At 35.5% G+C, this 72089-nt stretch overlaps 1 protein-coding gene across 3 annotated transcripts; it reads left to right on the top strand.

The window, feature by feature from the left end:
- Window positions 1-51647: 51647 nt before the first annotated feature.
- LOC149535093 (transcription elongation factor B polypeptide) lies at window positions 51648-59285 on the top strand. Of its 3 annotated transcripts, XR_016357105.1 has the most exons (12): window positions 51740-51908; window positions 52694-52976; window positions 53342-53479; window positions 53592-53682; window positions 53851-53919; window positions 54016-54091; window positions 54189-54254; window positions 54345-54715; window positions 57831-57909; window positions 58130-58271; window positions 58474-58588; window positions 58765-59285. XR_016357105.1 is itself a non-coding variant. In XM_089804885.1 (8 exons), exons 2-8 carry the CDS (start codon window positions 52803-52805, stop codon window positions 54691-54693), a joined length of 963 nt encoding a protein of 320 aa, XP_089661011.1. In that variant the 5' UTR covers window positions 51648-51908; window positions 52694-52802; the 3' UTR covers window positions 54694-54998. The 3 variants fall into 3 exon arrangements, 2 of the variants coding, with proteins under 2 accessions (XP_089661011.1, XP_089661012.1); XM_089804885.1 differs by lacking the exons at window positions 57831-57909; window positions 58130-58271; window positions 58474-58588; window positions 58765-59285 and having other exon boundaries at window positions 51648-51908; window positions 54345-54998; XM_089804886.1 differs by lacking the exons at window positions 57831-57909; window positions 58130-58271; window positions 58474-58588; window positions 58765-59285 and having other exon boundaries at window positions 51723-51914; window positions 54345-54998.
- The last annotated feature ends 12804 nt before the right edge of the window (window positions 59286-72089 follow it).

Raw genomic sequence — 72089 nt, 5'->3', positions numbered from 1 at the left:
ATGCATTAGCATTGAATACCATCCAAAAGGCTTGTCAACTCTACCTTTTGCAATTCCACTTAAACTATTATGGATTTCTTCATCTAAAAATGAGGCAAAAAAAACAACTCCAAAACATGAAATCTAAACCATCATATATATGAAGCTAACAAGCATATCGCTCTATTTATCCTCTCAAAAAAACCTACATAAGGACATGTATACATGTAGGGCATGAGAATTGAAGAATCCATTCTTAAAAGACTTTGAAGTTGAGGATGTAATGAAGGTTTTAGTTCTAATAGATGCCATATGTTCCCTTGAAGATCCCTATCTCACATAAACCCACTAAGCTTCATATCTTTTCTCCAATTCCTAGAAATCAATAGCCTCATGGTATTTAGAGAAAGGATCCTTCCCAAATATCTCATGGATATCCTTGAGCATTATCTTAATGATATGGTCTCCACTTATACTTCTCACACATCTAGTAGACTAGAAGACTGAGGGCATGGGGTGTGTTTTACTTGTGGGTATACTTTGTTAGTCTAAGGTGTTGAAAGCCTTTGTGCTTTTCATATTGGACACCTTGGTCCTACAATGTATCATCCTTGTCTATTTTTGTAGGACCACACTCAATGGTTATCTTGGCACTTATGCTTTGATACAATTGTAATCTTGTTGTACTAAACTTAGGGAATCCAACTACATTAGTCATCTTGACCTACATGTCTTTGATGCCTAGGTTGGATTCCCAAATACCTATACAAATCCTATTCATATCCTTGTAGATATACAAATCATAGATGCAAGGGACACAAAACATTGAGAATCTAATTTCATCATTGAGCAAGTAAACCATTTTGCATACTAGTTTTCATTATATGATCATTATAGCTTAGTCTTGTATTTTTCATATGGAGATATCTCTCTCTTCATCTTTAATGGACATGTTAGCTAACTACATTCATCTCTTCTTACTGTTCCTCTTGATCATGTCTTTTGCCTCTTGTGTTCACATCCACCATTTTGCTTCTTCAATACATGTCATCACAAGGGTTTAATCTCATCATCAAATCTAATCTATCCAAGTATCATACTTTCAAAACATGAGACTAAATCATAAACATGAGAGCTAAAACATCCATGAGTATACAAACATAAAAATTGAGCATAAATGCATACACGAGAAAAGTATCACATTAAAACAAAAATGTAAGTGGTGAAACATCCATATAAATCCATCATATGAGCATAACATGAGACAAATACACAAATGATATCAATCATATCTAGTATCTTGTGTTTGTTTGTGTGTGTGTGTGTGTGTGTGTGTGTGTGTGTGTGTGTGTGTGTGTGTGTGTGTGTGTGTGTGTGTGTGTGTGTGTGTGTGTGTGTGTGTGTGTGTGTGTGTGTGTGTGTGTGTGTGTGTGTATGTATGTATGTATGTATGTATGTCAAGGTGAATCAAGAGTACATGTGCATGTGAGATCAAAAATATGGATTAGTGTCTCAAAATACATATATACATCAAAAAGTCTCATAAGGACATTAGCCTAGACCTACTCCTAGACCTAAGAGTAACTCCTGCTCTCATGGGCTAGTGATGGTTGTGGTGGAGGAACCTATCTCCTATCTGGTGGTTGTACTATACCCTTTGATCATCCTACCCACTCTAAGTAATTAGGGACTCCCTACCCTGGCAATACCACACCCATGTATGAAACATTGTAATAAGTTTACCATGCTCCATGGTGCTGTACCTCTCACCTTACTACATCCCTCTCCCTATGAACCTCCTTAATGCATGCCCACTCATCAATGAGCTACTAATCTCGCACATCAATTTTGATCTATGCCACGTAAACCTTAACCTCTAGTGTTTAAATTCAAGCATCTCTACCATCCTTTTTTTCTCCCCCTATCAATTTCTCCTATCATGGCTTTACCCTCTCCACCCTCCTCTACCTCAGTAGTTGTTCTACCTCCTCAGGGTCCTCCTCCTCCTCCCTCATGGCCCAAGACCATGTCTATCTCCCTGCATCCCCTTGAGAACTACTCACCACCTCCATTTTCCTCAAACCTCTATCTATACCTTCTCCACCATCATCACCCTATCCTGCTGCCTTAGGCAATGCATCCAATCTCATAAATCAAGGGAATGGATGTCTTTGCATCTCCTACTAATAAGTCAAATCTACACTAGCATCCACCATATCAAGACAATATTTCCAAGGCTCTCAATGCAAGGTTGTTGTATCTCCAAGTGTTTTCTAATAGTCTAGCATTGGTAGTCATCCTTGATCCTCCTCTCCTCGAAAGCAAGCATATGTGGTAGTCTCGATAAATATCACCTACCTCTACCCAAATTGCCTCTAGACCTAGCTATTCATGAAGCATTCTACAATATTAGAGTACCTCCCCAATGAGTGGTATGTTGTAAGACATATACTCTAACTCCCACACATTAACCCATCTTGTACACTATCAATATGGTCTCTAGACAAAAGATGTCAATTCATCAAATAATCTCCTATGATAAGTGACATCCTTGCTATGCATCTGGGGATGAACCATGTATACATCTAAATGAATGAATGACTCTACTCTTGTGGCTATACTCAAGATCACACCATTGCTATGTGCTCCCATACCCAAATTTGAGCCAAAAGTGCATCATAGACCCATGCCCTCTCCTCTTCATATGTAATCTCATGTAGCTCGTGGTACATTTCTACAAGAATCATGGGTCCCCATGTCATCCTCTAGGGCCACCCAATCAAGTCTTCTACTCATTGACCCTAGCCCAAAGGGAAGCCCTTCTAGCTCCTATCTATGACAAGGGCTTGGAAAACCAATGAAAAAACTGTTAGGAATAAGGTGTCTCAACCTTGGACAATTCTTATTCTTATTATTTGTTTTGTAAATGTAATTTTTTCAAATAATGTAATTAAGTGTGAATATACATGTCTAGTTAGCATGTTGATGTGTTACTCTACTTGCATGTGTTAGAATCTTGAATTATGATGGATTCCTATGATGTGTAAGAGTTATCTTTGGAATATTTAATTGTGTGTAGGGAGATCATGACTAAAAATGGTTATGATAGATTCCTATGATGCATAAGAACTATCTTTGGAAGATTTAATTGTGTATAAGGAAATCATGACTGAAACGATTATGATGGATTCCTATGATGTGTATGAGCTATCTTTTGAAGATGCCCTAATAATGGAAAGCACATTATATAATCACTTTGAGGGCTATAGATAGTTGAGTGTGTGACTATTGTATTGTTGATTGCTACTAGATGAGTCTTCCATGTCCTGAAAGAGCTTGCATTGTAAGTGTGTTGTAATCTTTAAGTTGAAGATAATACATTGTGCAAGTTTTGGAGGGGTGGAGTTTTTTACCAAAAGATTTTCCCCACTGGCATATTTTTGTGTTTATGTGTTATTATTTCTCTATTTGTTTTCTATACTCATGGTTGATTTCAAAATTATTTTTTACATAATATTGAATCTATAATTGTAATGATTTTAAAAGAATTTGCACAATATTTTCCTTAAGAGATTAGTGTAGGAAGTTGTTTCTACATTTGAGTTTCCTTACAAGTGGTATCAAAGCTTGATCAACTTTCAATTCTATTTGTTGGGTAGGATTTTTTGAGCTAATCTCAAGTTGAGTGGGAGTTTTGTGTAGAGCATTCTGAATCTTATTTGCAGATTGAGATGGCTAGTTCATGATATGGAAAAATGGAGGTGCAAAAATTTAATGGAAGTAATTTTGAGTTGTGGAAACTTGATATGGAAGACTTGCTTGAAGATCGTGATCTATGGGAGGAAACTTCACTTGATGTGAAACCCACAACAACATCTCAAGTAGATTGGGATCTCAAGGATTGGAAAGCTAAGGTCTTATTAGACTCTATCTAGTTGATTTAGTTCTCTTGAATGTTCTTGATGAGAAGACCACAAATAGTTTTTGGACATGGATTCTGCCTATCAGGCCAAATCTTTAGTGAACAAGTTGTTCCCAAGGAAGAAGTTGTATTCTCTGAGAATGGAGGAAGGAGGATCTATTATAGATCATCTAAATGCTTTTAATTTATTGATTGCATTGTTGACATCATCTGATGTCAAGATAGAGGAGGAGGATCAATGTATGCCCCTATTATATTCTTTATCAGATTCATGGGACCAATTTGTGATGGCTCTTGGAAGTACTTTATTCACTTTTAGAATGGATGATGTGGTGTCTTCATTGTCATCTAAGGAGATGAAGAAAAATTCATTAGATTTAGCTACGAAAGCTCTTGCTATTCATAGTAGATCTAATGATAGAGGCAAGCAAAATGACAACAAGTCTAGAAAGGGTAGATCCAAATCCTATGGAAAATCAAAGACTCCTAGGAAGTCCAAGGAAAAATGATGGAATTGTGAAAAGACTAGACACTTTTGTAAAGACTGTAAAGAGCCAAAGAAGAAGAAGAAGGCCTCAAATTTAGGTTTAGAAAAATCTCAAGAAGATGGTGATGCTTTCATTGTAGCCTTGGTAGCCCATGCATCTGATTATGTGTTTTTGATATACTCTGGTGCTTCTTTGTACATGACCTCTCATCGAAGCTAGTTCTCAAAGTATGAATTTTTTGATGGTGGAAAGGTGTACTTGGGTGATGATTCTCACCTAAAGATAGTTGGACAAGGATGGGTCACTATCAGATTCCCTGATGGATGAGTAAAAGGAATCAATAGGGTAATGCACATCCCTAGTTTTGCATGAAACATATTATCTATAAGCATGTTGAATGATGTAGGTGTGCAAGTTGTTCTTTCTAAAGATGGATGTAAGATTATGAGAGTAGCTATGGTGCTTGCTAGGGGTACTAGGAGAGGTACTTTGTTTCAGCTTGATGCATGCATTTCTCAGTGCAATAGTTCTTCTATTTCAAAGAAGAGAGTGGCTATCCCTTCATCCCCACCATTTGAATGAGTAGTAAAGAAGACTATGGTTATTGGTTACAATGGAAGTGCAACATGTGTACCTAAGTGTGCAAACACATTGGAAGGAAAGCTTCCTATAGAAAAGACAATGTTGTTGCATATGAGATTTGGCTACATTGGTGAGAAGGGTCTCAAAACCCTGAAGAACAAGAACATCATTGAGGGGTTAGATTATTGTAATCTCAAGTTTGACTTCTTTGAATATTGTGTCTATGGTTAAAAAAATCATGTTCAATTTTTCTCTAGTTCTCACAAATCTTCTAATGTTTTGGATCTTATTCATTCTGATGTATTTGGTCCTGTAAAAGTTCCTTCAATCTCCAAGTCTACTATTTTTGTATCTTTCATAGATTATTACAATAGAAGCACATGGATTTATTTCCTAAAAAGTAAGACACAATTCTTTAGTCAATTCAAGGAATTAAAGCTCTTGAAGAGAATCAAATTAGTAAGAAGGTTAAGTGTGTGAGAATTGACAATGGTGGTGAGTTTTGCTTAGTAGAGTTTGAACAGTTTTGTAAAGAATGACGTATCAAGAGGCATAAGATAATTCCTTATACCCCATATCAAAATGGAGTTACAAAAAGAATGAATAGGACACTGATAGAGAAGGCTAAGAGTATGCTTAGTGGAGCTAGTCTTGAACAAAAGTTTTGGGCTAGAGTTGTGGCCACTACTTGCTATCTAGTTAACAAATCTCCTACATTAGCTCTTGTTGGTAAGAAACCCATGGAGGTGTGATCTGGTAAGAAGCCTTCAATTAGGCATCTTTGTATTTTTGGTTCTAAAGCTTATGCACATGTTCTAAAGGAGAAAAGATCTAAGTTGGAAAACAAAGCTGTCAAATGTATTTTCATCAGATATGGTGTTAGTATGAAAGGATACAAGCTTTGGGACCCTATGACTAGTAAGGTGTTTTATAGAAGAAATGTTATTTTTAGAGAGTTAACATCTTCTCCTATTGTGCTACAACCAAATGAAAAAGAAAAGAAGGAAGATATTGTTCAATTGCCTCCTTCCCCTGAGAAGATTGAATAGAAAGACCATTTTGGGTCTAATGATGAGGAGAGCTCTAGTAGCCCTGATAGTTCAGAAGAAGAGGAAGAGCAACCTCAACCTAAACCCTTGAGGAGATCCACAATAGTAAGGAAGTATTTAGAAAGGTTTGGTTATTCTATGTTAGATTCCAGTTGTGCCTTTGCTTTGATTACTAACACTGATGAGCCTAGATCTGTGAAAGATGCTTTAGATATGGAAGATGTAGGTTCTTGGATTGAGGCCATGGATGATGAGATGGCTTCATTGGATAAAAACAAAAATTGGGACCTTGTAACTTTTCTTAAAGTAAGGAAGCCTATTGGTAGAAAATGGGTGTTCAAGAAGAAATTATGTGTATATGGTAGTGTTGAATGGTACAAAGCTAGATTGGTTGCGAAGGGGTATTCATAGGTAGAGGGAATAGATTATGGTGAAATATTCTCTCATGTTGCAAAGTTGACATCCATTAGATTTATGTTATCTCTTATTGCATTATATTATTTAGAGATAGAATAGATGGATGTAAAGATAGTTTTCCTTCATGATGATTTGGAGGCAAAGATTTGTATGTCATAGCCTGAGCACTACATTGTTAAAGGTAAAGAATCTTTGGTTTGCAAATTAAAGAAGTCTCTATATGGTTTGAAAAAATCTCCTAGGATGTGGTATCTTAAGTTTGAAGCCTTTGTGTTGTCAATTGGATTTGTAAGATCAAAATCAGATCATTGTTTTTACTTCAAAGTTGAAAATGATCGCCTTCTTATTGTTGCATTATATGTTGATGACATATTACTATCTAGGAAGGGTACAAATATGATTTCTTATTTTAAATCTCTGTTGTCAGCACAGTTTGAGATGAAAGATCTTGGGTATGGAAATTAGTAGAGATAGGTCTAACAAAAAATGTTGGTCGATTCAGAGTAAGTATGTGAAGTCTGTATTGGAAAGGTTCAACATGGCAGATTGTAGACCATTGTGTGTTCCTGTTGCTATGGGAACAAAGTTATCTGTAGATGATTGTCCAAAATCTCCTAGTGAGGTGGAGGACATGAGTAGAGTACCTTATGCTAGTGCAGTTGGCAGTCTTATGTATGCTATGGTCTATACTAGACCAGATATTTCCCAAGCAGTGGGAGTTCTAAACTAGTTTATGGCTAATCCTAGACGAGTACATTGGGATGCAATTAAGCAAGTATTCAGATATTTGAGGGATACACTTGATTACTTCATTTTTTATCATGCTAACTTTTCTAGAGATCCACATTCAATTTTTATTCATGGGTTTGTGGATTTGTATTGGGTAGGTGATATTGATAGTGGGAGATCCACCAGTGCATATGTGTACACTATGTTTGGTGGTGCCATCAGTTGGATGAGTAAGCGACAATTTTTGGTTTCTTTGTCAACTACAAAAGCTAAGTACATGGATGCTACTCATGCTTGTAAGGAAGCCATTTGGCTTAGGAGATTGTGTTCTGATATTGGTGTTAATGCAGGATAGATTATTATTTGTTGTGACAGTTAGAGTGCTATTTGCCTTGCAAAGAATCCAACTTTCCATGCTAGAATGAAGCACATTGATGTGCAATTTCACTTTGTGAGAGATATGGTGGAAGATGGAAAGGAAAATTTTGAGAAGGTAGATACTATAAAGAATGTTGCAAATGCATTGACAAAACCAGTGGGCACAGAGAAGTTCAAATGGTGTTTAGAGTCTATGAGCCTTTTGGCCTATAGTGGTTAGTCCTTGTTATGTTCCTATTGCTCTTACAAGGTGTTTGACAAGTGGGAGAATATTAGGAATAAGGTGTCTCAACCTTGGATAATTCTTATTCTTTTTATTTTTTTTGTAAATGTACTTTTTGTAAATAATGTAATTAAGTGTGAGTGTACATGTCTAGTTGGCATGTTGATGTGTCACTCTACTTGCATGTGTCAGCATCTTGAATTATGATAGATTCCTATGACACATAAGAGCTATCTTTGGAATATTTAATTGAGTCTAAGGATATCATGACTAAAAATGGTTATGATGCATAAGAACTATCTTTGGAAGATTTAATTGTGTGTAAGGAAATTGTGACTGAAACGGTTATGATGGATTCCTATGACATGTAAGAACTATCTTTAGAAGATGCCCCAATAATGGAAAGTGCAGTATATAAGCACTTTGAGGGTTGTAGATAGTTGTGTGTGTGAGTAGTGTATTGTTGATTGCTACTAGATAAGTCTTCCATGTTCTGAAAGAGCTTGCATTATAAGTGTGTTGTAACCTTTAAGTTGAAGATGATACATTGTGCAAGTTTTAGAGGGGTGGAGTTGTTTTACTAAAATATTTTTCCCCACTAGCATATCTTTGTGTTTATGTGTTATTATTTCTCTATCTATTTTTTATATTCATGGTTGATTGTAATATTATTGAACAACATAATATTGAATCTATAATTATAAGGATTTTAAAAGGATTTGCACAATACTTTTCTTAAGAGATTAGTGTAGGAAGATATTTCCGCACCCAAGTTTCCTTACAAAAACAAGGCAAGCTAAGGGATACTAATCCATGTACTCATCTACCAGTCACTCCCAACTAAGATGGTAATCTAGGATGGTGACATCCTTAAAAATTTGATGTACCACTAATCTCCCCTTTGTCAAGGTTTGATCATAATAAACTCATGACATTAAAAAGCTCATATTAGTATGCCTCAAATGGAAATCAAAAACCAAGAGAAAAAATCTCAATACATATCTACACTACTCACCAAATCATTGTGACATGGTACACGTAGGATGTGATAAACATCCTCAAGGGTGATCATGGCCTCACCAATGAGCAAATGGAAGGTGCTATGCTCATTGTGCCACCTCTCAGCCAATATTGTCAGTAACCCATGGTTAGCCTAAATATGGAGCATGTGCAACAACCAATTGAAACAAATGCTCCCTATTGCTATCATCTCATCATCATCTAAGTGATGAATAACATGTAACCCCACCACCTTGGGGAATCTGATGGACAATGCCAAGAAAACTATATGTATAATATTAAAAAAGCAACAAAGAAGCATCAGTATCAACCATAATAGACCAAGTGACATCATAAATAGCTAAATAAAAAGGAAAACAATAGTCACATGTTCAAAATTTGCCACCAAACATGGAAAAATGCTCAAAATTAGTTGTGTGATACTTCTTATAATAATTGTATGACTTTTACTAATATAGTATCATGTGATAGTTCTCAAAATACATGTGCAATACTTTGCATGAGATACATTTCAGTCATCAAAAGTATCATGTGATACTTATCATAATAGGCATTTGATACTTTTAAAGTATGACATGATATTTTGAACAAAAATCATTAAAATACATAAAAACATGCTAAAAAGAGCAATAAATGATGTCAAAACACAAAAAAATTGAAAACTTACCAAGGCCTCATTGTCTGCAGGCTAGTTGTGCAACCGGTTGCACTTGAAATGGTGTCATTGGGTCATAATACCTACCAAATCCATCACTCTCTCTTGGATCACTCAAAAGCTCTTAAATTCACAAAAGACAAAATGAGTTGAAAATGATACTTGGACACCTTATATAGTTTGTTAACCTAATTTTGGCCCACTTTTTAAACTCCTCAAAATTCCATGAAAATTGCACTCTTGGCTAATTTTGATGTCCTGGATCCACTTTTGGGATTGAAATCAAAATATAAGTTCATCTTGTTGGTCAAAATCACATTTTAGAATTTTTTCTTCTTCTATGTTGTTAGCTAACCTTTTGAGGTCTAATATTTGTACCTTCACTAGGGCATCTTCATTTATTCATGTCTTCATCATTTCTACACTTCCTACCCTCTTCAATTCACTCCATTTCACTTCTAGAACATCTTTCTACTTGATTTGACCTAATTTTCATACTTTATTCTTCTTGGTCGGTCAACTCTAGTCAAATTGTGGCATGCTATCACTTCCTTATGGTTTCTCTTTGGTTTTAATCACATATCTATCCTTGTAGACCTTTTTCTATCTTGATTTGATCAGCATTCACTTTACCTCATTTCAATTTCAATCCCGAGGAAGTAGAAATATTCTATCAATATTGCTTGCTTCTTATAGCTGTCTATTTTCTCAAGAGCATATGTTGCACCTTTCCATTTTATCTTGATCTATCTACTTTTCTTGATGTCAGTACTATTCTTGAGTCCTGATATCATCTCTCTCCTAGTGTTCAATACTATTGCTACTAGGCTATACATTCAGGACTTGCTATTACATTTTGTATTTTCATTTTTCAAAATTAGATCTCTCTACCTACTACTACCTACTTGGATTCTCTTTTCTTTGATGTAATGTATTCCCAGATTGATCACAAATTAGTCAAAGAGGGTAAAATGTAATCACCTAAAAATGTTCATCTAGACTATTAACCTCCTTTTTAGCATTTTCACTAAATTATTTAATCATTTACCTAGGCCAAATTTCTAAAAATTATTTTATTTTATTTTAACCTATAGTTTGAATATGATATCCTAAGTCCATATTTGATTAAAAGAACATGTCCCCTTTTAGATAAATAAAAGGCTCCATTCTTCCAACCCATTCTAATGTGCACACATAAAGTCTTTTTCATATTTACAAATTAAAAGAAAAGACTTTGTCTCACATGAAAATTTAACTCTCTCTCATTGGTGGAAATGATCTTGCACATGGATCATGGAAAAATTAAACTCCCACCCTTGATCACTCATCTGTTGATCTTGATCTCAACCATCCATACACCTTTAAAAGAGATAACTCTCTCCTTCTCTAAGGATCCAATTTTGAGCTATTGTTATGTTGCAGGTTTACTTACTAGTTTTCTTGGATCATTTTGTGGAGAACTTCTATCTTCTTGTCTCATTCTTTGCATTTTCATCCTAGCTTAATTCATTTTCATTAGCTTACTTTCTCTTTTGCAATAGCATAGTTCATTTAGCTTAATTAGAATGGCTTGGTAATACTATCATATTTTTAGCATAGTTGCATTGTCCATCTCATTTTAGCATAGATTTATCTTTGGATTGCATACTCAAGAGTTATTTGACACTAGCACTATTGCTCTTATCTAAATAATATCCCATTTCATGGTTTACTAGCAAGGGTTGCATATCTAAGGCTCATCTGAGAGCTCAATCTAAGCTTATGCATACACCTTTGCACTCTGTGACTAGGGATCTCTAAGTCACAATTCAAGCTTTCCAACTCATGGAATACTTTGGATATAGTGGTTTAGAGAAGTACACTTTTCTAGTGTACAATGGGATCTCCCCTCCATAGCACTCTAGTAGGCTTAAATAAATTAGAAGAGTCCCCATTAACAAGAAGAACCAAAGAAGCAGTAGTGACCAATTGAGAAATAAGATGAATGTACCTCTTACCAAAGCTAGAAGTTTCCAAAACTTTGTAGAGGAATATCCAATATACTCTATCATAAGCCCTAGAAAAATCCTTTTCAATCACAAAACCTTGATTGAAGGAAAAGATCATTGAGTGAATATTCTCATGAACAACAATGATAGAGTCCAAAATCTACCTACTAGGAAAAAACCCATTTTGTTAGTGGAATGCAATATCAGGAAGAAACCTTAGAAGCCTTAAAGTGTAAACTTTGGAATCAATCTTAGATATTGAATTACAAAGACTAATAGGTCTAAAAGTGTTAAGAGTGTTAACCCCTGCCTTACTAGGAATCAAGGAGAGAAAGGTAGAATTTATTTATTTTATAATTGTGCAATCTCCAATAATTATTTCACTATATCACATACTACCTTTTCAACCACCTCCCATAATGATTGAAAAAATAACATGGGAAATCCATTAGGACCCAAAGCTTGATCCCGTTCAAAAGAAAAAACAACTCTTGTGATTTCCTCCCTAGTAGGAATGGCCACAAGACAAGCATTCTGCTCTTCAGGAATCAATGAAGGGATTGAATCAAAAATTATATTCTAACTCACTTGAGAGATGTTGGGTTCAAGAGATGGCCAGAAAGAGGAAAAGGGTTCTTGTCTCATTAGCTATCTCCTCCTCAACCTTATTTCTTTAAATCAACTTTTAGGGAAGATATTTGATTAGAAACTCTAAATTTCATTGTTGTATTGAGAAAATGCTTAGAATTCATGGCCCCTTATTTAAGCCAGATAGCCCTAGATATTTGCCTCCAAAATATCTCTTCCATGGATATAGTTGTAATCACCTAAAAATAGTCATCTAGACGATCAGCCCCCTTTCTGAACATTTTGGCTAAATTAATTAATCAATTACCTAGACCAAATTTCTATAAGTCAATTAATTTGATTATAACCTATAGTTTGATTATATTATTCTAAGTTCATTATTTAATTAAAATAACATGTCCCATTTTAATTAAAGAAAAGACCCCATTCTTCTAACCCACTCAATGTGCACACATAAAGCCCTTTTTCTATTTACAAATTAAAATAAAAGTGTTTTTGTCTCACTTGAAAAGTCAACTTATTTTCATTGGTTGACTTACCCTTGGACATGGGTCATACCTAAAGTCAACCCCCACCCTTGATCATCCTTCATCTTGATCTTGATCTCCACCATTTGTAAACCTTTAAAAGAAAGAGCTTTTCCCCTTCTCAAAGGATCCACACTCTTTAGTATTGTTATGCTATAGGTTTATTGGTTGATCTTCTTGAGAGCTTGTGGAGAACTTCTACTTCTTGTCTAAACTCCCTCATCATCATGGCATTTAGCTTAGCTTCATCTTGTATAGTAGCTTAGTTCATCTTGTAGTAACTTAAATCATATAGTTTAACTATATTGGATCTTGTAACACTCATTTTTCTTAATATAGTTTCTTTTTTCATTTCATATTCATTTCATACTAGCTTAGATCATATTTGCATCTTTGGTAGTTCTTGTGGGCACTTGCATCCTTGCTCTTGCATTAAGAATCTATCATTGCATGGTTTACTAGCAAGGATCATGTCTCAAAGGCTTAGTTTAGAGCTATCTACATTACTCAAAACTCACCTTTTAACTACATGAATCGGGAGCTCTAAGCCAACATTCAAGAATTGCAATCCATGGGATCACTTGAATAGAAAGGCTCAAAGTGTGACACTTTCTATGTGTACATTTTTGGTGCCCAGAATGGGGTTGAACACTCTAGTTTTTCTCCTAATCTACATCTTTTCTTACATTTTTTGCATTTTTTCTACTATTTTATTTTCTTATAGTTGTAAGTATCAAGCAATACTTCCTTAGTATCATATGACATTTGTTAGCACTGTCTAATGATACTTTTGTAGTAAAAGTATCACACTACCATACTGAACTCTATCAAATCAACATAGTAAGTTATATCACCAGGACATAGACAAAAATATCATAGAAGGAGAAAGTATAGTACAACCATACTAAAAAGTATTGTATGATACTCTTGCTACTAGTTGTTTATTAGTTTAAGGGTCATTTACAGTCTAATAAAGGTTTGCCTACAGATTTTCATGTTATTTTGGGACTAGCTCATGTTGGACTAATAGTTGTGCTTGTAGGTTTTTCCATAAACGGTTGCATATTTACCTTAAAAAGAACACATGTCAAAGCTTCAAATGCACAAAAGCTACTAATGGTTGTTTGCAGAGCTACCTAAAAGCATAAAAACCAAACATGTGCTTGTATTTCTTTTATTTCATGTGTGGCATTTTACTAGTTGTTTCAATTTCTTAGGAACATAAAACTTGTAATTGAAATTCTTTGGTGATAGGAAAGTATGATCTTTACCCTTGTGGTGAATCAAAAATCTTGACCCACCTTTGAATTTTGAAAGCAAGAGGCATTGTTAAGCTTCTTAGCATGTTTGGGGGAAATTATTGAGATAGGAGAGTATGCTCCTCACCCTCAAGATGAATCATAAATCTTGATTCTCAAGAGTGGATCTGATCTGTTTAATTTAGAATCCTTTAGAGGGCCTACTCTTGAGAAATCAAGAGGAATGACCCAAGTGGGGACAAGAAAACTCAGCTATTCCAACCCACTATAAACTCAAGGCTATCAAGGACACAAAACCTTGGTAGATGTAGTACTTGTCTTTTCTTTGTGTGAGTACTTATGGGATTGGGATCATGAGGAAAATGCTACACAAGGACTCTTAAGGTGTTCTTGTGGTCATGAGGTCTGTTACTTGACACAAGGCATGATGTCCCTTAATTGGGTACAAGAGGAGTATTACAAATGAAAGCCCTTTCTAAACACTCTAGGTTAGTAACTACCTTATTTTTTTGCTCAACTTCTTGGTGTGAGGATCAATCATAGTGGATTACCCAAATCACCCCAAGATTTTACAATCACCATCCATGTCCCCTTGGTTATGCTTATTTCATCTCCATGACAAAGCCAATATCTCTTGTGAGAAACCACTTAGTGTGAGGTGAAGGGGCACTTAGTGTGGGAAAAGTTGTTGAGTAATGAACCTTGACTCTTAGGTAGATCTTCTTGGCAAGTGTTTTCAAATTTGTTGACCTATGTAAATGTTCTCACAAATCAAACATCTTGCTAGCATCGGTAGAATTTTTGTTTGATATGACAAATGTTTATTAGCAAGGTTTCTTTGTCCCTTGTTCAATTGATTGAGACATGAAAATACCTCTAATATTTGCAAATCATACTATTCTTTGAAAGAAACTGAGATCCTATACTATCCACACAACATTCTTGTTTGAAAAAAACTCGAGTGTCAACCTGAAACCCAAGTCTTCTTGGTCAAAAATTCTCTTTTTTACATTCACTAGCACACTATCCTATGGCTTCTAAAGAAATATCATACAATATTACTTTCCTAAAATTGTATCTCCTGAATATTGTAAGTTTTATCATTTGGCCATAGTGAACTATATCACCCTAGTTAAGGAGAAGTGATGTCTAAAATAAAAGTGTTGCCTAGTTACTATAAGCTCTATCGTATGATACTTTCTATTGTCCTTATATCATTTGGCTCTTTAAAAAATATCACCTAGTTTCTATCACTTTCAAAAAAAAGTCTAAACTACATCTTAATTGATCTAGGGGTATTGTTGCTTCACCCTGCCTAAATCTAGTAACAAATGTCTATGTTAGATACTATTCTAAGTTTAAAAGATGGGTTTATTTTTTTAGATGTAAGTCTCAAAACATCACTAATGGTTACTTGTCAAAATTCAATTACTATTTTATGCTAGCTACTTGCTATTGAGCTTCTTTCTCATTCTCTTAGCTCAAGTCATTAGTGTTGTAAATTCTTGAGCACTCTTGACAAGCCATCTGTTCTACTTTTGACAAGTGATTATTCTTGATTGTACGAGCTTTGAATCTGAAACACTTTTCCTGTCCTATTAAACAAAGACATACTCTTACATGTCAGTTACAACTAGGTTCCAAGTTGGTAAAGGTAGTCATTTTCTTTTACCTGTGAACAATTGAAAACTCCACCTAGAAACCCTCATGGACAACCTTGTGTGGAGGACCCTAACCCTGATAAAACACAAGAAGCCAATATCTAGCATCATCCACTCTATAGCTTTGAAAACCCATTTGATACACACTTTGATACACTTATAGGTAAATACAACATCTTTATCACCATGCATCCTAAGGAGATCAAACGTCACTTAGAAGAATAAGCACAAGAAAATGAAAGACTCAGAGAGGTTACACACACTAGAGGAAAAGCCTATCACTAGGTTGAGCCTAATGCTCATCCTCATAATTCTGAAAATAGACATGGCTACCACAGCAACCCTTTCAACACCATTTCTTTGGATGGAAATAATGGAAACAATAAACCTCCTAGGACTCCTGGTGTAGTGCCTCTCATGTTTGTAGTCTGTGCCTTGTCTATTTTGATTGGAGAGATACTTAATACTTTTATTTTATGTACTTTGAGATTACATAAGGGTTGGATGTTATACTTTGATTTAGTATCATTGATGCTTTACTGCTATGTTGTTCAATTTATCATATTTTCATGTTGATGCTATTTTGAGACAATAGTAGATCTATTATTATATCTAATTATCTGGTATTTGGGCATATTTTTTATTATGTTATGTGATGGATTTCATGCTATGGCTATTTACTTCATTCCTATATCTTTTATGCTTTATGCAAATGTGAGTGATGTAAATGGATTAATTAGTTATTTAATGCATTTATTTCTTCAGCTATGATATTATTATGAAATTGCACTTGATCTTGTGTTTTACTGTGCAAGATTTATATCCTGGGTAGTGGCACATGGAGTTAGTGATTTAGCTATTCAAATTTACCAATGTCATCCTTGTATGGTTGACGTATCCTGATTTTAAATTTTTTGAAGTAAAACCTTTCGATGATTATTAAATCCAAACTCATCTGCATTATGTGATTAGACCAGTAAACATGGCTATGCATTTAGAGGTTCACATTCTCATGAAATTTGTTTAGTGATTTTTTGTCCTTTTGGGTTTTTAGGCTTTAAATCTTTTCAAATTTAAATTCTAGTAGCTTTTCCTTAGGTGAATTCTCATTATAGAAAATAACCTATTTTCATTTGGGTCGATTCAGAGTCTAGCTAGTCTAATTGGCTATGTGCTCCAATAGACTATTCACTCGAAAAGTGAATAAGCATTGGAAAAGAGTTTTTATTTTTCACTTTTCACTTTTTCAAAATAGAAATTTGAGAGCTCTTTTGAGAATCCTCTTCTAAAGGATTCAATTTTTTCTCATTCTAGGAGCTATGAGTGTGGTTTTTTCATGAGATTAGTGTCATTGGATCCATCTTAGGGATTTCTTGCTTTACTATTACTTTTAGCAGTTTTGGCGAGATATTTATTTTATTCTATGGGTTTTAGTTTTTGCCATTTTTCTCTTATGTAGGGCCTTCCCATTTTATTATTTTTGCTCTGTTTTAGCTTATGTTTCTTGTAGTAGTATGTTAGGAGGCTGAGAATTAGTGTTCCCCTCCATTTCTATTTGTTGGTTCTGCCCAATTGGTTAGGCATGAACATTTTTCCTATTTTTGGGATGAGGGTTTGGGGTTTTGAGCAATTATGTTGGCCATTTTTACATACAATGTTTGAACTCATTTATTTTTGGATTTTTAGGGTTTTTAAGCCCAAAGGCCAAATGGGTTTTAATTTTGAAGTTTTCCAAATTTTGGGTTTTTACCTCATTTTGTGTGCCACCCTATTTTCTTAGGTTTTCTTGGCACAATGTGGGTCATGGACCTAGATAATCTATTTGGGTATCAGTCGAACCACTATTACATGTATATGTTGCATTGGGATACATGTTGCATCCATCCTCTTGACTTTGTTTTTGGTTGAGTGACTTTCTACTTTGTGTTCTCATCTAGTCCTTATGTTATGATCTTCGTGATGGTGGTGTGCCACACACGAGTACATGCACGTACATTTGTTGGGTGACTTGCAAGGCCTAATCTTTCATGGTACTTCCAAAAGTTATGATCATTAGGGTTGGGTTAGGGATTTTCTTGCCTATGGGCACTCATCATTGGATGAGGATGGGTAGGGTAGGGTAGTATATGGAGGGGGCTTCTATCTCATTGCTCAGTGTTCATGGCATTAGAGGTTCGCAGAGGAAGCTATATATAAGTGATAACTAAATAAAACACTAGGTGGTAATAAAACTTAAGATAATAAAAAATGTCCTTTGCTAGAGCCTTTCCATTGAGGGAGTTGAATCTACATGATTTGATTTCAGGCTTGCCAATGCCAAGTGACTCTCCATGATGTCATCCCCTAGTTAGTAGCCCATTGAGTGTCTAACTAGGACCTATAGTTTATGCATTGTCTTTGTCTTGGTTTTAGTCATCATACTATCTAGCATGTGTGTTAGCCATGGATGTTTGCCTGCATGTGTTTTTGGTTGGATCATTATCTCCATCAGCATGGTGCGTGTGGACCTAGGGGTGCCATGTGGGTGGAAGGCATAGCTACCTACACCACTGCAAGGGACCAGTGTATAGAGATGGTCTTTTGTCCTAGTGTGACTGTTGCTAGATGTTTTCACTTGGTACTTAAAGTTTTGAAGTATATTTTCTTGTGATTTATGCTTTCATTGAAATGCTTGTATATCATGTTTAGATGATGTTAGTTACTATTGTATTTCCTTATTATGATGATTAGCCTGTGATAGGTGATATTACCTACTTTGTAGGATTATCTTATGCTTTACTTCTAGCATGTTAGATTTCCTTATGCTTTTTGTAGCATGTTTTAGTAGTGACTTTCCTATTATGATAGTACTCACAATCTATTCAGTGGCTTGGGATGTTATGCATGGGAGATGACTAGGGCCCATGATGATCTTATGATGCTATTGACATTTGGGAGGAACAATGTACTTATTTTGTTTGTACAACTCATTGTGATGTTATTTTTGTTTACAGTGATGTTGCTTTTATACTTTGTGATGTTTTCGTTCTATTCTTTTCCTTCATTGTTTGACTAGATGGTTATATGTTATTTCTAGTTTTTTGTCTTTTAGCTTTGTTCGAGTGTTTATGCCTCAAATTATAGATCCAGTACTCCCTGATGTGGAGGAATTTAATCACTTAGATTTCTTATCTTTTTCCTAAAATTTGTCTTTGATGTTGACTTAAGATCTCGCACGAGATTGCAATTTCTTGCACAAGGATACAAGTCTTTGCATGGTGTAGTGGGTTTCTTGGCATGGCTGGGCACTTCCTCATGTGAAAACCTATATCAATTTTAGATGCTTTGGTTGTATATAAAAATACATGCTCACATCATTGTGCACATCTTCATGTGAGAAGGTACTTCTTCACACAGCATGATGCACTTCTTCGTGCAAAATTCTAGCAGAGATAAGTTCTTGCATAGAAAACATGGGGTGTCTCCCTCTATTTTTAGGGTTCAATTTTTGGAGTTTCTAGTACTCTTTGGGTTGCCTTAAATTACCTTGGTCGAGAAGTTTTGAGATTCTTAGTTTTGGTTGTCGTCTTCAAGTTTTTGGCCTTATAGTGTTGTGTCAATTCTGGTAGTGGTGTCAGGAGATCTATTGGTTGCTGGGATGGTGGTCACCTATTCTATTGCAATCTATATGATCCGTGTGTGATGCAATCTTGTGCACTCATACTTATTCAAAAAAAAAATCTTGGTTTGTATTTCATCCTTGTTCCAAGGATCTCCAATTGAGGCATTACACCTAGATTCAACACGGAAGCATGCCCATCACCACCTAGACATTCTCAATCACATCACAAAAGTGATGATGAAATTACTAGTGAAGACATGATGAGATTACAACAAGATGAAGTCACCCAAAGGCTAATGCTCAAAGCCTTGGAACAAAATGGTGATCAATACTTTCAATATATGATAGCAAAGGGGTGGAAACTTCCCCAAGACTCTTATGAGCAAAAGATAATCAAAAAATGACAACCCATTGAGGCTGAAATTTTGAGATAGGAGTCTTTACATGTTTCCATTTTCTAAGGATGTAGAAGTTCCCAAATATGATAGAAATGGTGATCCTCACGATCATGTGAGACACTTCTATGCTATTAGCATGGAATTTATGCATGAAGACACTTACCTCATGAGGTTGTTTCCTAGGAGTTTGAGAGGTCAAGACATGGAATGGTTTATGAAACTGACAGCTTTTCTCAAAATATTTGATGAACTAGCACAACATTTCATCCAACAGTATTCTTATAACATTCAACACCCTATTACTATGTTGGATTTGTGTAGCATCAAACAAAAACAAAAAATTAGCAGTGTCTTGTTTAAGGCCCCAACTTTTCCAATTCCTTAAGGGTAGTATATAGAGGACCAATGTTGTTTAATCTTGAATTTCTCGCAGAGTTTCTTGAGGTCCTTATTTTTGAACTACCTCCATTATCAGTGACAATAGAGAAGGGAATGCCATAGTGACAAATGATATGGTTGAGTATGAATAAGGCAACATGTTTTCCTATAGAAGAGATAGGGGAAAAAATTCAACCCATTTTGTGAAGCACTTGATCATTGTGATGATAAACTTATGTCCATTAGATGAGCTTGGGTGAATTTTACCAACCAAAATGAAGGCCCATTGTTGTAAAGGCCAATATATGATAGAAGGGATAAGTTCATGCCCAGGAGCATGAATTAGGTTGTCATGTAACTAACACTTCTTACATGATTTGGTGTATTGGATGGCATCATCCTGCATAGTTCGCCAATGGTAACCTACCCTTCAAGTGCAAGGCCTTTAAAGTGTCCCCTGCAAATCTCATCATGGGCTTTAGCTAATTCCTTTTTAGACTCTTTTATCTCTAGAAACCTAAGATTTTTTTCATCTAGACCCTTCCTATACAAGTCACCAAAGACCAAGGTATAATGGGAGGTATTGGAAATGAGTTGGAATTTTTTTTTGCGTGTGAGATTTTTAGGAATAATTTCATCACATGGGTAGGAAAAGATGGTGGAATAGCAAGAGGAGTCATGGCCAACAATAGTGTGAATTACATGGTTGTGAAGGGAGTTCTAGGCATGGTGTCATAATTCTTCCACCAGTAACTCAAAATGAGACTCATGTTCTTGCAATTTTAGAATAGATGCTAAAGTGGCCATAGCATCTACAACCTTGTTTTATGTCCTAGGAATTTGTTGGAATGTTACAAATGTGAAATAATACCTTAGGGCATCAATCAGCTTCTTATAAGGTACTAGCATGTCATCTTTAGTTAGATAGTCATTTTTGACTTTATTAATGACAAATTGGGAGTCCCCATATATGTGTAATTATATGACTCTCCATTCAAGAGTCGTTTTAATCCCATTAGCCATAGCCTCACACTAGCTATGTTATTAGTGCATGGAAACAATAACTTGTAAGACTTTGGGATTGTATAGCCATGAGGTGTAACAAACAAAATCCTTGCACCAACTCTATCTTGACTGTGTGAGTCATCAAAGAACATCTTCCATGTCCTCTTAGTGACATACATGATAGATGGATCTGGAAAGTCAATTTTCATTGGAGCACTATCTATAATTGGGAATTTAGCCAGTTGATCAGTAATTTCTTATCCTTTAATAGCTTTATATTCAACATACTGAATGTCAAATTTGAAAATAATCATCATCCATTTGGCAAGTTGACCTGTAAGCACAAATTTACTTAAGAGGTATTTTAAAGGATCTATTTTTATGACCAAATACATAGTATGTGCAAGCATCTAATGTTTTATCTTCTAGGATGCAAACACTACTGCTAAGAAATATTTGTCAATTTTGTTATAATTAAGCTCATAAGCTACCAAGGTATGACTGATACAATAGATGGCTTGTTCCTTCCATTTTCATCTTGTTGTGCCAATAGAGCTCCTAATGAATTTTTTGTAGCTAAGATATAGAGGATCAAAGGTTTCCCTTGAATTAGAGGCATGAAAATAGGAGGTTTTGCAAGATATTCCTTTATTTGAGTCAAAAATTTCTCACATTATTCATTCCATGTATAGGTAACACCATTATGAAGATTCTTATTAAAAGGTTGTGACCTATTAGCAAGTTGAGAGATAAACCTTCGGATTGACTGAAGGCATCCTTGCAGACTCCTCAGTTGACTAATATTTTTAGGAGGTGACATGTTCATGATAGCTTGAACCTTTTCGAGATCTACCTCTATACCCTAGAAACTTTCCTAATGTGATGCCAAAAGCACATTTCTTTGGATTTAGCCTAAGTTGGAATTGTTGCATATGGTCTGATATCAAACTCAAGTATGACAAGTGAGTGCTTTGTTGTTTGGACTTGGCCAAAGTGTCATCAACATAATCTTCCATGTTTTTGTGGATCATGTCATTAAAGATAGTGGTCATGGCCCTTTTATAGGTGGAGCTAGCATTTTAAGCCCAAATGGCATCACATTCCAATAAAAGGTTTCCTATGCACAAGTAAAAGTTGTTTTATTCTCATCTTCTGGAGCTATCTTAATTTGATTGTACTTGGAGAAACCATCCATTAGGGAGTACATTTCATAACCCACACTCATGTCTACTATCATGTCAATGTTAGGTAATAGAAAGTTATCCTTTGGGCATACCTTATTAAGATCCCTAAAATTAGTACATACATAGATGGATTTGTCATGCTTTAACATAAGAACCATATTGGAGATCCATTTTGCATAGTTAATAGCTTGAATGAAGTTAACACTCAATAGTATTTTGAGCTCAAATTTTACCAATAATGCCACATGAGGGTGCATTTTTCTTATCTTTTGTTTGACTTGTTTAACATCAAGAGCTATGGAAAGATGGTGCATGATTAGTTTTGTATCCAATCTGCGTATAGAATAAGTTCATGCAAAGTTGATTTTATTTTCCTAAAGAACTTTGTAAATTTTTATTTCCCTTATGCCAATAGGGTTTGATCCACATGTATGATCTTAGGAGATTCCTTAGTACCCAGATTAATTAGCTATGTTGGTTCAATCAAAACTGATGACTAATCTTGATAATAGCTTGGGAGACTACAATCACCTCATCCTCAAGCACCTCAAAGAGGTTTTCACCCTTTTATACTTCTTTATTTTTACTATTTTGAGGTTCACATACTGCCACAAAGTGGTTTTTACCATTTGAATGCTTATTTTTCATTTTTCTCTTTATTTTTTGACTAATGTACTTGATATCTGTCTCTGTCATGTTGGTTGTTGGTGGAAGACACCACGGGTTCAAGAGTGTAGCCAAGATAAAAAAATAAAATTGAAACAACATATGAGGATCGTGAAGATTGCAACAAAAGACTAAACAAACATCTAAATGCTAACGGATCTCCAAATGCCACTACTAATCAAAATGACTAAACACAGAAGCATCCAAACAAATATTGAATCTGAAAGCATACTAAATGTGAAAATAAATTCCAAGGCATTTGAGAACACCATAAAGGGTACCCAAAACACCTCAAAAAAAACTTCTGGACAAACCAAAAAGTGCTCGCTATCTACCTAGATAGGTTTTTCCAAAACCCATGTGATACTTTAAATTAGCACGATATAATACTTTCTAGTATTGTACGAATTTTCTAATGAAGGTATGCAATACAATCATGGTTTGGGTGACACTTCTCATGAAGGCATGTGATACTTCACAAGTATCATACGACCTTTCTCCAAGATGCATGTGATACAACAAAGTGTTGAATGATAGAGTTTTAATGGATGTGCGATACTTTCCAGTATCACATGATTCTTCTTCTTTGGGCAGTTGATACTTTCCAGTATCACCCAATGTTGATACATGGTTGCCTAGGAAAAGCAAGAAATACCTCTAAGGACAAAACAAGGAATACAACAGGAAATCAAAACCTCCACACCAAGGAGTATCAAATCCATAGTTGAGGTGTAGACACTCGAAACAATAACTAATAGATGGAACTACATCCAGCCATCTAATATGGTAGTGAAGGGAAAGAGTTGAAAGTAACATCACAATGTACTGAAACAAAATCTCAGTGAATTGAAACAACATCGCATTGAACTGAACAACCAAATTTAAGTACGCAATTCCTCCTGTAGACACCTAAATTTGATTACACCGCTTTGGTAATCCCATTTAGTTATCTCTAAAGGCATCATTAATTAAATTCCTATTTAATTAATCCTTTGCCATCCCCTAGTTGATTAATTTAATTAATCATCTATAGTTTTAATTGATAAATCAAATAACCTATTATTTATCAATTAAATCCTATTCTTCTATCTAATTCCAAAATCCCCATTTATCAAATAAATCTATTTGATAAATAAAACCCTCAAATCTAATAAGCCCTTAACTTATTCCTAAACCCCCTTTTTAGCCTAATCCACCCCATCCACCCACACTAACCTAGCTTAGCCACTAACTCACCCACCCTCATGAATGTCATCCACTTGCAAATCTCTAATATCCCTAATCTAATCCTAAACCCAAGCCTAATCAACTCCCTAAACTTGTCACATTCCCTAAGCAAGCTTGAAACTTTCCTAAGCCAAGTAAAGTCAACAATCTCAACTCCCTCCAAAATATCCCAACCACCCAACAATGAATGCTCTTACAAAAGCCATAAAGACTCTTACAAGCTCTTACAAGCCATAATGAAGGGTCTTTATGAAGATATTATCCCTTGAGCCTCCTTTGTTGACTCATCCATCCCCTTTCCTCCATCCACTCACCCTGTGATATGTGTCACTCCCTGATTGGTGCTAAAAAAGCACAATCCATGTGCTCCCCTTTGAGTGCATCCTAGCCCTCCTTAAGCTTTCATCTTTCCTTCCATCTTAGCCCTCCATCCCTCAAGCCCTTAGCCTATAAATTGAATCCCCTCCCAAGCCATTTCATCACAACCTTTGAGCTAAAGTTATAATGCTAGTTTTGAGAAGCAAAAGCCTTAACCATACCCTTATAATGCTAAATTGAGAGCTCACAAAGCTACCAATTTGCCATTTTCATCTCCATTGAAGCTATTTTGAGAACTTTGAGCATACATCCCACATCCACATAATAGAGTCATCTCTAAATCAAGTGACCATTCTCATTGGGAGAGCCATTCCATGGCTCATATTCTCATTTGAGGGTTTTCACTTTGTCTCTCATATATGTTATGGTTTTTATGCTAGTTAATGCTTTGTTCTCTTGATAGATTAGTATTACTTGCGAACATATTTCTCATATACACCTCCCAACTATAATAGCATCATGAGACCTTGAAGGTCCTAGCTATCCCCCATGCATAACATCCCAAACTACCAACCAAATTGTTAGAGCTATTTTATGAGGACATCACTACTAAAACATGCTACAAAATAAGATTAAGGAAATCTAACATGCTAGAAGGAAAGCATAAGATAATTATGCAAATCAAACTCATCATCTAACATATGCCAAATATCACAACATAGGAATGTGACAATTAAACTAGCATCATCAAACATGATATCCAAGCATTCCAATGAAAGCATAAATTACAAGATAACATACTCTAGAACTTGAAGTACCAAGTGAAAAAACAAGCAACGATCATATTGGAATAAAGAATTGTCTCTGTACATCAGTCCCTAATAGTGGTGAAAGTAGCTATGCCTCCCAATCATGTGGAACCCATAGGTCCACTCCCACCGTGTTGATGGAGATAATGATCCAACTACAAACACACATAAAGAAAATATCCATGACTAACACTCACACCATATAGTATGATAACTAAAACCAAGATCAAAGACAATGCATAAACTATAGGTCCTACTCAGACACTCAATGGGTTACTATGTAGGGGATGACATCATGGAGAGTCACTTGGCATTGACAAGCCTAAGATAGTATTGGCAGCATCAACTTCCCAATTGAAGGTGCACAATCCTGGTAGCACCAATTTCCCAATGGAAGGTGCACAATCCACATTTTAATTATCTTAAATTTATTACTACCTAGTATTTTAATTTAGTTATCACTTATATAAAAATTCCTCTGCCAACCAAAGGGAAATAGTCACTGGGTTGTGAGATAGAAGCCCCTCCATGTGCCGCCCTACCCCACCCATGTTCATCCAATGATGGGTGCCCATAGGCATGCACATTCCCAATCCAACCCAAATGATCATAACTTCTAGCAAGTCCATGAAAGATCGAGCCTCGCAAGTCACTTGACAAGGTATGGATGCATACTTGTGTGTGCACACCACCATCATAAAGATCATAACACAGGGACTGGATGAGAACATAGTACAAAATATCACTCAACTGAAAATAGTCTCAAGAGGACGGATGCGATATGCATCCCAATGCAAAATAAAAGTGCAACAATGGTCTGAGTGTCATCCAAATGGATGATCCAAGTCCACAACCAAAGAAAACCTAAGAAAATGGGGTGGCACACAAAATGAGATAAAAAACCCCAAAATTTGGAAAACTTCAAAATTAAAACCCATTTGGTCTTTGGGCACAAAAGCCTCAAAAATCCAATAAAATTTGGGTCCAGACACTGTATGCAAAAATGACCAGCTTAACGACACAAAACCCCAAACCCACATCCTAAAAATAGGTAAAATGTTCATACCCAACCAACCAAGAAGAACTAGAACAGAGGATCAAAAGGGAACACTAGTTCTCAGCCTCCTAACAAGCTATTGCTAGAAACAAAAGCTAAAACAAAGTAGAAACAAGAAAATAGGAAAGCCCACCTAACAGTTAAAAGGGCTAAAATAGGAAATAGCAAGGAAAAATAAACAGCCCACATATATTGCCAAAAATGATGGTAAAGCAAGGTCTTCCTGAGCTGGATCCAACTAGTTTATCCTGTTGGAAATCTGATTGAAAAGCTCATTGTTGCTAAAGATCAAAGAGGGAGATTGTTGTAAAAGAATGTTTTTAATCATTGTTTTTTCATTGATGTCAAAACTGCTATTTTTAGGGATGATATTTGCATATAAGATCCAAGTACTATCACTTAGTTGATTGATGAAAAAGATTTGATCAACAAGATGTAACAAGAGCATCTAAAGGAAAGGTTGAGTTATGATGTTGTAATGAAGTACAAGGATCAGTTAAGACAATGATTAAGTAATGTATTGATGACATACTCAAGGATACAAAGGTTGATCACACTTTAAAACATTGGAGGAAGAAGTTGCAACAAGGTTGACTGCAAAGCTTAAACTAAGATCATAAGTGGGTGCCAAGCAAGTTAGTTGAAGCTGAGAAATTTTTTAGTAGAAGCCAAATAATAGACAATTCTAGTGTATGCTTAGTGAAGATTAGGTGCTGACCATCAAAAAAAATTCAATTGGTGCCGAGTGATCTTCAGGTGCCAAGCATCAAGAAAAACACAATTGATGTCGAGTAACACAATATGTGTCGAGCACCAATATTTCAATAGTGTTGAGTTGCTGCATTATTTCAAATGATGAAGATTCACCAAATCTAAGCTGACATAATGGTTACATTGAATTTTGTGAATGAATTGGAAGATAAGGATGAGTTGGTGGCACAGAATCCTATGTAAACCATTTTTGGGCGAATTCTAAAAGATTATTCAAGAAGTTTCTAGAGGAAACAGAATATGGGTTAGATGCAATGAATCCTACCTAATCCATGCAAATTCAAATTGAAAAATGGAAGAATTGAGCAAGAAAAGGTACTCCAAGACTTCTATTAGAAGTCATAGACCAAGAAGCAAAGAGTTTCTGATAATGTTTTTGTTGAAGAGCCAAATCTACGAAGTGGTTAGAAGGGTGTCAAGGAGGAGACATCCAAGAGAAGGAAGATGCACAGAGGCTCTACTTCTATGAGTGGTCATGAAGAGATGATTGCACTGGTACATTGAGTGTGGAGACTCAAGGAGACAAAGCTTGAAAGAAGGGAAAATTGTCAAGAGTTGTAGAGATTGAAGGCCAGGCAAGGATATGAGTTGAGAAGTGATTTGAGATCTGCAAGATAAGTCATATGTTTTAGTTAGGTCAAGATTTTCTAATACTCTCTAGCAATTGTATTAGATCTAAAAATCCTATGGACTTAGGTTGGCCTAACAGCCATTTGTAAATCCTTTAACAGGGTGACATTCCAAGTGAATGTTCTAAAGTCCTCCCACTTCTAATAAGGTGGTTAAATCCTCTAACAAGGTCACATTTAATAATGTGGTGTAAGCCTTTAATAGGTAGGCCTTTCACAGGGAATCACTTCAGAAGAGTGAGAATTGAGTAGCATGTTACTGGTGGTTTTTTCCAAATTGGGTTTCTAAGTAAATCACTGTGTCATGTGTTGATTTCTTATGTGTTATACTTGCATGTTGATTTATAGTAACTTGCTGATTAGATAAGTTAAAGCTTGGATGAATGAATGGTTGAATGGGTTCACTACATTTAGTGAAAAGTTTGAATAGGACATTTGGACCTTGAATAACTAATTCACCACCCCCAACCCCCCCTCCCCCCCCTGAGTTATTCTAAAGAAATCTAACAATTGGTATCAAAGTGATCTATTGATTTACTTTCAAGGTACTACAAGTAGAAAGATCAAGATGTCCAAGAGAAAAGTTTCCAAGCTCAACAAAGTCAACTTTGTTGCATGGTAGGGTCTAATGAAATTGCACCTTGGGTCAATAGGTGACTATGCACAATCCTCAATTGGAACAGAACATGTAACTCTAGTAGGACCTCTTACTACAGATGATTTGAATAAAAGGAAGGAGCATAACCAAGCAATGTTGGAGATTGTCTCTACACTTAGCTATGCAGAATATGATGACATCAAAGATTATGACACTGCATTCAAGATGTGGAAAACCTTGTTAGAAATCTATGAAGGAGATCAAAATGTCGAGAGAGAAAAGAGAGAAAGTCTAAGAGGAAAGTTTGATGACATGAAGATGGAGGAAGGTGAAAATGCTACTTAGTATGTTGCAAGAATGAAAGAAGTGGTGAGTGCAATAAGAAGTCTAGGTGGACAATTGGAAGAAGAAATAGCTATCAAAAAATACTTAAGAACTCTACTTCCTATCTATGCTATAAGAGTTTTAGCCATCCAAGAGCTGAGGTGTGTACAAGGGAACACACTAACCTTTGAAAGAATAGTTGGAAGACTTACTGCATTTGAGTTGTCCAATTTTGATAACTACAGACCTGAGAACCTTGAATATTCATTCAAGGCCAAGATGACAATAAAAGATATTGAGGAGGACATATCAAGCAAGAAAAGAAGAAAAGGAAAACATGCATCTAGTGATAGTAGCATAGATGAGGAAGATGTGGAACCATTAGAAGAACTACTGGCTAGGAGATTCCATAGAAGTAAAGGAAAATTCAAAGGTAAGCTCCCTATCATATGTTTCAATTGCAATAAAGTAGGTCATATAGCTACAAGATGTCCACAGAAGAAGAACTACAAAGAAGGAAACAAGTACAAGAACAAAAGAGAAGATGACAGCAAAGATTACAAAGAGAAAGACAAGAGATGCTACATTGTTGAAGAAGACTCTAATGAGAATGATGATGAAGTAGTCCATGTAGCCATGAAGGATGAATCAAGAAAGATGAAGATGAAGCAATGGCATTGGTTACCTATGTGAACAAAAATGACAAGTGGATCATAGATAGTGGATGCTCACATCACGTGATAGGAGACAAGAGTAAGTTCATTACCTTTACTCAATATGATGGAAATAGTGTTAGACTTGGTAATGATGCCCCATTCCAAATCAAAGGAAAAGGCTCTATCAAACTTACAGAAAAAATTTCATGTGATAATGCATACTATGTTGAAGGATTGAACTACGACTTGTTAAGTGTATCATAGTTAGGCAATGTAGGTTGCAAAGTTGAATTTGGAAACAAAATTGCCAAGATCTATGCAACTAATGGAAAGTTGATAGGAAAGGGTAAACAAACTAGGAGGAATCTATTTTATCTAAACATGGAAGATGCAACATGTCTTGTTCTTAAACTTGATGATGTGTGGTTGTGGTATAAAATTTTGTGTCATGTGAACTTTGATAATTTGATTAGCATCAGTAAGAAAAAGAAAGTCAGAGGACTGCCCAAGTTGAAGAAACCTGAAAACACAATGTGCAAACAAGGTCAACTAGGGAAGATGACTGAGTCTAGTTTCAAAAGAAAAACATACACTTCCAATGAAGTACTAGAGTTAGTCCATATGGACTTATGGGGCCCAATAGAAGTGCAAAGCTACCTAGGAGACAGATACATAATGCTATTTGTAGATGACTACTCTAGGATAATGACTCCTACATTTTTAAAGCAAAAATATGATGCATTTCAAATGTTCAAGTGGCATTTGGCTAGAGTTGAGAAGGAAATAGGAAAGAACCTAAAATGCCTAAGGTCAGATAGAGGAGGTGAGTTCACATCAAGAGAGTTTGACACATTCTGCAATGACAAAGGTACCAAAAGGAAAACATCAGCACCAAGAACTCCACCACAAAATGGTATTGTTAATAGGAGGAATAGGTCAGTAATTGCTTGTGCTAGAACTTTGATGATGGAGAAAAACATTGCACTAAAGTATTGGAGAGAAGCTGTAAGTACTATAGTCTACACACTGAATAGAGTTCAAGTCAAGAAAGTTACAAATGCAATAGCTTTTGAATTATGGTATGGTCATTCACCTAATGTTAAACATTTCAAATTATTTGGTTGTAAATGATATATTCTAAAAGATACTAGAAATGGCAAGTTTGATGCAAAAATTGATGAAGGCATATTTCTTGGATACTCCACTAGAAGTAAGGCATATAAGTGTTTGAATGTTAACACTAACAAAGTTGTAGAGAGTGCAAATGTAAATTTTGATGAGTCCAAGCAAACAAAGGATTATAGATCCTTTATATACTTCTATGAAGGAATGACAATTGAAGACAATGTTGCGAATCAAGTTGGGAATTAGCAACAAACTTCAATATTTATTGAGTCTTAGCTTGTGAATGTCGAGTTGCATTCAGAAGCTAAGTTGCAGAATGTAGAAAATGTGCATTCTGATTCTGAAAATAGCATGGAAGAAAGGAATGATGAAATAGCAGATGAAGAAGAACAAAATGACTCTGAAGCTGAAGGATCAAACATGGAAAGAAGGATTGAACCTAGATTAGCCAAGTATGTAAGAAAACATCACCCTACAGATCAAATCATTGGTGACAAGGATGCAAGACCAATGACAAGGAATAGGCTCAAGAATGAATCATGTCTGTTGAGCAAGGTTGAACCCAAAATAATGAAAGATGCACTACAAGATGATGACTAGTATAAAGCCATGGAAAAAGAAATAGATCAAATTGAGAAAAACAAAACATAGTCTCTAGTTCCTAGACTAGCTGATAAGAATGTGATTGGTACCAAATGGATGTTTAGAAACAAACTTGATGAGAATGGTGAGATAACAAGAAACAAAGACAAACTAGTTTGCAAAGGCTATGCACAAGAAGAAGGACTAGATTATGGAGAGACATTTGCCCTTGTTGCAAGAATGGAAGGAGTAAGAACATTACTTGCATATGCTGCATCTAAAGGTTTCAAAGTCTACTAGATGGATGTGAAGTCTGCTTTTCTAAATGGTATACTAGAAGATGAAGTTTACATAGAACAACTAGAGGGATTTGTTGATGAGAAGAACAAGGAAATGGTATGCAAGCTACATAAAGCACTTTATGTATTGAAGCAAGCACCTAAAGCATGGTATGAGATGTTGCACAAATATCTTGTAAAGATAGGATTTGAAAGAATGGATGGAAAAAACAACTTGTACATCAAAGTTGATGAAGGTAAAGACATTTTGATATCAGAAATATTTGTTGATGATATAATATTTGGAGGAAAAGATGTTTAATGCAAAGATTTTTTTGATCAAATGAAGTATGAATTTGAGATGACAATGTTTGGAGAAATCATATTCTTTGTTGGATTACAAGTACATCAATTGAAGCATGGCATACTTGTAACCCAATCCAAATACATCAAAGAAGTACTCAAAACATTTGGGCTAGAAGACTCAAAACCAGTCAGCACACCAATGACAACAAGTCATAAACTATCCAAGAATGATGAGTCTGCTAAACTAAATCAGACATTATATAGGTCAATGATTGGAAAGTTGCAATATATTGTACATAGTAGACCAGACATTGCATTAGCTATTGGAATAGTAGCAAGATTTTTTGCAAATCCAAGAGAAAATCACTTAATGACAGTAAAGAGAATATTGAGATACCTGAAAGGAACTGATGACTTTGGTTTGTACTACAAGAGGAATGAGAAGCTTGAATTGAATTCTTACACTGACGCAGATTGGGGAGGTAACATTGATGATAGAAAAAACACTAGTGGAGGAGAACTTTTCTTAGGAAAAAGGTTGATTACATGGACTAGCAAAATGCAAAATGCAAAACCTTAATTTTACACAATTGATGCCTATTTTCTTTTCTAGGATTGATTGTGTGATAGTTAGCATCAATGCTTTAGATTACACTACATGATACATCATTAATTTCATTTTTCTTTGCTCATTCTGATGATAAATCATGTAGTATGATCTGAAACATTGATTGTGATAATCTAATAGACTTAATTTACCCACTTGATTCACATATGAAGAAAAGCTACATCTTTTTAATTTTGAGATCTTGTGGACTCTTTAGGAGCTATAATAGATATCGATCCCTTTGTTTAATTTATTAAGCCAATAGGCTTTATGTGAGAACTTTGTTCTAAAAAAAAACTTTTTCTTGTTAGAAAATTGTCACTCCTCTTCCTGACAAGTTTTCTTTTTCATCTATACACTTCAATTATTTTCCTTTATTTTCTCATTGTTTTATTAGAAATTAGTATATGATTTTACAAATAGCAAATTAATCTGTTAATACTATCATTTTCTATAATCCATTTATAATATAATTTTGTTTCTAGATTCGATTGTGTATATTTATTTTTTCATTTTATTTTAATCATCAACTTTTTAGATCAAGCATGATGAGAGAGAAGGATAGTTAAAAAACACACACACTATTGAATCTAGAAACAAAACTAAAGTAATTTGTGTTTACTTGTAAAAGGTCTAAATTTGATTTTATTTTTATTTTTATATTAGTATATTATTGACTTTTTAAAATAATTTAGATTTTAATTTTTATGATTATTTTCTATTAATTTTTTATAATAATTTTTTTTTAAATTAGCCAATAGGCTTTCCCATTGGGATTGCCTACAATCGAAAATTGTCTCACACTAGGAAAATGACTCTGGTAAATGGTATTAGGTGCTAGAAAATGGTTTAATCTCATCAACAAATCTACTATACAATCTATTTAATCTCATCAAAAAATCTACTATGCAATCTATTTAATCTCATCTATAGTTGGATTTCATCTAAATTGACAAGACATCTACAACTATCCTTTATATCATTTATGTAATTGACATAAATATCATCTACTCTAGCTTAAGATAATCATTGGAAAATATGTGATGCAAATGGTAACTCCAATTCATTTATTGTGTTGCCTGCTACTATCCCAAACATCCACATGTTACCATATTTACTTTGTAGAATATTTTATGGAACTAATTTTCCTCCTTTTTTTTTTAGCACTCTATTAAATAATCATTACATTTGACTTAAAAAAAAATTAAGCTAAATCTTTCAATGTAGATTTAATGATTTGAAAAATATTTTCTTTTAACCCCATTAATGTTATGTGATCAGAATGACCAAGTGATCCATGAATTAATAGGCTTGCGCTCAGATAACTTACTTGGGCTGCATATTGAGTCTTTAAATAGTGATTAGTTTTTGTTTATACTTCCCACATCCACCATTACTATTCCTGTTCATATTTGCAACAACACTTTTTTCCTTTTACTTATGGCAGACAATCGAGCTCAACTTATTGCAGCTACTTCTAGAAACTGGAAATTGCAACTTAGGTTTATGTTTTACATTTTTACTCTCTTTTTTTTTGTGCTTTAGGTTTATGTTTAACTTTTTTTCTTTTCTATTTTTTTTAAATCATTTTTGTTAATATCATTTTTGTCTATAATACTCTGGCCTCCCAATGTTAGTCACTGCTGATTTATATATTGTCAAAGTATACGCCAAAACTGTTTGGCCCATTCTCTTTGCACCCTTGCTATAAATAAACTATCTCACTTCCTCGATGTGTGCTAATAATGACTACTTTTTTTGATGCCTCCATTGACTACTTTCCCTTCCCTTGAATTCATAGGGTAGCCCACATTTGCACCGAAAAATGATTTCTTTCAGAAGTTTGCACCAAAAGCACCACATCTTATTAACGGGTTGAGATTGGTGGAAGCATATCAACACCATAGCTTCTGATTCTATCAATCAATTGGTTGGGGTGGGAGGAATGAAGAATGAAATACCATCCTCTTCCTTCCACTAGTGGGCAGCCTGGGGTGGAATTCATGTTGATGTTGGTGATCTCTTCTTTCAACATCATATAGTACAATTTAGCAAATAGAATATAAATCATTTGATGGACAACTCACAGGATGATAGATGGTAGAGGGCATGGACAAAACATGCCACATGTATTTGCATGCATGTAGATATGCATGTAGATTTTACACCATTAGACACGTTTCCAACAAATTTAATAACTTTACTATTGTTTTTATTTTCACGAGCCATATTATTAGCTTTCACAAATCTGCACTCGACAAGGACACATAGTTTCTTCATCTTTACCCCTTTAAATCCATTCACTAGCCCTCTTTTCCTATAAAGACCCAATTTCTTCTTCCTTAGGCCTCAAATTCATTTTGCAAATCCCCTTTTCACCACAAATCCATGAACAGAGAGGTTTGATTTCTTCAACCCTAAAATTTATTCTGGAGATCTCATTTTACATTAAAAATCTATGAGCAGAGAAGCTTAAATTCTTCTTTTTAACTCTACAATTCATTCTATAGATCCCCTTTATTGTAAAATTCTATGAGCGTGGAAACCCTATTTCAACCCAAAAATTCATTCCACAGATCCCCTTTATTGTAAAATTCTATGAGCGTGGAAACCCTATTTCAACCCAAAAATTCATTCCACGGATCCCCTTTCTAGCAAGAATCCATGACCAACAAGGCTTAAGCTTTCAATTCATTCCACAACCCACCTTTACAACAGAAATCATAATTTTAGATTTATTTAATAGTTTAGGATGTTAGAAATTATAAATATAAGAGCTAAGGTGTTTTCATTTATATATTTTAGTTATAATATATAATTTTATTACGTGTATGATTATTACATAAATTAGTTCAAGTTATTTTGATAAATTTGAATTCTTGTTCAAATATTACCATTGTAAAGCATTTGATTTCATTCTTAACCATTTTCCTTTTACCTACATGTTTTTGCTCACCAACCACAAATAGGACTAAAACTATTAATTTAAGTATTTATACATTTCAACCCAACTCTTTAGAATAGCATTCATTTATGCATTTAAACTTATATTTCATTAAAAAATACTCATGCAAATTAGTTATAACATATGGATAAAAATAACTACCGTTCAATACTATCAATGTTCCTATTGGTTCTCTTTTCATATTTAACATTTATGTTGGTCTTCTAGGTCATGACTAATCCTCCCCAACCTCACCACATAATAGACATCTCAAGCAATACATCAAAGGTCAATACTCCACAACTATCTACGAGATCTAATGGGTCTATCAATTGGAATGGGTATCCCCAAACTGAAATAAAAAGTCTTGCAAATTGTGCTTCTCTAAATTGTGCTCAACTATATGCACAAATGAAAGTGGCAAGCATACATACATGTGATGTTCAATAATTTGAGATCATTAGGGTTGAGGAAGTTTTGCAAGAAATCAATTTACAACACCTTGATTATTATCATTATTGAATTCATCTAAGGGAGATTCATGCTGACAAGTATTACAAACAAGGGAATACACCTATTATTCATCGTGCTTTTCAAGACTATCTTAATCGTCCATAGAACATGCTTCACTTGTGTTATCCCCTATTGGTGATTATTAGTGGTTCCTCTAGTACAACTCTCTAAAAAATAGGGGTTTTTGAGACTTCTCCTATTACTGTAATAAACAAGTCAGCCTTATGTTCCTCCTTTTTTATATTGTATGTTGATTGAATTTTAATTTATACAAACTCGGTTCTATTTTGAATACAACTATGCATTACATGTATCTCCAACACCTATTCACTTTTGTAGTGGGCACCCCTGGATGTCCAAAAAAACTAAACCAAGTTGCTGAAAGGAATTATGTCAAACAGTTTGCATTCAACTTCTTATTTCTCCATTTAATGTTTTCAACCCCTTATAACTCCGGAAATCAAATGTTTATTTGTTTGTTGTGTTTCGTGCATGGAATTGGTATCATACAACATAAACAAGAAAGAAACTACAATGATATGCAACGTGGAAATGAACTGCTGCTAATAAAATGTTATTTTCAGAATTCATAAAACCAAATACATGGTAGATTTATCAACTCACTAATTACTTCAGCAGTATTGACATAATACTCCAGCCCATGCTTTCGAACTTGCTGCTACAATACTTTGTCCTTCAATCAGTCCACTACCTTCATAATACCATTCCCTCAAAGTGGCATAAGTGTCAAACAAGTAGTGAAGAAGATATGAGCAAAATACCAAATTTGCCTATAGCCGGAAATGCAACTAAACTGCCTGATAATGAAGCCAATAACAAAGAATTCCAAAGGCCAAACCCCAAGGGAATGACGTCTAGAATGTTACAAGAGAGGATAGACGTCCTCAAATGCCAAGAACGGAGCTGCAACTCACACACCAATTTCTTCTCATATTCAACCTGCCTAATGAAGCCACAGATGCTTCCTTTTATTCTATTCCCACGGGTCTGCTCAACTCATATGGGCAATGTGGGATAAAAGATGTGTAATATAAAACATATATTAAAATACCCCTTATGTCTCCCTTGGGTACACATCACCATAAAATAAATATTAAAGTAACACTTTAATATTTTACAATTAAATTAGACGTTACTTTAATAAAACTTCAGGCATTAAAATGTATTAGCAATCGAACTCCGAATAATGCGAGTGATAGCTCATCGGAAAGCTCTCACCGAGGAGTATCGAATCCAATCACCAAAATTGACCTGCACTGTGTCCTGCCGACTTACTAAAAATAGTAAGTATGCCTGAAACTGAGTAAATCAACTTCGTTTTGGCCCAAACTAGAAATGACTAGGCCAAAACACTCCAAGATCCCATTAAACCCTTCGTTAGCCCTCGGGACCATGTAGAACAAGGCTAACGCACACACACTTGGTCAACTGCTAAAATGGGGACATTACAGTCCGCCCCCCTTGAAATTGCTTGTCCTCAAGCAATCTCAGTCCAGCCTGCTGAATAACCTGCTCACTCTCCCATGTAGAATCTTCCTCCGGCAGGTCTTTCCATCTGACCAAATACTCCTTCACTATCCTGCTTCTAAGCTTCCTCTCTCTAGTATCCAGAATAGCCTCAGGTACTAACACAAGCTTCCCCTCCTCATCCAAAGGGGGTAAATCTGCAGAAGGCACTACACTCTGACCAATGGCTTTCTTAAGCCTAGACACATGAAACACATTGTGCACTCGATTGCCTTCTGGAAGCTCAAGCTCATAGGCGACTTTGCCCACTTTGTGAATCACCCTGTATGGACCATAAAATCTAGGTTTCAACTTTTCAGCTCCGCTCTTCTTGAGCGATGACTGTCTATATGGTTGTAGCCTCAAGTAAACCATATCCCCTACCTCGAAGCTGCGCTCTATTCGGTGCTGATCAGCATACAATTTTTGTTGATTCTGGGCCTGTTGTATATTCTCTTTGAGCACTTTTAGGATGTCCTGACTATCCTGCAATAAGTTTTTGGCTTTGGGCACTCTACTGTCCCCCAAAACTAAATCCATGAAGCTAGGTGCTTCATAACCATAGAGTGCCATGAAAGGAGTCATCTTGATGGACATATGATAAGTGGTGTTATAAAAATACTCTCCCATATGCAACCATCTGATCCAAGCCTTTTGTTGTGTAGTTACATAGTTCCTCAAATATCCTTCCGCCCATTTATTCACAATCTCTGTTTGCCCATCTGTTTGCGGATGATAACTAGTGCTAGGTGTAAGATCTGTACCACACAATGTAAACAACTCTTGCCAAAAAACACTCATAAAATTACTATCCCGGTCGCTGACAATGAATCTGGGCAACCCATGTAACCTGAATATCTCTTTAAAGAAAAGCTCTGCCACCTGTGCTGCTGTGTAAGTGGACGGAATAGCAATGAAGTGAGCAAACTTCGTCAAGCGGTCCACCAGCACATAGATGCAATCCCTTCCCTGTACTCATGGTAAACCAGTGATGAAGTCCATCGAAATACTTTCCCATTTCCTATCAGGAATGGGCAAGGGCTGTAATAAACCTGCAGGAAATGTGTGTTCTCCTTTATTCTGTTGACAAACCACACACTCCCTGACATACCTCTGAACATCATCCTTGAGCCCTTTCCATGAAAACCGCTCTCGGATCTGCCTGTAGGTCTTGAAGACCCCCGGATGTCCAGCTGTGGGTGCATCATGAAATGCCTTCAGTATCGCCTCTCTCAAATGTGATGATGGAATCAAATAAACCCTGTCCTGAACTCTGATCAATCCATCTATCACCTCATAGCGATCATCCTGTATGGTACCTGAAATCAATCCAGAAGCCCAAACATCTTCGACATACTCTGCTATAATTCGATCTCTCAAATCTCCTAAAATCTCTGCCAGAGCACATAAGTGAGGTCTCCGAGATAAGGCATCAGCCACCACATTTTTCTTACCTTTGACAAACTCTATGTCAAAGTCATAAGCCTGCAATTTAGTCACCCATTTTTGTTGCCGGTCATTAAGATCACGCTGGCTCATGAAGTATTTAATACTGTTGTGATCAGTCTTGATCACAAAACGTCCACCTACCAAATATGATCGAAATTTGGCCAATGCATGCATTATGGCCAACATCTCCCGGTCATAGACAGAATAACTTTTCTCAACTCCTCGGAGCTTCCTACTCTCGAATGCAATGGGATGCTTCTCCTGCATCAATACTGCTCCAATCCCATCACCAGATGCATCACAATGAAGCTCAAAAGGCTTCGTGCAATCCGGTAGAGCTAGAACTGGACATGAAGACATTACCTGCTTGAAATGCTCAAAACACCTCTGTGCTGCCCCTGTCCACACGAAGGCTCCTTTCCTGGTAAGATCTGTCAAGGGTGTAGCAATCTGTGAGAATCCCTTAACAAACCTCCTATAAAAACCACATAAACCAAAGAATCCCTTAAGTTGTGTAAGGTTTGTGGGAGTAGGCCATTCTACAATAGCTCTAATCTTTTCGAGATCAACCCGAACGCCATCTGCACTAATGATATGCCCCAGGTAAAGGAGCTCAGTCATGCCAAACTCACATTTAGATTCCTTGGTATACAATGACTCTCTCTCCAGAATAGATAACACCTCCTCTAGATGATGTAAGTGCTCCTCCCAGGTCTTACTGAAGACCAAGATGTCATCAAAGAAGATCAAGACAAATCTCCTCAGCTGCTTCCTGAATACCTGGTTTATACAACTTTGAAATGTAGCAGGTGCATTGGTTAGACCAAATGGCATAACCATGAACTCAAAGTGGCCATAGTGACATCGGAAGGCTGTTTTCTCAATGTCCTTTGCTCTCATCCTGATCTGATGGTATCCGGATCGCAAATCAATTTTGATGAAGAAGCATGCCCCATGCAACTCATCAATCAGCTCATCAATCCTAGGAATGGGATACCTATTTTTAATTGTTTTCTTATTCAGTGCCCTGTAATCGATGCACATGCACATCGTCCCATCCTTCTTCTTTACCAATACTACTGCTGAAGCAAAAGGGCTCTTACTAGGCCTGATATGCCCCATCTCCAACAAATCCTTAATCGCCTTCTCTATCTCATCCTTGTGTTTCTTAGGATGACGATAGGGAGTAATCATAACTGGTTTGGCTCCCTCCTCGAGCTCAATAACATGTTCCATCCCTCTGTCAAGAGGAACCCCATGAGGAATATCGCTAAATACTTTAGCATGTCTATCGAGTATCTTCTGGACATCTAGTGGATGACTCTTTTCTTGTGGCTCTGGTGAAGTTGGCATAATGTGGCATTCTGCCGCCCACTCTATGTCATCATGACGAAAAAGTCTCTGCATTCTCCTCAAGGACACTATTCTGAAACCTCCATCTGAAAGCCCTCTAAGTACCACAGTTCTCCCCTCATGCTGGAATCTCATCTCCAATTTCGCTAGATTGAGTGTGAACTCAACTAGTGAAGCCATCCATGTCATGCCGAGGATGACATCATAATCTCCCATGTCCACAACATAGAACTCATCCTCCAACTCGTAGCCATCTCCAAACCTGATGCGAAGATTAGATATCTTCCGAGTGCATAATAACTTATCACCGTTAGCCACCATGACTCTAAACCCATCATGCTCCTCTGTCTGTAACCCTCTCCTGGCTACCAACTGTGCATCTATGAAGTTATGTGTAGCCCCAGTGTCAATAAGAGATATCACTTTCTGCCCCTAGATAGTACCCCTGACCTTAAATGTGATTGCCTTTTGGGCCCCTGTCAAGCGTGCCAACGATCTATCATCCTTAGGAATGTTGCTCTCCTCTATAGTGTTACCCTCATCTGAATTGGAGTGCTGATCCTCCCCTTCTGACTCTGACTCTTCTGCTGAAAAATACTCCATTTGATTTGCCTTAGCCTTGAGAGAACATTTATGAGATAAGTCCCAAGGCTCTCTACAATGGAAGCACAACTTCTTCTTTCGAATTTCATTCAAGGTTTCATTGTCTAGTCCTTTTGATCCTTCTTTGGGTTTGCTATACTCTTTCTGAAATGATTTTTTGTCTTTGTCCTTGCGGTAGGAAGAATCTGTTGAATGGTTTTTTCCTTTGTATACCAAAGGGGCTAAATCTCGTGCCATTTTAGTTGCTTCAGCTAACGTGAGTGGATCATGTCCCTTCACCCAACCTCGTAATGGATCAGCAAGACCATCACAAAATAACACCACCAATCTCCTAGGAGAGATATCAGTAACAAGTACAGACAAGCGCTGAAACTCGGCAATGTAAGCATCCACAGAACCTGACTGTTTTAACTGTGCTAGCTCCTTGAAATGTAACTCGGGATCCTTAGTGTCAAATCTCCCAATCAATGTTTCAGTGAATTCCTCATAGGATGTAATCTGATTATGCCCCAAAGTCACCATGCCATGATGCCACCATTCATGTGCAATGCCATCCAAGTGCATAGCCGCATACTTGATAGCCTCCTCCTCAGGCATAGGATTTAGCTGCAAGTATGTATCTACCTTCTGCACCCAAGCTCGTGCAGTCATCTTCCCTGAAGCATCATAATAAGGTAAAGAAAGTTTTCCAACTTTCTTCCTCAGCTCAAATTTTTGATTCCTCCCTCCTGCTTTAGGCATGTGTCTCATCCTCAAGTCCATATAATATCTAAGAGAAATATCCGCCTGAAACTCTGGTCCACTAGCCTCCCAGTCCCTCCTGAACTGATCCTGTAACTCGGTAATTTGCGGTTCGTTTACTGGATGAACCGGATCTCTGGGTGGAAAAGTGGGTAGAAGAGGTCTCGAGCTCGCAGTCCGTGCTGGGCGTGCAACGTGTCTAAAGTTATCAGCCTCATTCCCATTATTGCCGTGTCCATTATTACCATTAATGTTATTCTCAGGACCATTGTTGTTGCCTTGGCCTTCATGGTTATTGTTTCCCCCGTTGTTATTGTTTCCCTCGTTGTTATTGTTTCTGTTGTTGGCATCACCTGGATTAATATTGACACCCATCTGTCTAGCCATGAGTTGCAACATCATGTCCATTCGCCTATTCTGCTCCTGCTGCATACGTTGCCCCTGCTCTAATGTATCTAGTAATTGTCGGAACAGTACCTCCTCCTGATCTGGACCAGCATTTCTGCCTCCGCCTAATCCTGTATTCCTGTCATCTCGATCACCCATATTATTGTCCTGATCACAGAATATCTCCTCTGTGTCTGTATGGTTGAATTCAATGTTCCCCTGCACGGATGTACTAGACTGTTTGCTTTGCAAGTTTGAAATCCTATTTTGTCTTGCTCTGGTATCGCGAAAATTATAAGACCCCTGTCGCATGCTCAAACATAAATGCTTAGCCTGTGTTTTTTACTTACTTTTTCCCTCTATCTGGCTGTTCCAAATTCCCTATAAGACTTCCACAGGATGGCAGGACTTATAGCTCTGATACCACTGTAATGGGCACCCCTGGATGTCCAAAAAAACTAAACCAAGTTGCTGAAAGGAATTATGTCAAACAGTTTGCATTCAACTTCTTATTTCTCCATTTAATGTTTTAAACCCCTTATAACTCCGAAAATCAAATGTTTATTTGTTTGTTGTGTTTCATGCATGGAATTGGTATCATACAACATAAACAAGAAAGAAACTACAATGATATGCAAAGTGGAAATGAACTGCTGCTAATAAAATGTTATTTTCAGAATTCATAAAACCAAATACATGGTAGATTTATCAACTCACTAATTACTTCAGCAGTATTGACATAATACTCCAGCCCATGCTTTCGAACTTGTTGCTACAATACTTTGTCCTTCAATCAGTCCACTACCTTCATAATACCATTCCCTCAAAGCGGCATAAGCGTCAAACAAGTAGTGAAGAAGATATGAGCAAAATACCAAATTTGCCTGTAGCCGAAAATGCAACTAAACTGCCTGATAATGAAGCCAATAACAAAGAATTCCAAAGGCCAAACCCCAAGGGAATGACGTCTAGAATGCTACAAGAGAGGATAGACGTCCTCAAATGCCAAGAACGGAGCTGCAACTCACACACCAATTTCTTCTCATATTCAACCTGCCTAATGAAGCCACAGATGCTTCCTTTTATTCTATTCCCACGGGTCCGCTCAACTCATATGGGCAATGTGGGATAAAAGATGTGTAATATAAAACATATATTAAAATACCCCTTATGTCTCCCTTGGGTACACATCACCATAAAATAAATATTAAAGTAACACTTTAATATTTTACAATTAAATTAGATGTTACTTTAATAAAACTTCAGGCATTAAAATGTATTAGCAATCGAACTCCGAATAATGCGAGTGATAGCTCATCGGAAAGCTCTCACCGAGGAGTATCGAATCCAATCACCAAAATTGACCTGCACTGTGTCCTGCCGACTTACTAAAAATAGTAAGTATGCCTGAAACTGAGTAAATCAACTTCGTTTTGGCCCAAACTGGAAATGACTAGGCCAAAACACTCCAAGATCCCATTAAACCCTTCGTTAGCCCTCGGGACCATGTAGAACAAGGCTAACGCACACACACTTGGTCAACTGCTAAAATGGGGACATTACAACTTTTCTTCTTCCTTTACCCTTACATAGTTTAGTTTTCTCAAAGAGATGCCACATTTGTTTGATTATATAAAGTGAGCTATAATGTCTACGAAATAGCTCATATTTATTTAACTAAAAAAAAAAATTCATGGCACAATGTTTTATATGATAGTATGTATATCACATCTTTATGCATCTTTGCACACTTTTCTCTATATGTTTATGTTTGCACACTTTAGACTACAAGTTTGAGCACTCTTTTCAATTTATTCTCACACTTTAGTCGACAAACTTGTGCTTCACGAAAGCAATTTTGGTTTATCATTTCCTTGTATGTCCTCTTATGTTTAGATAATTGCCTTGCATATATGTTTTGGTTTGATAATAAAGTTAATAGATACAATTAGAACTATCTCTTTATTATAAATTAATATCGTGTTCCTAAGTAGTTTTATATACTAACATCAATAAAAGATATTCTACCTTTTTTTAAAACCAACTAGTCTTTTCAATCACATTAATGACTTATTGAAAACATTACTCCTCATCCAGGAACATGCTTGGCATCAAAAAACATATATTTGAAGAAATTAATTTTGGATTGCATATTCCTGGTATGCCTTCTTACCTATATTCCTTTTGCACAAGTACATGTTTTGCTATATAAGTAAGAATCTCCAAGTATGCATTGTTTTAGCACAAAGTTAAATTGACATTACCTTCCATTTTATTTGGCTTATATTCATAGTGGGAGTCCATTATAATTACTAATTCATTTCCCTCCTACACTTCACCATAAGCATTCTTTCAACCATATCAAAGTCACCTAGAACTACTCTTGTTCTACTATGACCACTATGTTCTCATGCAAAGTGGTACCATACTATAATGCTTAGGTCCAACCCTACTAATGTAATGTGGCCTATTATGACATTGACAAACACATGCTCCTCTAAGTTTACCATTTTCTCTTACTACTATGTTTGTAAATGTGAACAAGATAATGATAGTTATTTGGCTCGATTTATAGGGAAAATTCAATCTCTCTAAGTAATGTCTCAATCTCTTATAGAAGATGCAATCAAACTTATCAACAATGAAAACATTCATTTGCAACTGCATCTCCAAGTATTTGGCATTGCATCATTTGGACAAAGAACTCAAGCAACAAATAGATACAAGTTAGAGCTCTCTAATGGCCTTCACCTACAAAAAGCAACCTTGCCAAGGAAGTTTAATGATCTTATAACTTCAGATGAAATCCAAAAAGGTTCTATAATAAATGTCACCCACTATTCTATTCCCACCATTTGCGAGTCAAGGTAACTCCACTTCCACTCTACTTCTATTTAATGAAACCCTTCATGTTTTATTATGCAAATATGTACCCTTACCAGAAAATTATTATTTTACCTACCTTTTTAGGTGGATTGTAATCTCCAACTTAGAGGTTCTATGCATAGAACATGATATCATTAGTGTTCCCATCTTCTTATTCAAAGAACTAGAGAAAACTGTAAACCACTCCTTTGTTAGTCCATTAAGCACAAGAAAAAATGTTGAACAAACAGGAACATCAGTGCATATGACTCATACTAAATTGATGTTTGGCCTTGATGCATCTCTACAAAAAAAATGTTGCACTTTAACAATCACTCCATTTAGAAGTTTGAACCCATATCAAACACTGTTGACTATTAAAGGTCATGTGACCATGAAAAAGGAAAAATACCAATTCAACTCAAAGAATGTGAATGGTCATATGTTTAGTTTTGACATTATCGATACTAAAAGGACTGAAGTCTAGATAACTTGCTTCAATGATGTTGTAGACCTCCACTTTGATAAAGTCCAGGTTGGGAATGTCTACACATTGTCTGGTGGTATCATAAAATCTGCAAACAAGTTCTACAATAAATTAAACCTTGATTTTGAAATCACCTTAAAGGAAGATTCAACACTTTCACTATGTGACAATGACCTCTTAATTCCAACACTTCAATACACTTTTACACCCATTGTAGAGATTATGAATATATGAACATAAATACTAATTCTACTCTTGATCTCATTGGAATTGTCATTTGTGTGGATCCTACCTCTACAATAAGAAGGCGAGATGGAATTGAGGTTGTCAGAAGGAGTCTCAAGATGGTTGATGTTTCTACATCCACTATCAATGTAACTTTGTGGGGATTGGCAGCTATGAAAGAAGGTGCACAACTACAAGAAATGTATCATCTACAAAAGTCAACTATGATTGTTATAAAAGGTGGTCATTTGGTAGAATACAATGGTAGGGTCGTAAGTACACTTGCCACTTCACAAATACTTGTAAATCCTGATATTGATGAAGCCAACCAACTATAGTATTGGTTCTCTCAACATGGGCATATGTTTCTTGCACCAACACCCACCCTACTAGATTCGCCTCTGATTTTAGCATGGAAAACCATTACCAAGATTGAAGAGGAATGCCCAACTTCCTCAAAACCTCTCCAATACATTGTTAAAGCAACCCTTATTTTCGTCACAAGGAAGAAATTTTGTTATCGAGCTTGTCCCCTTGTCATAGTAGGAAAGCAATGCAAGAAAAGGGTTGAACAAAATAGTGACTGCAAGTGGTACTACCCATAGTGTCTAACCACCTTTTCAGATTGTGATTATATATATGTACTTCAAGTCAAGATTGAAGACCATATTGGATCATTGTGGGCAATTGCTTTCAATGAAACTGCAACTAAACTCCTTGGCATGCCTACAAAAGAACTCTATGCTACAGTTTGATGATATTGAACCTAACTGTGTAGAGTTTTCTATACAAATTTCTCAATACAACCAATTTTTATTTATAGTTACAAGTAAAATGGAATCATATAATGACGAGTTGCATCTGAACTCAACGATCCTGGAAGTTGCTATGTTGGATTTCATAAGAGAGTGCATCTCACTCTTTGATGGAATTATACCCCATGTGTTAGTTGCAACTGAATAGATAATGCACAATACACGAAGGCACAAGACTTACATTTTTTCCAAACTACTATCCATACATGAAAACAACATCTTTTTCTTATAATTATATTTTATATGAATCACAATTTTTGTTGGTTCTCCTTGATATCCATTCTCTATTCTTATTGCCTTCTTTTTTTTGTATTGACTACTATCCCCATACTATCTACTCATTAATAGGGTTTCAAGACCCCTTCAAAACTTGTCTTTTAACCTTCTACTAGAAAACATTTATAGTTGATGTTTTTAAATTATATCTATTATTTTATGTCTTCCAATGACTTATTTTTCTCTACAAATTATGTACTCTTTGTTATACTTGTATCCAATGTTTGATTTGTGTTTGCAACTTCATTATTATTATCTAATATGTTTTACATTTGGTAATACCAAATACATTCCAAAACAATAATCAACCCTTTACTTTGACTAATTTAACATTTGTAAAAAAAGGTTCAACACAACTAGTACTCTTACTCTTCAACATACTTGGTTTTTCCACCTATACAACTTGCGTTGAAGGGTGGATACTCTTTTGATATTATTGTTATTGTTCTTGCACTTCCTTTCTTTTATAATTGTATAATGGTAATAAAAATATGTTGTTCTTCTTACTGTATAATTCAGGATATGGCTCCCATTGTTCTTGATCAAGATAGACAACCCATCCATAGTAACAATATTGCTATGCAATCACACAAGAGAAGTCGTGTATATTATGGCCTCCATAGAGAAGAAATTAGAGCATGTCGTTGCATTCAACACTACCAACATTTGCAATCAACACTGAACCAACCATTCCCCTGCCACCCACAAGGTTCTACAGGTTCTCCTACACCACAACCTTTCATGAATGCACCACCAAATCCTATTGAGCAAATCCCTCCTTGTCAAAATTCAATGAACCACATTGATTTCTAGTTTTCCTCTAAATATATAGATGCAAACCACAGATTTAGAACTAGGATAGATGCCCTCTCACAATTGGAAACATGTACTACCTATAATGAGTGCTACCCCTGTATGAATGTTTGTAGGTCAAATAGAGTTATGACTTGTAAGAGATGTTTTTCTGAGAGGGGAATTCATCTCTTCTTAGAAGCCAACAACATGGACCCCTCTGGGCAACTGTGTTAAGGGTTCTCACCCAAGTAGAGAAGATACTTATTGCACGTGTTACTCCCATCTTGCAAGTAACCCATGCTCATGGTGGTCAATACAAATATAGTGGCCACACAATAAGCTTTCCCTAGGACATTCAAGCAATTACAAAATATTTACCACTTACAATTGACCAACTAGATGTCATAATGGTTCGAAGACTAAATACAAGTGGGAAGCATTATGATTGCTATGTTAGTAGAAGCCATGTTCATAGTGCATTCTCATACAAGATCAAATTTGACCCTTACTACAAAGATGTAGAAATAAATAGTTTGGCATTATCAATGCTTCCTACTTGCAATACCGATATTTCACAATTGCTACATACAATTGATGATTGCAGCGAACCTCTAACTTCAACAACTGCTTTAGTTGAAAACATACAATGTAATATAGAAGATGACTCCCAATATTCAACATCATTTATGATGAGCCTACCAAATAAACATTGTCAGCTACATATCATAAAAGATTCTTTACAAATGGAACAAGAGACTGATGACATTGCAGTTTGGCCACTGACAAGTTCAACCCACATTAATGAGTATACTACTAAGGGCTTGTTTGACATGGCCTTTCCCACACTTTTCCCAAATGGTATTGCACTACCCATGCAACCTCGCGCTAGAGAAGTCAAAATCCATGAATATGTTGTGCATCTTATTCATTACCATGATAATAGGTATGATGTGTCATCATAGCTAGTCTATTGCATCTGTATTTACTAAATGAAAAGTTGAAGACAATACACCATCCACTATTGAAGACCTTCACTCCCACCTAACTAACCTACTTGACAATCAACTAGCAAAAGAACTAATGCACTTTGGGTCTACTTTACAAGGGACAAGAGCATTCTAGAATACACGTCGTGTGGAGTTGAGAAGTTTGATAACCCAAATATGATCTCCAATATTATTTTTTACATTGAGTGTAGTAGAAACTAAATGGCCTAATTTGCATAGTGTTCTTTCCCCAAATGTACCATCTTTGTTGCTTACCAACAAATAATGTATTAATAATGTGATTAATAACCTGCATACAACATCACTATATCTACACCAACACTTCAAAAAATTTCATGAAGAGATAATTGAGAAGCTCATGGAGGCAACTAATTATTGGTATCACTCGAAATGGTAGGGAAGAGGATTTGCGCACATATATGGTGTCATTTGGATTAAAAATGCTCCAAATATGGACACACTTGATTGGGAAAACCTTGAAGCAATAGCAAAGGCCAAATTTTTCTTTAAAAAATATGTTATAGCTATGAACCCTTGCTCAAAATTAGAAATAGATAACTTTCAACATAGAGCTCCAACATAAGATCCCTGTCTTTTAAATACAATTGAAATAACTTCTACTAATCCTTTAGTTGATTATGAAGAGTTGGTTAATCATGTTCAAAGGCACACTCGATGTACTAAGAGGATGTGCCTACAAATGAAAGGTAAAGAAATGAAATGTAGATATAAAGCACCTTGGAAAGAATGTGAACAAGCATTGTTATACCATAATGAAACAGGGCAGAAATGCTTTGAACCAGCTAGAAATGATGATAGGTTGAACATTCATAACCCACATATGCTATCAATATGGAAAGCAAATATAGATTGCCAACCTATTACATCTCAAGCATTAGTTCTCAATTACATTGCTAAGTATGCATCCAAATTTGGAAAAAAAGTGAAAAACTGTGTTCAAATGTTGGCTAGAATTTGCTCAAATTCAAATGGAGACGACAACGCTATCAAAGCATACCAAAATTTTATGCTTGAAATTGTTTCTGAAAGAGACATTAGTGCACAAGAAACATGCCACATGCTTCAAAAATCGCCCCTTGTGAATTGCAATCGTCCGTTTATGTCTTTGAATGTGGGCGAAAAGTGTTGCACCACCTTAGACAAATGAGTGCTGGTAGCAAAATAGAATCTAGCTATGTACAAGCAGCATGCATGGAACATCCAACTGAGCTTCAACAACTTACACTAATTGAATCAACAAGATCATACACATATGCTACATCTCGCAAACGAGATGAATGGAGGATAAGAAAGGAAACAACAATAGTACAAGTGTATCTGAAATATTTTGCAATTCCCAAGGAAGACTCTAAGCATTTTGAAACCTTTTGTAGGAGTGAATTGCTCTTGTACAAACACTTTCATGAGATCCATGTAGATATAGGTGTGAAAAAATATGACATTATTAGACATTGGAAGCAATTAAAAACATAAACATATAATGTTTGGCATGTGGACCATAATGTTCTTTTGAATTTGCATGACCATGCCATTCAATTTATACATAGAAAAATGTTGGCTCAATTATTGGCTTTTCTACCTCCGTCTCTGCCAATAGTTACACTTTATCATGACATCAACAAATTGCACTTTCTATCATTATAAATCACTTTGCATCTAATTTCTCCATGCAACCTTTATACATGGTCATACAAGGAACTGTTGGAACTGGGAAATCATACCTTATCAACTGCATAAGAAATGCACTACACAATTTAATGCCAAACACAATAAATCCACTCCTTGTTCTTGCACCCATCGACATTGCAACTTTCAATATTCATACACCAACCATACATGCAACCCTCAAAATCTCAATTCGACAAATGAAATCCCTTTAGGGTCAAGCATTAACAAAATACCACGAAAACATAAAAATTATTCAATACATTTTAATAGATGAGATGAGCTTCATAGGTCCAAACTACTTCTTAAAATTGATTCTAGGCTACATAAAGCTATACCCCAAAAACAACACCTTTTCTTCGATGGCATGTCGATGATTCTTGTAGGTGACCTAGCCCAACTTCCATCAGTTATGGATAAACTGCTTTATGCATCTCACACAAATGCAAAACAATTGTGGCACAATTTTAATACAATAGTAACATTAGAAACGATATTTAGATAGGACGGTGATGATCTGCTTCAAATACAATTTCACAAAGCACTACAAAATATGCACAATGTTGAACCAATGCCACATGATTGGGATTTGTTAATGACTCACACAAACAAGAACCTCGCTCCAAATGAATAGATTGAGTTTGACCACGCAACACATTTGTTTGCTACCAATGAACGAGTTTCACTTCACAACAAGAAAATGCTAAAAGAGCTCAATGTCCCTATTGCACTGTGTACTACAACATCGTAGGCTTGAGGAAATGACTGATGATGACCAATTACCTAGAGAAGTTTTATTATGTAAACTTCAACATGTCATGCTTACAACAAACCTCTAGGTCACTGTTGGTCTTGTCAATGGATCTCTTGGAGAGGTAAAAGATATAGTGTATCCAATAGGATGTAAACCTCCTTTGTTGCCTTCATATGTCACGATAGAGTTCAATAGTTATACTGGTCCACCTTGGGATCCTACAAACCCAAAAACCATTTTGATACAACCCATTTCCCAATGTAGTCATACACAAATACCTCTTGCCACAACTTGGGCTATCACTCTACACAAATCACAGGGTTTAACCTTAGGCAGGGCTACATTGATATAGGTAAAACTGAAAGACAAGGCCTCACCGTCACAACAATCTCTAGAGTCAAATCTCCAAGGCCTTCATATAGAGCCCTCCTTTTCTTTTGAGCGCTTTTGTAAGATGAAAAAGAATCCATATAGTATTATTAGAAAGAAAGAAGAAGCACGTTTGCACTCAATCTCGCATCAAGACCATGTGTTTGAAGCTACTTCTATAGAAAATGGTAATGTCTGTCAGTCTACAAATATCCATTTTTTTCATTTACTTGTGCCTTTGTGTGGCTTCCTAAGTAATTCACTACTCTTTTTTAGAAGTTCACACTTGTTGGATTCAAAGAAGGTGTTCACACTCAGAAAAGTGCTCAAGAAACTTTCAGGTATTTCAGGTCTCTTTTGATTGCTTCTAGAATTTCACTACTTCTACATTTCCTAAAATTGCCTCATATCTACTTCTTCTTAAGAATTAATCTCTTTTTTTTCTTACATATAGGGCTTTGCTGCCTTGCCACAAATAAGACTCCTATTATGTTTCTATTTACAATTTCAAAAAAATTCAAAAAATGTGCAATTCAAATCAATTCTTGAATTAGGATGTCTTACATTAAATCAAATATTGTAGTTGTACATTTTTTTAACCTTCAAAAAAATATGTCAAATGTACATGCTTATATATATATATATATATATATATATATATATAATTTACACTACCATTGATTCAAAATATTTCTTTTAAATTTATATCTTTTAAATTTGTCTTTTCAAAAAAAAAACTATCGACGTACCTCTTGCACTTCTTTGGAGCAAGTGCTAGTATAAATTTAAGATAATACTTTTTTGTGATTAATTATTATTATTATTTGTTAAGCTTGAATAAACTCAAAGAGAAGACATCCATATCACAATTTACCGTGTTGTAGTCGCTGGCAAAAGCATGCAACTGTAATTTATAAATGTAAGAAGCTCATCAGGGAACTTAGTGCTTAACGTCTGCCGTTAAGTTGGAGGATAATCATCCTCGCTGTTACAGATATCGTTAGCGAAAGATCCAAGACAAGAGTTCCAAACCCCTGCAACCATTCCCCAGGGGCTAACAATCAATGATAAATTTCTTCACGATTTGTCAATGTCGCGCCTTCGATTCTTTGGAGCTGCATTCCATCTGTAAAGGTCCTTTCCTTTTAGGAATAATGTTATTGCATGAGATATAGCTTTTTATTCTCTTTGGATGAATTTCCTTTAATTCCTTTCCTAATTTTTTCAGGAGAAAGGGTTTCTGGTTGTTAAATTTGGTTTCATTGGGAATGGGATGCCATTAATCTTTCGGAAGGGGTTGTATAGCAGTTTACTGGATTGCCATAGAGCGTGTTTTGTGTAATTGGAAATTAGGTTTACTATTTATTTTCATTCTTCACTTTGATCTCTCTGTTCTAGTAAAGAAACAGGAGAATTTTTTGTCCAAATGACAATAGAATTGTCGCCTTTCTCAAGCCTTGCTTTTACCATTTGTGCTTCAAACTTGCATTAGATGGCAGCCGTGCTTTTGCCTGCTCTATGGAATTGCAGATTACTAAAATCACAATCTTCTATGCATTATATTTTTTTTTTCCTGTCTTCTGAGAGAGAATAAATGATCCAGCATGATTAGTAGGAAAACATACTTTCACATAACTCTATTAGGTAAATATCCACATAGATTTATGGTTCTAATCCTAGTCATTTTTAATTGGAGCTTGACCACAGTTTCATCGATTTTTTTCTGTGAGAAGCGACATTTTTTTGTCAAAAATACAAAATCTTAAAGAATTTGAATATTCCTTTTAGATTATTAACAATGCAATTTTCTCTTTTCTAGAATATACATTCTTGTTAATCACGCTGTTCTTTAAATTTTGCCCTCTTTTCTGCAATTTTTCTTAAGGTTTTGACAGATTTTCCTTTTCCTGCAGGTTTCTATGAATTGCTTGTTTAGGTTTTCTTGATAATCCCATAAATTCATTCGGGAATGAAAATATAGTGTTATATCTTGATTTAGCTGTAAAGTGACATTGCAACAAAATGTACAAAGGAAACATGGGAGGGCCTCCTTCATTGTTGAACCTCTGCCTACAGAGTGCAATTGATAATGTTCGGTATATTGGCGATGTGGGAGAGACAGATTCAGATCTATTGAAGGTCATTTTGGCACATTGCACACCAGAACAACTAAAGTTCATTGAGGATTCAACTGAAGTAAGCTCATTGGTTTTCCATTGTTTTTTATATGTACTTCATAGTAAATGTTCTTAGAATATTAAAATCTATGAAGTTATTCATTTTAAGCATTAAATAAATGTTAAAGATTGTCTTAAGAGTATATGTCCGATTATTCCTCTCTACACTGAAAAAATGGTTACAAGAAAAATGTAAACATTGGAATGTAATAGTTGCTTCTTTCAAAAATGAAATGAACAACTTACTGAAATACAGAAATCTTAAATATACAAGGTTGGAACTTTCTCCTGCATGGTCTTAAATTAGAGCTTTTAATGTGTTAATGTTTGAGGCAAATTGTCAGCTTGAATGCTGTTGTAACTTTGTTGAAAAACATCTTGTAGGGAAGAGACTTGAGTCCAGTCACAGATGGCCTCTGGCTGAAGTTTTATGAGCGTAAATTTGGGGAAGCAAATACTAATTTGGTGAAGAAGAGGATGGGGCAGAAAGGGGTCTGCTTCAAATGGAAGTTACTTTTTGAAGTAAGGTCTTCCATAGTGCTAGTTGTGTACTGTAGTGTGCATGGTCTGTTTATTTCCTATGGAATTTATGTTGTCGTACTCTCCTTACAAACTCATATGAAATTGCTTCCAGGCTAAGGCTGAAGAGCAAGAGAAGCGAGAGCAAAAGACACTTGAGAAGTCATTAAATCGGCTCAAGCAATTATATGCAAAAGCTGATCTAGGTATTCTAGTCGCTACTTGATACAGCTAATAAAGTAGCTTTGCTAACCAATTTAATTATTTTGCATTAACTTAAATTTTTCTTAGAAATTTGCTAAATTTGTAGACATTTTGATTTTGCATACAAAATAAACTACTCCTAAGCTAATTGGTTATTTTTTGATTCACAGAAAAGCAAAATAAGCAGATACAAATATGTACAAAAGTTCCACCAACAAAAGGGAAAAGGAACTATGGAGGTATTGTATTCAGTGTTGCTATTTTATAATGATAAATGTGTTGCCTGAGAAGGCTAGTGAGTGGAAATTTAGAGCTACTTGGCTGGGTGTATCCAGGTGTTGGGTCAAGTGTTGATCTCTCTAATGTAAAGGGTCGGCTGATGAAAAAGGCAAAGACGGAATTTATTGCCTGGTAAGCTGAAAAAAGGTTTGGTTGAATTCGAATACAATTTCTATTTGATTTGTCAATATAGTTAGATGTTGGTATGATTTTTTTTAATTTCTGACAGTCGTGAAGCAAGAGCACAACCAACAAGATTGAACAGAATTTCAGCTCAAAGCAGGGTACCCTTAGGGTGAGCTTTTGTACATTGTTATTTTTTTACAATTGATTACTATGTGTAGAATAGCTCCTCAGTGACTTTAATTTTCCTTTATGGATGTAGGAGGGAATCAAATGCATCCAAATGTGCTTCGTCAATGACCTCTAGTCAGGCAGTGAGCTCAAATCTGAATGCAGCTTCAACTAAATCTTCCTCAACAATAATCAAAAGTCATGTGATTAACTCAAATAGGTCCACAGTTACAGCTAAAAGCTCTTCATTGCTAAGACATGGGATGGACTCTAGTGTTTCTACAGCTTCTCAGCATAGAACAAACTCAAGTTTAATGACATCTTCTAAAAGTTTCTCAACAACAAACTCAAGTGGTGTGGCAAATTTCAATGTAATAGGCCGTGGTTCAAATATCAGAGCTAAGGATTCTATTGTAGAGCGTAAAAGGAAGAATTCCTGATTGAAGCCTGGAAGTGTTTATGGTACATGTTAATATGTCTTCAAATGCTTAGTTAGCTCACTTTATGTTAAAAACTAGATATTTTATGAGGTTCAGGTATTTCACTGGTTCCATTCATTGTGGAGAGGATTAGGGTGCCTGATTTGGTCCTATCAGTTGGTCTGAAGTTTCTTGTATTCACTCCAAAATCTCTCTATAAATTATGCTTGCATTGGCCTGAAACTCTGCTTGTTGGTAATATTGTTGTACAGTCTCAAAAATTGTATGCATTGCCCTAAAAATAATAGCTGCTCTATGGTTTTCAACTTTTTTGTTTATTTATTTATTTTGTTGTCTTGTCCCCAAAATTCTACTTTTTTTCTTAATTCTGCTTTATTAATTGCTCTTCGATAATGTTTTGTGCATTGCTCTGTAAAACCAACTTTTATATTCGTACTTATTTCCTGGCAAGATCACGTCTGAATAAAAAGTGCAAATGCTTGAAGACTGAAGCTGTATTGGCATAGATATTGGAGAAAAAAGAAGAAGACATCTTCCAGGAAGTGGAATACATACTTCTTAATGTATTACTACAGGACTGCTTGAATTGATTACACTAATTCCCTTTGTAATTTAAACTTAGTTACCGGGTGCGTGCATCCTGCCCAGGTATCCAGATGCTGGTGCAGGATGTGGGGCTGGTGTATTTGGATGCTCACAGCGAGTGCTTTTTTCCTCTGTGGGTGCATCCGGATGCACCCACAGGGAGAAAACCGGCTCCCTGTGAGCATCCAAGTGCACCTGGGCGCATCTGAATGCACCTGGATGCCCAGTGCTCAGAAATTTCAATAAAAACTTCAAAAAAAGTGACTCAGCACATGTGCTTTAAAAGTGATTTTTTTCAACAAAACCCTAAAACGACCCTAGATGAGGCCATTCATTGTTAAAACATATCATTTGCGAACTATCAATTGGCATTTGATATTTTATCTTTGGCATTTGGCATTGATCACTAATCTTATCATACTATAAATGCTCTAATTTTGTATATTTCTTGCATCACACACACATCCACATCCGGATTCAAACCGGTAACTTAGAATATAATTAAAGCTTAAGTTTTATAGTCTCTTTAGCCCTAAAATCATTCATATAGACATGTCATGTGTGCTACCGATAACATAATTTAGATACTCTAGCAGTTGCAATGTCCTGATTATGAGTTGTGTAATATGTAAATCTTGGAGGCTATAGATTAAGTTGTGTCTAGCATACATTCTTGGAGATTGTATACTTGTGTATGTTAGAAGGCACAATATTTATTGTGCCTTTCTCTAGTAAAGTTTGAGATGGATTTATTCATAACTGATTGCAATTTGATTATTTCGCATATTTGGGTGGATGGATGAGGGCAAGTGAACACTAATTTGTTGAGGTTCCAAATTATTCAGAAGCACTCGCAACTGCATCACTTCCTGATGTTGAGCTAAATACTGTCACCAAGCATTTTTTATTTTTTGTACATTGTATGTTTAATGTGAGTCAGAAGACACAAGGATTGGAAGCTTTTTGATGATAGGTTGCAATTTTTTTCGTTTGCGTATCCTATTCAGTTTAGCAGCATTTTTGGGTGTATTGATCAGTTCCAAGGGAATGCCACTTTCTGGAGAGTTATTAATAGAATATCTAGAATCTAGATTGTAAACTACTACAGACATGTTTGATTTGACACAATCTACTTTGTATTTGTTAACATGCATATTCTTAATGGATAATTTCATGATCATATTGTAGTATATTGCTTATGATCTGTGTGAAAAATTTAACTATTGCAGTCACTGATTGTTAATCTCTTATCATAAACGATTATTAAACTGCTGAAAATAAATTCTCAGCTAATATCGAAAAATAACACAACTGCAACTTCACTTATAAAATATGGAAAGAAATGCGCAACACAATGAACACAATATATTCGGACAAATTGTCCTTGGAAAAACCCCTAAGGGAAAACCAGTTCTACAGATGAAGAATTATATTAAACTTCAGCAAATCAAGAGATACAAAATTTCTTGCCTCTCACTAGCAGAACTCCGACAACTTCCTAATTTCTTCCACTAATATTCCCCACTGCTATCCCCACGCTAACACTGCGCCCTTGCTAACACTGCAAGACAATTTGCTATCACTACAAATTGCTTCTCCAAAACTTGTTTCTCCAAATGACCCAATGACCCCTTTTTATACTACTCCTGTTGGTAAACCAATGATCGAGATTAAATCAAACCAACGGCTGAGATTAAGACAACTCGACAGTCAATAATAGAATTGGTTGCAAGGTGTCCAAAAGGGAATCACTAAAATTAGTAAATAATTATCCTTGCAATAACCATTTACTAATTCTTGGCAAGTGGACAAACAGCTGTCCAAACTACCCATAACTAATGCTGCTATACATAGATAAAGACGAACAGCTGTCCAAGCTACCCATAAATACAACTGCTATTTCCGGGTCAGAAATAACAGCTGTCCAACTAACAATAATTAACAATCTGCATCTCAGATATCAAAATACCCACCAAATATCAAAATACCCATCTTGGAAATTAAGGATTTTATCATTCGTGTCATCCTAGTCTTGTTGAAATATGAAAAAGCTTTCTTCAGTCCATTCAGAATTCTGGTGTATTTTCCTTTTTAAAATTTCCTGCCTAACAATGTAATTGTTTCTTATTTTGACCTTGAGATGTTATTGTTTGATTATCTTTTACGTGTCAAACTCTTATCATGGAAAGATTGAGTAGTAATATTCAACAGCGTCTTTCCTGAAAATTTTCAGGGCCTCGATTGTGCACATCCCATATTTTTTCCTGAATCTGTCCTTGTAATGGTACTGGAAAAATTGATGTTGGGGTACGGTGTAGATATAGATGGTTCCTGCATATGTCAAATCTGTTTGGACTCTAGTAGAAAATTATATTCAAGTGGTCTTTCTGTAGGCCATCTGCAAAGTCTTAACACATCCACGTAAAATTGTTCCAATTCTACACTAGCATTTCAATGGACAATTTTCACAAGTTATTCCATTTTTCTTGGCAATAATTGTGGCTATTGGGACTGTTGAATGGCAACTACTGACCGGTATTTGGTGTTTACAGGGCTTTAAAAAGGGACTGCATCCTGTGGGTAGTGTGCTCCTTGGGGTTTTGATATGGTGGATCATTCCCTTCCTGTTTGGTACGTCCAATTTTTTATGACATGCACCAACTTGACAATATGTGTTGCTCTTCAAGAATTTTTTCTCTTTGCATTAATTCAAATTTTGCGCAAGCAGTATCAATGCTAATTGGAAGAATTTGGTGTCCGAAACACAGTTATCAATAAACTTTTTAAATTTCTATTATATGCTACTCCAAATTTAATCAATAGAGAATGGCTTTTGATCTGTCTTCCACAGATACAATGTAGATGCCATTATACTACTGCACAAGTTGAAGGTCTTGTACTATACAAATCAATTCAATCTTTATTTTATTAATAATCTACACAAGATGGTGCGAATTTTCCTTATCTTTAATTTATATGGAGAATAAACAAAGGTATGTTTTTCCTCGTAAATGAAGCTCTTCTTATTTTGATGATTTGCTGAAACATTCTCCTTCAATTCATATGGAGATCATAAATAAAGACGTGTTTTTAAATAAAACTTAAATTTCTTTTACGTGAAGAGTTTGTGCTATCTTTCATCTCATAAGATTATTCATAAAAGTCATCATCATGACAAATAGTTTCCACGCGTAGGCATAGTTACATGGAAAGAGATCCCAAAGGCACATCATCCCCTTTCTCACAATATATGGGTATAGGAAGGAAGGTTTTTTCATCCTCAATCCTCTCTTTTATTGGAAATCTTTTGGTGAGTGATTTATAATCTTTATGTGTCTCAATATCAGGATTGTTATAGCCCAATACTCGAATTTTTTATAAGATTGTTTTTGGTTCTATTGCAATGGATCTTAATCATCACCTTGTTATTTCATTGTAATGGCAGCTAATAGACAGGATTTGTTGTCCTGAAACTCTTGTCTTCAGGATGAAGCCTTAAGGCACAAAAAGAACATGTGATTGTTTTGATGCCCAGTGGAAGCTTCTGCCTATGAACAATTTGTTGTGCATTAAACAGCAGGTCTGGATTATCTTAACTCTAAATTCCGAACAGTTTGTTTCACAACAATCAGGCCCTATGGATGGTTTGAAATACATGTAACAGATATAATTGGTCCTCAATGCTGTATTTTCCATGACATGGGAGCGACCTTCCAAACAGCTACTTGCAGCAGAGTTTACTTCATTCTAGGATATCGATATTAGAAAAACATTGTTGAAATGACCAGTTTTTCAGAAACAAACTTTGCCTAAGACATAATTTTAAAGACAATTTGGTTGCCAGCAATTATATGAGGTCATCTGCATTGATGCAGATCAACAATTGAATATCTAATAGGACTGTCAATTTTTGCAGCAGAATAAACAAAATCTCAAGCTCATCAAAGCTTGTATGAAATTTTATACTGGAATAAAATAAATTATACCAACACTTTCTTGAAGATAAACTTGCTGGAATAAAATCTTATTTAACAATAGTGTTACCGGCAGTGCATCTCGCATTTCCGGAGTCTTCAAAAATGGCTGGAGACTTAATGTTAAGTCTCCCAAAAAATAGAAGGTTCCTCCTTGATTAAAAAATAAATTTAAAATGCAACATTAAGTCATTTTATGATTTTGATCCTTATTTTAATATTGTTTTTAGCAAGGCAATAATTAATTTCAATATGTAATGAGAATTGCAGCTATTATTAATCTGATATGATGATGATCATATGCAGAATTTAGAAATCAGGTATGAGATGATGATCGTATATGAAATTTAGAAATCAGGTATGATTGAGAGAAATGCAATGTGAGTTTTGAACTATTTGACTCTATATTAATATGACATTACTATTTAGTATTAGCCTTTGACTCTTTAAATGTTCAATTTTCATACTTTAACTTTCTAATATTCTTCTCTTCAAAGTGCTATGCTATGAATTTACGGTATTTCTTAGAAATTATTGGTTTATTTTTTCAAAACAATTGCCATGACTTCTATTATATTTAAATAATAGGCATACTAGTACCAGAAACCTACAAGTCTCCCATCTTGAGGTAACAGAACTTACAATCTTGTTCTACATGCTACAGAAGAACGTACAACATGCATGTAGAAATCCAAACTAGACTACAACTGCCTTGTACCTTCAACCCAACATGCAAAGAAAAACAGCCCTCTTTTCCTTGTATCCAACTCTCATGAATGCATTGATAACTTTCTTTATCCTTCTTCCTTTATATTCTTGCTTCAATCTTCATCTTCTTTATACGTGATCAACCAAGCGTACTTTTTCTCTTGCTGCAATATCTGATTTCATTAACTGATTTCCCACTATACTTGGGTGGGAGATTACCCATCCCCACTTTTCTTTTGCATTAAAAGATTTTTGAATAATAAAAAATCTGAAAAAAACTACTTTTTCTGGACCAATCCAATAAGACCCACTTCTAGGCGTCTAGGCTTGTCAAAAGACTAAATGAGAGCTACATAACGAAATTAATAGTACCCCTTGCTCAGCATGGGTTTTTTCATGACCAACATTAAACATTAAATGTTACAACGTGCAACTAAATAAATCTAATTTTGTGCATCATTAACCTCCTCAAAATCAATATTACACAATACAGTTGAGAGGATTGAGTCAATGTTGCCAATCAAAATTACAGTTAAATGGAATTTAAATTTAAAATAAAGTATTCTTCTTACTTGAGCAAGATTACTTGTGATCTCGGTCGCACTTGCGTCATGCCTTGAAAAACTAATGTTCTTAATTAGTGAAAATGGTGGCTCTCTTCAAAAAAGTAGTAGTTCAACTTGAAATGCCAGCGGATACATATCTAAAGCTAATCCATATTTTGTACTCCTATGTTATTGGATCTAGTATATCTTGAACTACATGTTCGAGCTCAACAATTAGGTTTGCTTTAAATTTGGCAAAGAATAGTGATGGGCTGTAATCTTGAGGACCCTGTGATGAACATGAATAAATTCTTAATTTGACTTTTTACATATGATAATGACAAACTAATAGTTATATTTTTTAATTTTTTGATTAAGAGAAAATTGATTTCACAAGAACCAAAAACCCAAGTTCAGCACATCATAAAATAAATAGGAGAGACAAAAACAAACCAACAAGAAGTCCGACCCTAGATAAAAGGGACCAGAAAAACAAAGGACACTATCCTAAAATCACCTGCACACTATTGATTAAATCTATGTTCTTCTAAATAAAATTTGCGTTAATGCCCCTAACCTTATTGACTAAATTATAAGGGGGCTAACACGCTCGTCCTTACCACATAATCTGGTAGCAGAGCCAATCAAAACATCTATCTTTGCTTTGTCAACAACATTCACTTCGTTGGTTGAACTTGGGTCCTCGAAACGGGTTTTTTCAGTTGACACTGATAGAAGCAGGAGCATTGATATCCTTGGATAATCCTAAATAAGGTGTTGCCTGACCATTTAGCTCCCTGAGGCCCTTGATGGAGTTGTCCATGACAATCTTGCTAACAACCATCACATCTTTGACCTTATCTTGTATCTTTTTAAGGGTATCCTGTGAGTTTTTAATCCTCTATTTATGGATAGACTTCAACTCGTTTATTCCCCTCGCTAAGGTATTAGTATTCTCCATAATAACATCCAGTTGTTGTTTAGAAGAGAGGGTATTCTCTTTCAAACTATTATTTTTTGCCACAATCCAAGAGAAAACCCAATTCTTGTTATCCATCATGCCCTTAATATCCTTATTAATATCTGTGGTTTGTAAAATAGGGGAACCCTTCTCATTAGGGGTCTCCGTTTTTGCAGGGATGTCTACACGTATGACTGGATTGTCTTCTGTAACACTATGCTTAGGTAAAACAAGCGATTTGGGGGCCATAAAAGCCATAGGCGAAAAATCTTTCCCCGACCAAGCTTTTTGGTTCTCATCGAAAGAGACCTAGAACATTTCGAAGAGTCAACAGCGGCCTCTTTTGCCCTTTTTGTCCCTGCTTAGGTCTAGAGAATCTCGAATGTAATCGCCATGAGGAAGGGAAACATAATTTGAGTGTTCGTATCAGAGGCCACAACCTTTTTGCACAAAGACGAAGCTGAGGGGCTTCTTTGTAACACCTACATGAAACACCTCACCCCACTCTGAATCCATAGAGCATAAGAATAAGATGCTAATAATATATTGAGTAGATATTTCTAGGTTAGCTTACACGTAATTTCAAAAGTGATTAGGAATTATATTTATGCTGATTGACCTGGATAATTGCATGGTTAGAATTGTTATTTCTGACTATTGATTCGTGTCTTGATCTAATTATGCTACAATTAATTGACATATTAAATGGAGCAAACTGCCCATAACTATTTTTGTATGCCATTTTGTTATATTTCCATTAGCACCATGATGAGAATTTTTAGTGACAATAGACAAATCATCCATAGATTTAGATGAGAGATTTTGAATGGGAGAGGAAAGCAGGAAAACTGAGGACAATGACGATCAACATAGAGATTTTGCAACTCGGGATGTTGGGATTTTTGCAGGAGTGACAAACTTGTGAGCGGGAGGGAGATAAGTTGATAGAGATTTGTGTTGAAGATGTTTTTGAGGCTAGGAATAGGGTCCCATAAGATGTTGAGTTGCTTTTGGGAGAAAATGGGATGACATGTCGAATTAGGGGGAAAAGGCTAAGGTAGGTGCTGGTACCTGCCCTTGATTGTTGCTTTTTGGTGTTAAACCTACAAGGAAATAATCTTTTCTAGAAGTTAAGGATACTTATATATGACCTTAGGTAAGTTTTTTGTTCTTGTTCCAAATCTTGTGGTAGATCGCAACATTGCTACAATGGCTATGTTGGTTGTGGGTAAGTTTAAGAGCCCCTTGTTTTTTGGTGTTAAACCAACAAGAAAATCATCTTTTCCAGAAGTTAAAGGATATCTCATATATGGCCTTAGGTAAGTTTTCTATTCTTGTTCCAAATCTTGTGGTAGATCAAAACATTGCTACAATGGTTTTATTGCTTGGGGGTAAGTTTATAAGCCTTGGGCCTAATATTAATCTGGTAAGAGCTTATGTAGAGAAGAAATGGAATTTATAAAGTTATCTTGACATAGCGCTGAACTTGTTGATCTCTCTCTCTCTCTCTCTCTCTCTCTCTCTCTCTCTCTCTAAGGTGTTATGTGATCACTAGTAAATCTTCTCTAGCTCTCCAAAGTTAGGCTCCTAATCTTGATTTTAATGATGATTTCTTTGTTATGACTACTGTATCGGTTCGCTTCCTAGGGCTCCCTTTGGAGTACTGGAATGACTCCCTTTGAAATATTGGAATGAGGACATGTTTAAAGGTTTGGCCAACTCTTTTGGGGAGCTCCTATTTATTGACCTAATGATTGCTTCTAGATCTTGTTTGGTTTATGTGAGGATTTTTGTTGGGGTAAACCAACCTTTTGATTTTCCTTTGTTGGTTGTGATCATTTCAAAGTTGGCTAAATGGATCAAAATGGTGAAATTTGAATTTGTGCCTTTTATGTGCTTTGTTTGTAAGAAATCAGGTCACTGGGCTAAGAAAAGTCCGCAAAAACCCAATTCGGAGTTTGCCCCCAAAAAGGATTAGAGGAGGGTATGGAAAGTTAAGTAACCTCAAGACAAAGCTAGAGACGTGACTAAGGAGAAGAACCATGCTCAAATGGAGAACACCCTAGTTTCTAATTAATGTGATGGGGGCTCCTAGGCCCTCAAGAATCATGATGGTGGCATTGGTGTCAATAAAGCTGAATCTTTGTTGGTTTGTAACCCTTTTCAAATTTTAGCAGAAGATGCATTTAATGAGAGTGTGGGTCACTAGATAAAGATGTTTTGCAAAGTGATATTCCTTTAAGGGTGGAAGAATCTCAATCAAACAATGGGAGTTAGTAGTGTTTTGAGGAGGCTTAGCAATGCAATATACTTAGGGACTCAAAACTCCTTATGGTTTTTGAGTAAATGATATTGTGAAAGGAAGTGGCTTTCTTCTAAAGGTTTTAAAAATAACAATAAATGGGGGGATGAATTGTTGGATAATAGGGAAGCCAGGTTATGGTGGATGAAGGGAAGTCAAAAGCACCATGGACCTAGGTTGAGAAAAGGAGAGAGGGAAGGAAGAGGAGAGTGTTGTCTCCTTGTCTCCTCCATGCAATGGGGGAGTGTCAATAAAAAATAGAACTAAATATGAGAATGTATCTCCAAAGGGAAACAATATTGGAATTCCAAAGGGAAATAAGGTTAAGGTTGATGTTGCTTCTCCTAAATCTAATGCAGAAAGTCACAAAATGGATCAAGGTGCAAGAGCGTAGGCAAATGGTAGTCAGAAGGCCATCTCAAAGGTTTGGTCTTCCCTTTTTAAATGAAGATTCTTCCATGGAATATAAGAGGACTTAATGGGTACCATAAATAGGATGTCCTAAGAAATATTTTTAGAGATCATAAGACAAACATAATCTTGATTTAGGAAACTAAAATGTTAAGTGATAAGGTTAGTAAAATTAAAAAATAGTCATTGTGGTGTGGTTGGGTCTAATTCATAGGGTGCCTGTGGAGAGGTTGTTATTTTTAGAAATTTAAGGTACCTTAAAGGGGACATCATCTCAGTGGAAGATACTCTGATTTACATCTTCTTTCATAATATTAGCGATGTTTTTATCTTGGGTTCATACTAATAATGATGCTCCTAACTATAAGGTTGGTAGAAGCAGATTCTCGAACATACTGACTTCTAATAGAGAAGTGGCATAATGATTATTGGTTGATTATGTGTGACCTTAATATGCCCATAGTGGATAATGAAAATTTTGGTGGCTCTCAATCTCACTTGGATAGTAGATAAGATCTTATGGACTTTATTAATACACATGGTCTGATGGATGTGGATATTTAAGTTGCCAATTGCACTCAGACTAATAGAAGAGATAGCAATGATTTAATCTAGGTTTGTCTTGATCAACCTTTTATTTCAAATGAATGGCTAATTAAGTACTTTTGTTCCCTTAATCTAGGTTTTTCTTGATCGACCTTTTATTTCAAACAAATGACTAATTAAGTACTTTTGTTCCCTTAATGCTATTTCTAGAACTAGTTTAGATCATTTTCTCATTTTCTTGGTGGTTGGTCCTATTAATTCTTTTTAAAAAATTCCTTTTTGGTATGAGAAAATGTGGCTTTCTCACCTAAATCTTGAGAGTTCATAATGGATTGGTAGAGGTTGCATATGAAGGGAATTGTTATGTTCATAATTGTGAAGAAATTGAGGTTTGACAAGGCTAAAGCTAGGAAATGGAACAAGAATGTTTCTGGAGATATATTTATTTCCAAGAATTCAATCAAAGATGATTTAAAGAATATTCAAGAGTAAATCTAGTTGGAGGGCTATAGTGAGGGTACCTTGGTTGAAGAGACTAATTTGTTGGTCAAAAAACATGATATCATTGCTAAGGAGGAATTTTATTGGAATTAGAGGTCTCAGGTTCAATGGCTTACTATTGGAGATAAAAATACCAAAAATTTCCATATGGAATCCTCTAAGCATAGAGCTACTAACAGAGTCTCATACATCATGACATTTACTGCCAAACTAGATAAGGAGGATGAAATCAGAGTTGAGGCTATTTGTTTATTTGCTTCATTTCTTTCCAGTGATTCTTTTTTAACTCTTAAGGACCAAGATTTATTGCTATCCTTTATACCTACTATTTTAGGAGAAGAACAAACTAAGTATCTCTTTGCTATTCCTTCTTGTAAAGAGATTAAGGAGGGAATGTTCTCTTTTGAAGGTGATAAGTCCTCTGGCCCAAATGGTTTTCCCTCTTCTTTCACTCCTTCTGGCACATTGTTTAGAAAGATGTATCAAATGTGGTGAAGGAGTTTTACGGTGCTAAATCTTTGTTTAAAGAGTTTGATGCTACTTTTATTTTATCAATCCTAAAGAAACTTGGAGCAAATTCTCTGGATTGTTTTAGATCTATTAGCTTGTGTAGTTCTATTTATAAGATTATTTTGAAGGTCCATTCTTTGAAGATTCCATCTCTTCTTTCTTTCTCAGCCCAACAAAGTGGTTTTATTCTTGGAAGGAAAATTCTAGGTTCCATTATCACAGTTCATGAAAACATTTATTCTTTCAAGTTGCCTAATAACTAGGGTTTCCTTGTTAGACTTGATATGTTGAAAGCTTATGCTTATGTTGACTAGATTTTCCCTGGTAAGGTTTTCACGATTTTGGCATTGGACTGAAGGTGATGAAGTTCATTATGTAGCTCATTACAACTCCTAGCATTGTGGTTTTGGTTAATGGCTCTCCTTCTAGTTTCTTTAAATCTTCAAGATGTTTCAAGCAAGGAGATTCTATCTCTCCTATCTTATTTATTATTATGACTAAATGTTTGGTGAGATTTATATGGAAAATGACCCTTGAAGGTAAGATGCAAGGTTTGAGACTATCTTCTTCAAATATTACATGCTCTCATCAATAGTGTGTGGACAATACTGTTCTTATAGGGGTCTCCAAAGTTTTTGAAGCTAGAATGATGAAGATCCTTAATTCTTACCCTAGTGCTTCAGGTCAATCAGTTAACTAGACTAAGAATTCTTTGTTTTTATTTAATACTCCCAAGGTGAGGCAAAGAGGGATTTCAAACATTTTGGGTTGTATTAAGGCTACTCTTCCTTACTTATATTTGGGGTTCCCTTTGGGTATGAAGCCCTCTTATTCATTTTGACACTCTCTAATTGATAGATTCATTAAGAAATTGGTAGGATGGAAAGGTACTTTGCTTAGTTAGGCTAGGAAAGTCCAACTTCTTAAAGCCTCATTGCCAAATCTGCTTGCCTACACTTTAAGTCTTTTTAGAATCCATGCTAAATTTGTTGATATAATAGAGAAAATTGAAAAGCAATTGTGCTGGTTGAGAGTAAAGGAGAAGAAGCATATTCCTCTTTAGCCTGGTAAGATGTATGTAAACCTAAGAATAAGGGAGACTTGGAGATAAGAAGTTTGAGGTCTTTCAATAAGGCTTTGTTGGCTAAACATGCTAGGAGATCTTTTGAGGGTCAAGGAGAGTGGAACCAGATTTAGAAAGATAAGTATCTTTTTTAATCTTCTTTTGTTAGAGGATTTTGTTAGATAGCTAATGATTATGAATGGATCATATATTTGGAATTGTATCTAGAAGTTAAGGACATTGTTGCTCTGGGCCTAGAGTGGAGAGTTGTTAATGTTCTCAATATCTAGTTTTTGGAAAATTGTTGTTTGTTGGATCATTGTCTTTAGTTGAAACTTGAGTTCTCCCCATTCAAGGAAGTGTGCCAATGGTTCTATAGCTCCAAGGTGGTTGACTATTGGTAGAACCAACATTTGGTCTAATTTTCTTCTATTAATTTTGCCTTCTAGTTGGTGTGGAATTATCTAAGTGGTTGGCCCATTCTTTATCATCTTGCTAATTCTTTCTTTTGGTTTGGATTTCCCTTTGGTACCTATTTTGTGGCCCTCTTCTTTTTCTTTGATGTGTCCTAATTTGGATCACCCTCTTTTTTGGGCGAAGGCTTGGGTAAAACATTTGAATCCTAAAGTTTGTAATTTTTTCTAACTTTCTTTTCAAAAAAAAAAAATTTACTGCTAAAAATACTTGCAAGAGGAGTTTTGCTACTCCTAAAAAGTGGTACTTGTGCTTGGCCAAGTCTAATTTTAGAGATCACTTATTACTCCATTACTCCTTTACCTAAGAGATGTGGAAAAATTTTCTCTAGCAATCTCAGTGGAAATGCTTGTCTTTCAATGACGTCCTCACTATTTTATGGGCTCTCTTGGTGCCTCACGTCATATGGGTGGTTTGGATGGAGAAAAACAATAAGACTTTTTGGGATTCAATTTAGAGCTTAGAGGTGGTTACTAAGAAATCTTTTAGAGCTATTAAAGAAAATGTTAGTCTTTTGCAAAAACAAATCAAGGACATGCTTTCAATTCTTTGTGATGATGTAGATTGGTTGATTGCCAAGAATTGGAGCCTTAAGGAGGATATCTCCAAAGTTGTTGGAAGGATGAAAAACAAAAGAGAGGGTATGGTATGGCTTATGCCTCCAAAAGGAAATATTAAAGTTAATTTTGATGGGGTGGGTAAAGGAAACCTTAGGTGGGTTGGGTGTTGGGGACTAACAAGAGATGAGAATGAAAGAATCTTAGCTTTGATGGCACTTCCCTTGGGAATCTAGAACAACCATTTTACATTAGTCACATAAGTCATGGGTGCCTTACCAAATATCAAAGCTCTGAATTGTCTCCATTGATTGAGGGTGATTCTAATAATAGCATTAACTGTCTAAATGTGAATCACAAGGCTTTGTGGACAATATATCATATAATTAGAGAAGCAAGGGACATTAACCAAACTTTCAATTTTTCTTATATTGCTCACTCCAATAGGGAAGCCTATGAAGTGGTAGATGGCTTTGCTAACATTGCAGTACACAATAATGAAATAAATAATATGGGAAGCATAAGAAACTTTAAATTGTGATATTAGAGCCCTCCTTAGATATGATCAGATTAGTGGCAAAGTTGTAGAAATAAACAATCATGGAAACAACACATAATCTTCTTGAAGTTTGTAATAATGTTGTCATTTCTCTAGACATGTTGGGAGTTTTTATTAACCATTATGCATCACATGCTTTCAAGGCATTTTGTGAGGCTTTTTTGGTTGTTAGTTTTATTTTAAGCTTTGTGAAGAGCTTGAAGTAAAGTCAATGTAGTTTTGCAAATATGGGAGGTGAGTTGAAGAGAATTGAGATTGCTTTGTGTCATTGATGCAAGGAGGAGCCAAATACATGGAAGAAATTGAAGAAAGGTAAGGTGACAAGGTATTTGAAGAAATTACATGGCTTTGATGCTTCACCTACCTCAAATTTTGTGGAAGGTTGAAGTAATTACTCTATGAATTTGAAGGGCATAAAGATTGTGATTGATGAGTAGCTAGTAGGTACGGTTACTAGAATTTTGATAAAGGGAATGGAGTTTTATAAGAATAAAACGATTGTTGACAAAGTGATGATCAAATTTACTATCACAAACCACACGAGGGAATCTTTGGAGAAAGGTAAATTCTCTTTTCATGAACTTGAGAAGGTTAAGAAAGTTTGGAGGGAGATGCTCAAACCCATCACAAAGTATTTTACTCTAGGTGGTAGGTACACCATGGGTATCACTTCATTATGCTTAACCATTTTTGTCATAAGGCCTTTTTTGGTTTCCATTTTACTTGATGTTGGTCCTTAATTCTAATGTCAAGATGCATTGGTGTAATCCTAAGAGGAAAGTTCTTCACTAGGGCCTCATTCTTCTTATATGTGAGTATATTAGGGTTACTACTCCACATGCTGACATTAAATTAAAAAAAGGATGGTGTTGGGAGTGGGCACTCTGGTGATGGGGTTAAGGTGGATATGGAGGATGAGGTGGAGGTAATTCTCAACCCTCTTAATAAAGAAGATAATTTTTTCTTAGTCCCCTAAAGAGAACTCTTTGAAGGGTAGAGATGAGTGAGAAGAGAAAGGGATGGATACTAAAGATGTTTTAGAGGAGGACTCTCAGTCCCACTCAAAAAAGAGGGTTATTGGTTCTTCAACCAAGGCGAAACCCTCCAAATGAAGGGCTGAATGGAAAGATAAGGGGATGGAGATTGAAGATGACAATAAGGAGATCTTGTAGGATGATAAAGCTACCCATCCCCAGAAAGTTGTTCTACCCTCCTATGGAAAAAGAAAAAGCTCAGAGAAAGGGTAAGGAGGGTTTAGACTCCTTTCTACCCAAGCTAGATAATGAAGATGCTAGAAAAGGTTAGGATCCTCTACTAGAAGATTTTGAGGGTGGGGTTGTTGATGATGTTTACATTTCTTACTCTTCTTTCAAGGAGCTTCAAGATGAATGTTAGGCCCTATTCTATTTGTCTCATGCTTAGTGATTTTGAGGACAATAAAGAAGAGATGACCATTGGGGTTTGTAGACTACTAAAGTTGGTGCTCTTTATTCCTTTTGTGTTATGAAATGGGGTTTCCATGAAATTTAAGAGCCTCAGTTTGAAGTATTGTGTGATTTGTAGAAGAAACTGGTGAAACCTCCTTCCCTTCCTAATGTTGACTCTTTGTGGATGTTAGTAGTGAAGAAGAGGATGGTAGATCTTATGGAGACTGAGGAAAACAAGAAGTTGATGTGTGATGGAAAGCTAGAGGATCTTAAGGAAAAAGATGATAGGACTAACACTACCATGAAGAAGACTGTGCATGATTCTCATAAGGTCCTAAAGATTTCAGTAGATAACATGAAAACCTTAGTGTCTAATATGGAGGACTTTCTTCAGTCTAAGGCCATTGTTAATGTTGAACATGTTCCTAAAGATAGTGTTGGTGTTTCTTCTAGTCTAGGTAGGAGAACTAGATCTAGTGCAAAGAAGACAACTTAGTCTAGTTCAAAGAAGATTGTGGAGTTGAAGAACACGATCCAAAGATGAGTTAGCTGGAAGAAAAGGTCATTGGGACTCTGAAGTCTATGGGGATAACTATTGGTTCCTCTATGTTTTCCTTGTTGTTGTTATGTTTTCTACTGTGCTAGTTGTTTACTATCTTTTTCATGTTTCTTGGTGATAAGCCATGTCTGTTTTGGGCTATTTTTCTTTATTTTGGTTTGTATCTTACCCAATTTTTAAAGCTTAATCTAATATTATCTCTTTATTCAAGGTTTTGGGTCCTTTCAAAACTTGTAATTCAAAAACAAATCAGATGGAGCCATGGATATGTGTACTAGCATATGATTACAAGGATCATTGAAAATGTGTGGTTGAAGGCAATTCTTATAAAAATAAAGGAACATTGGAAAAAGCAAAGCACTTGAAGGTGGAAGACTCAAGAACACAATAAGAAACCATGCATCATAACACAATAATTTATTCTCTAGGAAAACCATTGATAAGAGGGCAAAGCTCAGTGGGGATGGTACCCATAGGATAGTGTATTAAGATATAAGCTCCTTGTGAAAGGATGTGATCCTGTTAGAAGTCAATTACAATGCATTTAGTACAACAGTCCTTGTTAAAGAAAATATCCATATTAGGAGACCTTGAATCCCTTTAAAAAGGTTCCTATCCTGTTAAAGGCTGATAAGAAACAAATAGATCCACTGCATAAATTCTTTAACAAGTACGAAGAAAAAATCTTCAAGATAACATATTCAAATCTATGAGTTGACTAATCTGCAACTTGACAAAATAGTTCCTTTAGAGCTCACCAAAATCAACCAACTCAATACTTTCTCTACTCTCATCATCTAGCATGAAAGGTTACATCCACTAACCACATACACAATACATGTGATTATTCCCAATTGAGGAAAATATCCTACCTTTATATCCTTACAAATAATTGATTAGGTTATCTTGTTAAGGCTTCCCCAATGTACAATTAATTACATAGGCTCATGTTAAGGCACACATTCCTTCATAAGAATAATTACAAATGTTACATTATAGTTCCCACGCATTACAAAATAAATATTACATTTTATAATGATAAATTAAACTCTTCCTCAACATTGTCAATTTCCTGTAAAATACACTGCACATTATACAATTATGACCTTTCCAAAATAATCCCAACATATTGCTATAATGAACATATCTACATGAAAAAGTCTTCTACCATGATCCAATCTTTTTGACATTAATTCTATATTGCCAATAATATACAATAGTTATACAATCAACTATCTCTATCATTAATTCTTGTACAATCATCTGTTACAAGTCTTCACAAAACATAACATAACTCATCTAGAACTGAACATAAGATCCAACAAAAATAGACATTATGTCTACACTCATTATTCTACACAATTCTAAGACCACATAACTTAACCTTTCATATGCCAAATTCATTTTGCTAACATTTATACTGCAATATTCAAAATATTTGTCTGTTACGATCACATAAATATATGTTATCATCAATGAGAAAACTTATGATCAATACAAGACATAAATAGTACATCCAAGTGCCAACCAAACCATTATTCCTAAAAAATCTCCCCATTTGGCATTCATGGAAATATATGGTGAAAAACTACCAATCCAAAAGTAATATTGTATATTGTTGACTTCTGGATACAATTTTATGAATATCCTCAACATATACATTCTTCAAAAAATTTGATACAATCCTACAATATTTTTCTTTGATAAATCTTCT

Source organism: Cupressus sempervirens, chromosome 10 (genome assembly GCF_028749045.1).
Source record: "Cupressus sempervirens isolate cs-2001-9-10 chromosome 10, ASM2874904v1, whole genome shotgun sequence".
NCBI classification, from domain to species: domain Eukaryota; kingdom Viridiplantae; phylum Streptophyta; class Pinopsida; order Cupressales; family Cupressaceae; genus Cupressus; species Cupressus sempervirens.
Note: the sequence above shows the minus strand (reverse complement) of the source record. Positions and strands in the feature narration are given on the sequence as shown.

Bases quoted from the DNA above. Each gene is read 5' to 3' on its own strand.
- LOC149535093 (XM_089804885.1), top strand. From the start codon at position 52,803: ATGTACAAAGGAAACATGGGAGGGCCTCCTTCATTGTTGAACCTCTGC. The intron at 53,480-53,591 runs GTAAGGTCTTCC...AATTGCTTCCAG, and splicing joins AATGGAAGTTACTTTTTGAA to GCTAAGGCTGAAGAGCAAGA. The intron at 54,255-54,344 runs GTGAGCTTTTGT...TTATGGATGTAG, and splicing joins CAAAGCAGGGTACCCTTAGG to GAGGGAATCAAATGCATCCA.